General features: G+C 41.1%; 1 protein-coding gene across 1 annotated transcript; it reads left to right on the top strand.

The window, feature by feature from the left end:
* The first annotated feature begins 1,247 nt into the window (after positions 1–1,247).
* LOC136123375 (microtubule-associated protein 9-like) lies at positions 1,248–31,745 on the top strand. The gene is made up of 13 exons (XM_065877537.1): positions 1,248–1,322; positions 2,064–2,148; positions 3,229–3,546; positions 9,566–9,795; positions 16,796–16,889; positions 18,596–18,831; positions 20,616–20,686; positions 21,707–21,875; positions 22,733–22,822; positions 24,532–24,693; positions 24,815–24,960; positions 25,139–25,271; positions 31,623–31,745. Exons 1-13 carry the CDS (start codon positions 1,248–1,250, stop codon positions 31,743–31,745), a joined length of 1,932 nt encoding a protein of 643 aa, XP_065733609.1.
* The last annotated feature ends 40,344 nt before the right edge of the window (positions 31,746–72,089 follow it).

Here is a 72,089-nt window from a genome sequence, read left to right on the forward strand (position 1 = left end):
CTTCAAGTTGCGAGCTTTAAAAGATGCGAACCTGCGTTCTCACGTCCAATCACGTACGTTAGTTCACGTGTATGGTGTACACTGTCACGTGTGTGCGTCCTCTACAAGTGGTTGTACTTTTGTGTACTTTACTGTACAGTACTGTATAGGGCACAGTAGTTCAGTATCTTTATTTCAAGCCCAGGATGCCCGGAAGCAAGAGGGTAGATAGAATTGAATGCAGCCAGGACGCAGAATATGTGCCATCAGCGTCAGGCATGAGTGAAATTGCAGCTTGCCCTCCGTCTCCTATTGCTGACAATCCTTCAACTCTGCCATCTCCCACCTCCTCTCCCTCCTCCAGTCAGTAACTCTTCTTGCCTGTTCACCTGATGCCGGCGCCTATATGCTAGTTTTTGTACTGTACTACCGTTGGGTACTTAGGCTAAATTTGTTGGACTTACGAACAAATTGGACTTAACAGACACAATCTCGGAATGGAACTCATTGGTATGTAGGGGACTTCTGTACTTCAGGGGTCCCCAACCCCAGGCCGCAGACCCCTGTTAGGAACCAGGAACCGGACCGCACAGCAGTGGGTGAACGGCGGGCAAGTGAGCGAAGCTTCATCTGCCGCCCCCCATCGCTCCCCATTGCTTGCATTACCGCCCGAACAATTCCCCCCACCCACCATCTGTGGAAGAATTGTCTTCCACGAAACTGATCTCTGGTGCCAGAAAGGTTGGGGAACGTTGCTGTACTTTATGCTGACAATCGTCTTCTTGGTAGCCTTTTAAATAAGTATGGCTGTTTTGTAGGCTATATTATACTTTTTGAATGGAAGAGAGGTGAAAAAGTTTCTATTTTAATTGGTAACAACCTATTGCACTCATTATTTAAATGAGTGCAATAATTGTAAAACTTATTTAGGATAATAACGTAATTGTAGAAATATTTTTGGATAACTTCAGTTTGAATTTTATTTTTCTGAAAACAAGTTTGATAGTAGAATTTGCTTTTCTTTACAAAAACTCTGTTTATTACTCTGCTACTTAAAAGTGAAGATATAGCTCAATGTTCATATGATGCTTTTCTGGTTTTTGTTTGGCTTTGGGGGCAGGGAGGGAGTACTAAGTGTAGTAATGGAAATTCTCAAGCATGCAAAAAAGTCTGATTTGTTTTTTATATATTTCAGCCACCATCAGAGGTTGAATTATCCCTATCATTTGTTAGCCATTTTATAAAATTAGAGAATTAAAATAAACACTATGTCTGATGAAGTTTTTAGCACAACTTTGGCATATACAAAGAGTCCAAAAGTCACCAAAAGAACTACTTTCCAGGTAAAGTATTTTTATTTTGAATAATTTTAAAAGGTAAACACTGTATTGGGAATATTGGACTTGAAAGTGCTTCTATTCAATACAACAGTCCTATGTAAAGCTGGAGTAAATCTATGTTTCTTTTGAAATTTTTCAGATGATTGTATTTGGGCTCCAGTATTACCAACTCTTCTGTGTGGCTTTAAGACTACCAAACTAAACTCAATACTAGGTTCTTAGTATATTAAAAGTTAAATTAGCTTTTAAAAGTTGAATAGCAGCTTCTAATTGCCATTTTCATATAAAAAATGTTTTTTTCCCCCCTGGTGTAACATTATAACATTTAGGCTTTCTCTGTCCAGTCACTACAATTTTGAACTCAGCCTCTAAATTTGCAGTATTGATTACATCTGTTAACAGCAATATGCTGAAACAAAAGATCATAAAGAATACCAGTTTCTTCCATAATGCCAATTTATAATGAACCCTAAGTTGAGTCCTTCAATTCATTTGCTTGGTGTTGTCTGTCTTCTTTAATTTAACCCAAAGCTCCACGAGGAAAGGAATTGTCTGTGTTGTTCTGCATTGAGTCTTAAGGGTTGGGTGCATGGCATAAGGTAGGCTTTCAGTGAATATCTGTTAAATGAATGAAACCTAAGTTTTAAGGCAGTTATTAATCAAGCATTATTTGTTTAAAGAATTAATTCAATATATGAGACCTCCACATTTGGGTAGAAATTGATTTCAATTATCTCATTTCAGGATGAACTAATAAAAGCAATTACAGCTCGCTCAGCCAGACAAAGAAGTTCTGAATACTCAGATGACTTTGACAGTGATGAGATTGGTATGTGAGAACATGGGAAAGTAAACCACTTCTCTTATTTTTGCTTCTTTAGTTAGGTTTAGCCCAACCCTGCAAAAAAATCACTATGTTAAAATAATACCTATGAATTCACAGGTTTTAGATATCCAACATTTTAATGAATAAAAAGCCACTCTTAATTTTAAAGAAGTTGTATGATTGTCCTTGGTTTTTTTCTGAACGTGTGTATGAAAATAAAATTAAACTGACAGCAGATTTGCTTGTTTGTGGTAAACCATATTGTAGATAACGAGTTCATCTTTAAGGTCAACCCTATGAGGTAATAACTAGGGCCCATAGAACTAAACTTTGTGCACATTAGGATCACTTTTATAATGCTTTTTATAAATCAAGGGTTTTTTGGCTATGACAGGGAATCAGTTTAAAAAACCCAGTATATCACTACTGTATGGTTAATTTGGTTTCTTTTGATTATGTAAAATATTAATATTTTACATTTCAGGATAAACATACAAAATTCTAAACTTGAAATTCAGTGTTTTATACTTTCAGTGAATAACTCTCAATGTTCTCTGTAAAAGTAATCAGAACAATAGTTAAATCATTGCTTTATAGTTCGGTTAAGCATTCTTTATTATTCTTCTCATAGTAAAATCTAATACTGTGATATGGATGGAATTGCATTTCCAAAATTTTTATGAAAAAACATTATTAGAAAATTCTTCCATTTACAAATATTGTTGATTTTATGAAGTTTTTGAAAAACAAAAGAAAAGCTTTACAGTCCAAAATCTAATTTAAATGTCCCTGGCTGATTATTACTTTGAAGAAATTTTGAAGGAGTTTTCTCAGAGCAAGCACAGTGCTTGGCTTGACAAACTATTCATACTCGATAAGTATGTTTTGAATAAATTAATGAAACTGAAATTTTTATTTTACTAATGCCAATAAAACCTGCCAAAGTTCGCTGTTTTTTAGGGCTGCAAATCTATTCACAGTTGTAAATTCATTTCCAGTCTTTAAGGTAATCTTTTTGATTGATGTAATCTTTAAAACTTTAAAATACACTATTGAAAATATTTTTTCTCTTCTATTTTTCAGTTTCCTTAGGTGATTTTTCTGACACCTCAGTAGATGAAAATTCAGTTAAGAAAAAGATTAATGAGTTTCATATATCAGGTGATGAAGAAAAGAATTCTCCAAAACTGTCTTTTTTGAAAACCAAGAAATCAATCAATGATGTGAGGAAAGATGAGCCAGTAGTCTCTATCAAAAATGATGAGATGGCACCTGATGGTGGTAAAGGCATGATTGTAAATCCCTTATCTGAATCTCAAAATAAACAACAGGAAGTTGAAAAAGAGAAAATTAAAATGGAAACGAAACCTAGAATTCTTCCAATCAAAAGCGCATCTTCAGGTAATTTGTTAGGTTACTGTAATTGCATTTCTTGAAAATTTATTTTAAGATAATCACAAAATACTTTATATGGTAGCTAATAGATTTTTTAAATTATTTATTTATTTATTATTTATATTTGGCTGGGTTGGGTCTTCATTGCCTATCACAGGCTTTCTCTAGTTGTGGAGAGCAGGGGCTACTCTTCGTTGCAGTGCACAGGCTTCTCATTGCAGTGGCTTCTCTTGTTTTGGAGCATGGGCTCTAGGCGTGCGGGCTTCAGTAGTTGTGCTGCATGGGTTCAGTAGCTGTGGCTCACGGGCTTTAGAGCACAGGCTCAGTAGTTGTGGTGCATGGGCTTAGTTGCTCCGTGGCATGTGGGATCTTCCCAGACCAGGGATCGAACCCGTGTCCCCCACATTGGCAGGCGGATTCTTAACCACTGCATATGGTGGCTAGTAGATATTTAAGAAAAAAAAATCAGACTTAACCTTTCAATTTTACAGATATAAATAAAAATAATAGAACCATAGAAAAAAACCATAATTCTGATGTCCAGTTGTACGTTCAGTTTTATATCTCTGCTAGTGCCTGATAGCTGGCCAAAGTACCTTCAGTCATCCACAGCTGTGGCTCCAAAGCTCCTGGGTCCAACCTTGCTTAGGCCTGTGAGCTCCAATTTTGTTTTTAGCAGTGGAACTACAATGGAATCCTTTCTAATCCATTTCACACTCCAGACATCAGGGTTATAGCAGCATTGAGGCTAGTCCTTAAAACAATAATCATTTCCATACAGCCATTTGCCAGAATATTTGTTTGGCATTTGTATATTTGAAGGGGGTGGTGGGGGTAGGTGTTGTTGTTGTCATTGTTTAAGCCTCCAGATTTTCCTTAAGAAAAGAGAATCTCCATTTGGTTTCTCTGTTCCTCAGGAAAATCCACTAAAACTCAATTTTCTGTGGGGATGTTCCTGGTGTGATTACAGTAGTTTCTTCACAGTTCTACTGAGCTCTGTGCATAGTGCAGCAGAGATGGAGTGAAGCAGGCACCAACTGCTGTGACATCCCCTGGGCTGTCACGCAGAAACAAGGGCATAGAAGTTTAAGGATTTGGAGTCTTCCAGTCTTTTTATGTTCTATAGAAAAAATAGTAGTTGATGCTAACCTTCACAAAAACCTCTTTCCTTCATATCATCATTAAATATGGTACTGGTAAGTATTTCATACTTTACATAATAGCACTGGTAACCTTAGGCAAAGCTATATTTCAGACACTCCTTTTTCCACCCCCACAATTCCATCCACTTTCAAATGAGGAGAAGATACAAGCAAGCAGGGATACTAGGGGAAAAGCTACTGCAAGTTAATTATGTGTGACCTCAGCCGTAGGGTAAGCCTCACTGTCTTCATGAGGAGGGGGAGGAAACCTGCTCTCCTTTCCTACAGAATTGTTTTAAGAATCTACTGAAGTATGTCTCAAACTATAAACTTCTACAAAAGTGTAAGCACAAAGCCTAATGAAACACAATTAACTTGCTAAAATGTACCTTCCCAGTGTACTGAGTAAAATCAAAAATGGAGAGAAGGGAAATGTAATCAAAGAGTGAATAATCCATTACATCACCATTTCCCAAAGTATGTTCCACAGTTTGTTCATTGGTATTGAGGGGAAAACAGAGTTATAGGAATTTTAAACCAATTTCTTTATGAACTTCTTGGAACTGTTAATAAAGACATATGCACGGTGAATCTTCAGGAAAGAATATGCAGTGTTTCCTAGTCTTAGTTGAGTTTAAAAACCTATTTTTATGGATTACGTTTATCCTATTTGTCCTGATTCTAAAAAGCTTTTCATTAAGTTAATAAGAAAATGTGAGCGTATTATAGAAGCTAAAATTAGTCTGATATAGATAGAAGTATATAATTAGAACTTTATGGTAGATAATCAGCAATAATCCACCCATTTAATATCTTTTTTAAAACCTGTGACAAATTAAAATAACTAGAGAAATACTGTATTTTGACCACAAGATAGCTCAGGATTCTAAATATGCAATACTGTAGTTTTAAACAATCATTAACCATTTGCAATTCAGTATATGTAGGTTAAAAAAATTACCAAAACAAGTAATCATTTACATTTGATTGTAAAATAAAACATTTTGATAATGTATAGATGTATTTTTTTTTCTTTCTGAAAACTTGATGCTTCTGGAAGTGGAATTTTGGTATATAATATATTAAAATCATTATTCCTAGGTTATTCAAGTTGAAGAAAAAACTTGAGGCTGCTGGTTAGTGCCTGGCATGTAGAATTCATTAAGTATTTGAATGTTTAAATGAATAATTCATTCATTAAAGAAGGAAAGTGGTTAATGAGCTTAGCTTTATCCTTCTCTAAATTTTTAGACTTTTTTTTCTTACAGAGTTTAGAACTTAATATTTTTAATGTGGTGAGATATTGCTGAGTATCACTTAATGCTTTATAAAAATATTAGAACCTGAAAGTTTCCTTTGTTCTTGCTTGTCTGCTGTAACTAGTACAATAATCAAACTCACTTTTATCAGGTAGTGGTCACATTGGTAGTGATTGTAGAAAGTAATTTTTACAGGTTATGCTGTTTTTATTTTAACTTTAAAGCAGGAGAACCTTGACTACATTAGCATTGGAGTCTGGGTGCTCCTGCTTTAATCCCACAAACTAGAGTATGAGTATGGGCACATGACCTCTTTGTTCCTCATTTTATTTACCTGTAAAATGGAGACAATATTTGAACCACCACTAGGGGTTTGAGGCAATTAAATTGAGTTCATGTATTTGAAGTGCTTAGAGCAATCTTGGCATAAATTACGTACTCTATAAATGCTTTTACTATTCATTTTATTATTCAGCATTTGTTCATAAGCAGATCATTTTATTTATCCCACATATTTATTGTGGGTACGATATGTTTCACTGTTACAAGCACTGTGATAGTAGCTATCACTGTGGCATTACAAAGACCTAGTACCAATCCTCCAATACTGTCTTAGTCCGTTCGGGCTGCTGTAACTGAATACCACAGACTGGGTATATTATCACCAACAGAAACCTATTTCTTAGTTCTGGAGGCTGGAAGTCTGAAATCACAGGGCTCACATGGTTGGATAGAGCCCTCTTCTGGGTTGCAGGCTTCTCATTGTATCTTTATGTGGTGCAAAGGGCAAAGGAACTTTGTAGAGCATTATTGTAAGGGCATTAATCCCATTCATGAAGATTTTACCCTCATGACTTAATCACCTTCCAAAGGCCTCACCTCCTAATACGTCACTTTTGGGGTTAAGATTTCAACATAAGAATTGGGTGGAGACACAAACATTCAGACCATAGCAAAGACTTTACAATTTGGTGGGAAGGTGTATAAAATGTATCATAAGAACACAGGAAAGTGGGCATCTAAATTTACCTGAGGGCATCAGGGAAGGCTTCCTAGAGGAGCTGGTGTCAGTAGCTATAACTGACAAATAATAATACCTGTAGTCAGGACTCTCAGATGCAAATGACCCAATTCAAACATCAGTGGAAAGAGTTTATCCCTGTGTTGAGCATGGATGTCAGAAGTCCTTGCTTTAGGTGTGATTAAGTGTAGAGAATCGGTATTTCTATATCATCAGGATTCTCTCTTTTTATTTTTGTCCTCCCTCCCTGACCCTCTCATTCTCTCCTCCTGCACTGTCACTGCCCCATTAATTCCATCCCTTGGTCCATTTTTCTGTCATTTGGTTTCTTTGTCTCAGACAGCCCTTCACTTGGCAGCAGAGAATGCCACTAGTAGTCTCTAAATCACATCCTTCCAGCTCCATGGCCTTAAAGGCATATCCACCAACTCCAAGTAGAAAAATCCTGACCTCCTGACTGCCTGCTGTGGTCAGGGGAAATGAAGTTTCTGTGATAAGCTGCACAGGAAGGAGAGGGCTACATCACATGCCCATCATTCTCACTGAGGTATGGAGGAGATATTTATTAACCCACAGAATCACATTGATAGAAAGGAGGAGAGGATACCCAAAAAGAAAACAGGAGTGGTGGAGAAACCAGAACAGGAAATGTCTATACAATCATTGATATTCATTGAGCACTTCCCATGTGTCAGGCACTGTGTTGTGTGCTTTGTATGTATTATCTTACTCAAGTCCCATGAGAACTTTAGCAAATCTTAGCTAATTCTACCTATAGGAAAACTGGGGTGTGTGACGGTTATCTGATTCGTGTAAGTTTACAATGCTAATAAGTGTCAGAACAAGATTCAAATATGAAATATCTGAAATAGGCAACCCCATACAGAGAGTGGGTAGAATGGTGGTTATGAGGGGCTGGAGGGAGAGAGAAATGGGAGTTGCTAGTCAACAGATGTAAAGTTTCAGTTATGCAAGATGAATAAGTTTTAGAGCTCTGCCTTTTGGCATTGTGCCTTTAGTTAATAATACTGTAATATGCACTTGAAAATTTGTTAAGAGGGTGGATCTCCTATTAAGTGTTATTACCACAATAAAAAAAATGACTCAAAACCAGGCATTATACAATATTCTGCTTAAACTGAGATTCCAAAGACAGGCAAGCATTTTTCAGGAGGAGAAACAGGAAGTGGACATCCTAGGCAGAGGGAGAGCTTGGGTGGCAAGCTCTGGTGGCAGGAGGCATGTGGCACAGCTGCAGAAGGACAGTGAGCCCAGCATTTCAGGACAGATTACTAAGTGGGTGTGTCAGTGATGAGGCAGCACAGGTAGCCAGAGACAAAACCATGAAACATTTTATATTGTTCAGAGGCAATGAGCTTTTTATTCTGTAAGACTGGCTGATGGGGAGCCATTGAAAAATTTTGTGGAGAGGAGTGATGTGATCTGACTTGTGTTTTATAAATATCACTGAGGCAGTAATCTAGGCAAAAATGGATGAGGAACTGAGAGTGGGGTTGTAGAAAGTGGGATAAATGAGAGAGAAATTTAGCAAGTAGAATGGGTAGGGTATTGTGATTCTTTGGATTTTGAGGGAGGAATCTAAGATGACTCTTGGATTTTGGATTGGACATTTGACCAGAGTTTAGGACATACCTAAAATTGGTAATGAAACATTTATAGTGGTTCCAATTACCTATGGTTGTAGAATCTTCTAGCAGGATTTATAACTCGACTTATAGATAAAAAGGATAAAGGTATTAATTAGTTCAGTTTTGAAGTTTCATCAGAAGAATACATTGGTAGAACAATGGAGAGATGGTAAAATTTAGGGAAAAGTTCATGGAAAATGTTTCTTATCATGTTTTGAGGGCTGGAAGTATACCAGCATTAGATTGTTATTTTAAACTTAGAAGTGATGAAATAGTAACTGAGAAATTTTAATAACTGCTGGAGAGGTTTTATGGACTCAGAGAACAGCAGCTCACAAGTTATCCAGTTGTCTGTTCCTCCTTCCAGGGACATTTGGCTTTTCTACTCCCTGTACTGACATCATCTTTATACTTGTAACAGCACTTACCTTTGTCTTATAATTTTATTTGTTTAGAATCGTCTTCTTTCCCAACCTCTAAAATCCTTGGACAGGGCCATTGCCAGTGTCTTGATTCTGCAGTCCATTAATGTGAGTGATGTGTATGGGGCCTGGCAGCAGATACTCAATAAAGGTTTTGATGGATGAACTGCCTCATTTTTTAAAGGCTGAAACTGAAGCAGTTTGGTTTTGTTAAAAAAAAATTTTTTTTAATACTATGAGAGTTGATGAGTTTACTCACAAAAGTGAAGTGTACTAGTTACTTCTAGGATGGCAGCCATTAAAAAAAATTATTTGATTATGAACTATCGCCTACTTATACTTTCTGGAGTTCTGTGTAGAGAAGGGTGTGGGCTTCTTCTAGACTCTCCAGGATAGAAAGCCAAGGTGCTTGGGCACAGGAGGGAAGTGTGGTGGCACCTGCGGTGTAGGAGAAGCCATGGTCATTTAAAAAATGTATTTTTTAGTGTATTAAATTGTATTTAATGCATTAAAACATTGTATTTTTCTGCAGAAAATAACAGCAGCCTTGAAGCAGACAACCACTTGAAGCCTTCACCTCGGCCAAGGAGCATGTTGAAAAAGCACAGCCACAGGGAGGAGAAAGACAGGCTAGGAGAAGACAAAGACACTGCCCTCCATGAAGAATTAGAGGCATATTCTGCACCTTCATTCCTCCCAAGGCTGAATGGCAGACAACCAGAAGCTGAGAAAAATGCATTCTCTGAAAACCTTGACCCTGAGGTTAGCACTACTGCTAAACTGTGTTTCTAATTCAGGTTTTTGCATCTGATTATGAGAGAAAGAATATTTGTGTGTGAGAGTGCATGTGTGTGTGTGTTACATGATTTCTTCAGCAATTGATAAGGAAATAATTTTAAGTCCAATAAAAATATATTTTATTGGATCTAAAACTCAATTGTAAGATATAGCAAAAAGACAGCATTATTTTATGTACTGCTAAGAAAGAAGAAAACTGCTAAACTGTAACATACGATGCATCCAATTTCAGAGAAAGTAAAATGTGAAAAAAACTTGCCTTTTTGAATCTATGCAACACTTTAATTGCAAGAGTTTTTATTTACATATCTTTGAATTGTATAATTTATGGCCAGTGTCATTTTATTCATTTGGTTTTAATCACTCAACAAATGTGTACTGAATGTTCACAGCACAGTCCTATATTTTTTGGGATATAACAGAAGGGATGTAGATGTGATCCTTCAGGACTTCATCAGGAGTTTACTGTGTATTGTTATTAGGGAAGAACACTTGACCGCCTGTCTTTACATTTCACTATGGTTAGAGAAGTTCCACCTCACATTTCAGAAGGGATAAGTATGGGAAGAACATTCCTCCTCCACAATCTGCTTGAGCAGATCAGAGAAAAGGAACTAAACAGTACTGGCTAAGCTTCTTTCTTCTTCTCCTGACTCCTCTGTGTTACTGATGTGAGAAAAGATCTGCTCTCTGGGAGGTGGTACAAAGGCAGACAGAGGAAGTCCTTTGTATCACAACTACACAGAAGAATCTCTCCAATTCAGGTCAGAAGTATGAGCACAGTAGGCTCTGATTCCACTCTTATCCTGTAGGTTAGCTTTACCAGAAAAGCTGGCAATTTGATATAAGTCTGCCTGACCTCAATGTGCTATGTCTTAATTTGTTCTGAAAATCAGGTGAAGAGAGGGTGTTATCAAAACCAAACAATTATTTTATGTTTAATAAAATCATCTGGTCAAGTGGATATTGTGTTAGTTCACTGTAGCTGCTGTAACAAATTGCCACAAACTAGATGACTTAAAACAACAGAAGTTCTCTCAGTTCTGGTGGTCAGAAATCCAATATCAGGATGTGAACAGGGCTATGTTCCCTCTGAAGGCTCTAGGGAAGAATCCTTCTTTGCTTCTTCCAGTTTCTGGTGGTTGTCAGAAATCTTTGGTGGTCCTTGGCTTGTAGCTGCATCACTCCAGTCCTTGCCTCCATCAACCCATGGTCTTCTTCCCTGGGTCTCTGTGTCTTCCCTCACTTTTGTCTAAAACAAGACACCAGTCATTTGATTAGGGTCTGCCCTACTCCAGTAGATTCTCATCTTAACTAATTCCATCTGCAAACACCTTATTTTCAAATAAGATCACGTTCGGAGATTTGGGGTAGACATGAATTTTGAGGGAACACTATTCAAGCTGGTAGTGATACCTAACTTTAATTGCTCTTTGTGATGTATTCTATATCCCTTGATTAAAGAAAAAAGTATTCCTAAACTTTTTAAAGTAACATTATATTATGACAGAAAATTTAATTGAAAAATAGCTACCCATAATCCCATCACCTAATGACAACTATATTCATTATTCTTACTCCACTTTTGGGCTGTTTTTCTATACTTGTTTTTATAATATTTGTCATCTTAACATTCATAATGTTTTGTATCATGCTTTTTGGTTTAATCTCTTAACATTAGGTCATGACATGTTTCCATGTTGCTGGGTGATCTTGAGACTATGTTCACCTTAATGACTATAACATAGCCCATATTGTAGAGCTATTATCTTTGTTGGGTATATTAGATACTTCTGTTTTTAATAGTCTAAATTTTCCTTATTCCTCATTATAAAATTTTCCTGACCATGCTCTGAATCTTCTTTAAGCCCACATTTTCAGGGATTTCCCATCTATTTTTTGTCCAACCCTTCTCTCTCCTATGTCTATAATCTTTGGCTCCGGAAAAGTCTATTTTCATCCACATTCAACAATGCTGAAGCCTCTTTAACTTTGTATAAGCTTTCACATGACACTGCACTTCTCTCCCTATTGCCTTACCTTCCTGCAAATGTCACAGCTGGGTATCGAAAGGGTGACATTTTCTTTCTCACTACAACCTCACTTCCAACCTTTCATTTGTGTGTGCATGTGTTTGTGTGTGTGTGTGTGTGTGTGTGTGTGTGTATGATGATATATATCTATGTTTATATGTTAAATTAACTCATTATTCCTGGGATAAAGTCTAGTCCATCATAGTAGACTATTTTTGTGTGGGATTTGATTTTTTAATATTTTGTTAAGACTTCTACATCAATATTTATGGAAGTTGACTATAATTTTTTCCTTATAATGTTGTTATCATGTGTGAGTATCATATGAATTGGGGAGTGTCTCTTCCTCCTTTATTTTCTAAAAGTTTGTTTGATATGAAACCAAAAGTTTAGTATCATTTTCCCCTTAATTGAGAGAATTCACCAGCGAAATTATCTGGGCCTAGAATTTTCTTTGTGGAGAGGTCTTTGACACTAAGTTTGATTTTTTGGGGGGGGGGCATAAATATTTGGTATCCAGATTTTCTCATCAGTTTGGTAATTTATGTCTATTTAGAAATTTATCCACTTTATCTGAGATGTTGAATTTATAAAGTTGGTTGTGATATTCCCTTATCCTTTTGATGACAGTAAAATTATGACATTCCATCTTTCATTTCTAATATGTAGTTTGTGTTTTCTGTCTTTCTTGTTAAATTTTGATAGGTATTGCTCAGTTCTGTTAAAACTTTAACTCTGTTAAAAGAACCAGTGTTGGCTTTGTTAGCTTTCTCTGTTGTTTGTTTCCAATTTCATTGATTTTCACTCTTTATTATTTTTCTTTTATTTTCTTTGGGTTTAATTTGCTTACCTTTAAGTTAGAAAATGTGTCCATCCATTTTAAGCTTTTCATCCTTTCTATCAAAACCTTTGAAAACTATAAATTTTCCTCTAATGCACTGATTAGCAGCACTCAATTTTTTTGATGCCATTTATTTTCATTATCATTCCTTTAAATACATTTTCTGATTTTCCTTGTGATCTCTTTTTTGGCCAAATGGTTATTTTATGGTGAATGATTTTATTTCCACATATTAGATCTTCTCTAGATATATTCTTGCATAAATTTATAATTTAATTTTATTATGATCAAAGAATATATCTTATATGAATTCACATTTTTTTAAATTGTTGGGTTTTTTTTATGGCCCAGACTAAGTGTGTCTTGTGAAAGGTTTCATTTGTATTAACAAAGAATGTGTGTTCTGCAGGTGTTAGATATAACGTTCTGTAATTTCAGTTTCGTCAAGATGGTTGGTAGTGTCATTCAGATCTTCTCCTTTCTTACTGAATTTTTGTCTAGTTGATTTACCATGTACTAAATAGAGTGTGTTAAAATCTCCAATTATGTTTGTGAATTTCTCTGTACTTCCTTTTTGTTCTGTCAGCATTCCATGACTCTGTAATTAGACACATACACATTCATCATTATTAGTTCTTGACCCTATTTAGCCTTATGAAATTTTTGTATCTCTGGTAATGCTTCATATCTTGCAGTTTGTTTTGCCTGACATTTCAGTATTTGCATGGTATAACTTTTTCCATAATTTTCCTTTCAAACAATTTTTTTCTTTTTCTTTAAATGACTCTTGTAATAGCAGTTTGGTATTACTTTTTTATCAAATCTGACAATCTGCTTTTTAATTGCTATCTACTTATGAATCCATTATTCCATTTATGAGTATTCAGTCCATATACTTTTTTTAATAAATTTATTTTATTTTTGGCTGCATTGGGTCTTCATTACTTGCACGGGCTTTCTCTAGTTATGGCAAGCGGGGGGCTACCCTTTGTTGTGGTGTGCGGGCTTCTCATCATGGTGGCTTCTCTTGTTGTGGAGCACGGGCTCTAGGTGCACAGGCTTCAGTAGTTGTGGCTCTCGGGCTCAGCAATTGTGGCTCACGGGCTCTAGAGCACAGGCTCAGTAGTTGTGGCTCACAGGCTTAGTTGCTCCATGGCATGTGGGATCTTCCCAGACCTGGGCTTGAACCTGTGTCCCCTGCATTGGCAGGTGGATTCTTAACCAGTGCGCCACCAGGGAAATCCAGTCCATATACATTTAATGTAAGTACACTTAGGGCCAATTTGTTGCTGTTTGTTTTCTATTTATCTATTTTTTTAAAATTGAAGTTGTTCCTCTATAACTTCTTTCTTGCCTTTTTATTCAGAGTTAATCACATAGGTTTTAGTTTTCTCTGTTGCCTTTTGACTATACCTATTTGCGTTATATTTTTAGTAGTTGTCCTATGGATTACAAAATGCATCTATAAATGATCACAATACAGTTGACACTGTATTGTTTCACATTTAAAATAGAAACCTTGTAACAGTATAGTTCCATATATTCCCTCATCCATCATGCTGTTGATGTCATGTATATTACACCTACATATGATATAATTTCCGCAACACAGAGTTATAACATTTCTTCAAAGAGCCTTTTAAACTTTTTTCTTAGCCCTTTTTTTTTTTTTTTTTGTGGTACGCGGGCCTCTCACTGTTGTGGCCTCTCCCGTTGCGGAGCACAGGCTCTGGACGCGCAGGCTCAAGTGGCCATGTTTCACGGGCCCAACTGCTCCATGGCATGTGGGATCTTCCGGACCAGGGCACGAACCCGTGTCCCCTGCATCGGCAGGCAGACTCTCAACCACTGCACCACCAGGGAAGCCCTGTCTTAGACTTTTAAAGAACTAAAAGAAGAAAAGAATAAACATTTATAGTTTTCTTAGATATATATACCATTTCTAGGGATCTTCATTTCTTCCTATAGATCCAGATTACCTTCTAGTGTTATTTCCCTTCAATCTTAAAAACTTATTTTTGCATTTCTTGGTTTGCCAGTGATCGATTCTCTCAGTCTTTTCTTATGTAAAACATTCACTTTATCTTCATTTTTGAAGGATGGCTTAGTTGAATATACACTTCTTGGCTGACAGTTTCCTTCTCCTATCCCCAGCTCTTTATAGGTTTCCATTGTTACTGGCCTCTATTATTTCTGTTATGAAATCAGCAAAAATTTATTTTGCTATCCTCATTATACAATGTTTTGTTTTTTTACTGGCAGCTTTCAGAATTATTTTCAAGGTTTAGTCTTTTTTCTTTGAATTACAACACTTTGACTATGAGGTACTTAGGTGTGGTTTTCTTTATATTTATCCTGCTTGGGTTTTGTCAAGATTTCAGGATTTGTAAACTGATATTTTCCAGGCAGATGGGAAGTTAAAATTTTTTTCTGTTTTATTTTCCTTCCTCTTGTTTGTAATTACATGCACATTGAAATTTTTGATATGTCTCACTGATCTCTAAATTTCTTTCATGTTTCTTTAATCTTTTTTCCCTTTGTTTTTTTAGATTGAATAAGTTGTATTGTTCTGTCTTCAAGTTCACTGCCTTTTTCTACCATTCCTGATCTGCTGTTAAGTCTATCAGTGATTTTTTTTTTTTAATTTTAGTAGTGTTCAACTCTAGAATTTCCATTGGTATTTTTTGTATTTTCTGTATCTAATAATAAGATACCCTATCTATTCAGCCACTATGTATATATCTCCTCCTAAGTGCTTGAACATATTTGTAATCCCTACTTTAAAGTTCTTGTTTGCTACTTGCAACATCTGGGTCATCTCTGGCTTGGTTACTATAGACTGCTTTTGTTGTTTTTGTTTTCATGAGTATGTGTCACCATTTTTTTTTTTACTTATTAACATTTTGATTGACTACTGAACATTATGAATGATATGTTGTAGAGATTCTGGATTCTGTTATGTTCCTCTGAACATGTGCTCTAGCACAAAGATATTATGGCTAGACAAATTCCCAGCTCTGTCTCCCTTGCCATGGACATTGACTGAAATCTCTGCTTAGATATTTCACTTTCTAGCTACTGTGATTTTACAGGACCCTCTGAGGTCTTTCCCATGCCATGCATAGATGATGCAAGTGTTTGAGGTGGATTTATATGCAGATATTGGGGTTCATGCCTTCTGCAGCTCTTCTCCAAATTTATTGCCTGATCTTCTAGTCCTAAACTCTATCTTCTGACCCCTCAAGCCAGTTTAGTAATGCTGCAGCCTTCTACTAAGCTGCACAGTTGGGGGAATTTCCTCAGGAAAAAGGCTACTAACTTGTAAGTCTCCTTGGGTAAATCTTCCCTTCTCAGGGTAGACTCCAGTGTTTGAGCCCTTCTGCCATCTGCCCAGATGGTTTCTCTCTATTGCTTTTGACATATAATTTTCTTTGTAAATATTATGGGAAAGAAAATTAAAATTTATTGTCTATGCAACAAAATCAAACTTCTTACATTATAATATCATCACCTTTAGACTAGAGTATTATTCTATAAAGAGATGTTTAATTTATACACACAAATATAATTACTTCATTTCATATATAATAATTATTTTAATTCAGATATAGGAATTTTGAGGAAAACTAAAGTGTATGAAATCTATGTAGTTTTTTATCTAAAATATTTGGAAGTAACTGTCTACTTGGTTTTATAAATTGCTTTCATTTGGTCAACAAGTAATATTTGTTTGAAACTAAGGGTTTTTACCTACTATTTCCTTTATACTTTCTAGGAAAATATATACTTAGAGAAAAACATGTCAAATATTTACCTTAAATATTTCTGAGATTTGATTTTAGAGCAGTAGGAGTTTTGAAAACATAGAGGTTTCAGTTAAAGAACTGGAATAACTCTTAGTGACCTATTGATGATCAAGATATAAAGGCTTGAAAGTAAAGCATATTATAACCTCCTTTGACTTACTTTTGGTGTTTAGCAGAAAACTAATAATGCAGATTTCAGAGTTATGAAGTAGTTTTAATAATCCTATTGCCCCCCACAAATCTTGAGAACTAAACTTACTAGTAAATACATTTTCTTTAAATAGGATGCATGGTTAACAAGTCTATCATCATCATCCCTTAAAGAAAGTCTCGGAAATTCCTCTTCACCAGTATCTGGGGAAAAATCCTCCATTACAGGTGATTATATCAAATTATTCTACCTTATTTTATTTATGAACTCTGTATTGCTTAGAATGCTATTTGTAAAAGAAATAATACTTTACACAGTTATAGGAACAATATATGTTTGTGTTTGCCTGAGTTTTAATCCCCAAAATATAATTTATTAACCATGTGATTGTAGATGCAGAACTTCATCTCTCAATGCCTCAATCCCCCAAGTTATAATAAGACCAATCTCATAAGGCTGTTGTGAAAATTAAGTGATACTATGCATTTTAGCCACTAACTCAATTCCTGGCACAAGTAGAGTATTCACTAAATGTGAGCTATTATTATGTAGGTGTTGCTGCAATAGTCAGCATAATGGTTAGGTGAACTTTTAGAGTGAGACTAAGCTGGATTTGAATCTAGGTACAACTACATGAGAAAGTAACTAACCTTTCTGGCCCTGTATGTTGCTCTTTAAAATGGGCTTAATAAGAGTAGGGTGGTTGTGAGAATTAAATTAATTTTAATACATGTAAAGCATGTAGAACAGAACCATCGTTAGCACATAGTAAGTGTGAGGTATGAGTAGTTAACATTGTTTTTTTCCTTAGTCCTATGACATATAACTTAATGAGAGCTAAAGGCATAGCTGTTTTTAAGACTGGGATGTATAACTTATATTTATTAAGTGCTTACTATGTAGTATAATTTTTGTCATATTACGGATGAGAAAAACTGAAGTGCAAGATATTGGGAAACATACCCAAGGTCAGTGATGGAGCCATAATTTGAATCTTTTGCTCCAAAGTCCTTGTTCTTTTCACTGAGTACTTTGATTAGCAGCTCTAAAGAATCCATTAATGATACTTTGAATCATGAGTAGTCTCCAAATATGAATGTATAACTGGAATTATAAAGTGATATTATATCTAGCTTACCTAGATATAAAATGAGTTCCCCAGAAATGGCTGGAATGAAAGCCTCGTAATTAAGACTTTGACAGTAAAGATACAGGTTGGCCAGTAGGTGGATCCTAGTAGAACTGAAAGTTGGTGATCAACGCAGAAAGCACTGATTTTCTGTTGAACATTCTAAAGTGTGGTAGAATCAGAATAATAGAAGCAATTCTGTAAAGCAAAACTGAATCCTCCATGCCAGAGCTTAAGCCTGTCCCTTGAGCACTGAGAGGGTAAGTACTAGGCCTTCCTTTCCTGCCCTTTTGGTATCAGAGGCAACACTGCATCTTAGTGGGAGTAAAACTCTAAAGGATGGCTTTATTCTCTGTGTGGTGGCCTCTTCTAGAACTGCATTGATTCTTGGTTCTCTCTACACCTGTACAATATTATAAGTGCATTGCTACTAACTGTAGTATCTTAGAAATCTGTGCCTCTTGCTCCAGCTAAGAAACACAGGCTTTTGAATAGAATAGATATTGCCATTTCACTTACTTGGTTTATACACCAACAAGGGCTTGTGGCATGTCTATGGTTTAGAGTTGTTATTCCATTTTCTAAGGTGTGTCAAATGCTTTAGTAGATTTAGTAGCGATTTTTTCTTTTGTAGCTCACTTGGGAAAAAAGTTTATTCAAGTTGAATATGATAGTTTTCTCCATTTATTATTTTGCAAGAAAGAGATTATAGACAGTTTTCATTTAGCAGAAAGCAAATGAATCTGTTATCCACCTTATTAATTCAGAAGGGAGATTTAGTTCTGTTACTCTGTCACAAAATAGATCAGAATGAAGAATGCACTGAAAACCATAATTCCTTGAAATCAGTTGAAAATGAAGAGAACTCAGTTTTGATAGACTTTGTTACTACACTTGAGAAACCCAAGGAAAGTCAAGTGACTGCTGATGACCTTGAAGAAGAAAAGGAGAAAGCTGAACTGATTATGAATGATAACTTAACAGTTGATGATCCACCACTGTTTCAACTTCAGAGTATCTTATGCACTGAGTCTGCAAAGGTATTTATATAAAATTGTACCTTCTATACTACAGCTTAAAATTCAAAATAGAACTTTTAAATATTTTATCTTCCATGTTAGGTACATCTGAATTATTTGTGGAAGTAATGGTATTATACTGTCAAGTGATTCTTATTCAATAGAATTTTAACTTCAGGGAAGGTTTGCAGTGAAAATAATAAAACCCAACATTTCATTAAAAGTTAACAGAAGTATATGATCATAATATACTTTTAAATATTTCAGAAATACATACCCAGAAGTGGGTATGTTTCTGTAGGTCTTCATGTTATAAAAATGCAGCTGTCTGGAATAATTTGTAAAGTTTTGAGTTAGTGAAGGATATTCCTTTGGATATCATTTTAAAATATTTTATAGATTTTAATAAAAATCTTTAAGAAAAGTTTATCAGCATCCATACTTATTTAAATGGATGGACAGGATCATTATCAGGAATATTATTATTACTACCTTGAGAACCAGATTTGTGATATGTAGGATTACTTGTCTCTACACTACGTTGCACCAGAGTACTATACTGTTAAAATTTATGGGGAGCATTTTTAGTCTTTATTTCTCCTAAATTTTCTTTTTTGTGTGTGTGTGGTATGCGGGTCTCTCACTGTTGTGGCCTCTCCCGTTGCAGAGCACAGGCTCCGGACACGCAGGCTCAGTGGCCATGGCTCATGGGCCTAGCCACTCCGTGGCATGTGGGATCTTCCTGGACCGGGACATGAACCCGTGTCCCCTGCATCGGCAGGCGGGCTCTCAACCACTGCGCCACCAGGGAAGCCCTATTTCTCCTAAATTTTCTTTATGCAGTTTCTCCTGCAGTTAATTGGTGGCTATGTATACTTATTACTAGGGAAGATAACAGTTAGCTGAAAACTTGTGGTTGAACAGGACTTTTATAAACAGAGTATTAAGTTTTTATTAAATTTTATGGAGAAGGTTCATTAAGCCACATTCCAGGTATATTGTCCTTAACCAGTTTCCTTAGGAAAAAGCTCTAATGCCAAGTTAGGGATGTGTTTACATCTGCTCTCTCTTTACACCCATCTGTCCATGTAAAGTAGAAAAGTTATTCCTTAAAAGGACGAAGGGTATTCTGGAATTTATAGACAGGTCTTAGAAATGTTTAACAGAGGTAAGTCTAAATTGGAACAGGTGATTTATATATAACAAGTAAGATTATAGCATATTTCTTTTGAATGAATCCTTGGCTTTATTCTTACTCTCTACTGAGTGATCTGAAGTCTGATTAATCATTCCCCTCTAAGGTCTCTTTGTTGGATTCTCCCCATGGAATTAAAAGCAGACTTCTCACCACTGGAGATCTCATACGATTCTTCCCGAACCTTATACTCCTCAGCTTTCCCTGCCATTCACTGTGCCTCAGCATCTTTCACCTTTTTTGGTTTCTCAAAATTATCAAGCTCTCCATAGAACATCATGTGGCCCTTTGTTATTCGTCATTTGTCTGAGCTCTGATGTCGAGCCTTCAGGGAGGCCTTCCCTGACCAAATTCATTATTGTGGCTCGTCAAACTCCACTCTGCCACTGTCACTGGACCCTAGTTTATCTCCTTCATGAGTGACATTAGTTTACGTGTTTATTGCCAGTCAACCTTCCTAAAATGTAATATCCTTATTTGTTCCTGGTGCCAGCTATACTTGACACATAGTAGATGCTTAAAAAACATCGATTTACTGGAAGATTGGCCTCTAAGTCTAACTGTGATAGATACAGTGAGTAATCCATCTTTGGCTTTTTCTATTTAATAGAAAATAATTCAAGATAGAAATATGAAGAATAAAAAGTCAACAAATAATAGAGCATCCAATGCATCTGGCAGGTAATAAAGTTATCATTTTCCCTCAGTTATGGGTTTACATTCCAAGAAAACTAGTTTTAGTTTAACTTCTGTACAGTAAATTTTATTTGGTGTTACTTAATTTTCTTCGTATGAGAAGAATGAAGTAGTTACTTCATGGTAAATCCCCCTAGTTGAATATATTCATTTATAAAAAGGAATTGATTAAGGATCCTCTATGTTCTACATTGCTCCTGGGATATAGTTTCTTTCTCCTATTTTTCCTGAGACAGTAGATATACAGGGGTAATAAAGCTGAAGTCCAGCATTCACCTTCTCTATTAAATGTCTTTGTCCAACACATGAAAAATTGTACTTTAATCTTAGAGTTCTATGGACTAAGTTGGTTTATTAAAATGATAAGAATTCATAAATGCTATTCAAAACTTTCTGAATCTTTTAAATTATCATTAGTCAAATATAACAGGGGTCAGCAAACATTTTCTGTAAATTTGTGAGTTAGTACATATGTCAGGTCTTGTAGGCCATATGGTCTCTGTTGTAACTACCCAGTTCTGCTATTGTAGCAGGGAAGAAGACACTGTTGGCATTATGCAAATAAATGAAAAGGCCAGGGTGCAATAAACTTTATATACCAGAATAGATGGGGGGCCAGATTTTCCCACCAACCCTGAAATAGAGGTTACTAGTCTAACTTTATATTTAAGATGGTTTATGTAGCAAAATAACATAAGAAACTATTAAAACCTACTTATTCATATTGTCTTTTCCCATGTAACTTGAGTCCATGTTTGTTAAAAATGTTTTAATTACAAAACCTTAAAAGAAAAATTGCATTGAAGCTATATAACTTAAAGTAATAAAATTTAAATTAGGTTGAATAGGGATCTTTGTATACTAAGAACACATCACTTTCAAAGTAATTATAATTTATTAAATTATAATGTAGTTTTCAAATATAGTATTTGCAAAATCTAATGAATCTGTCTTCTACCAAGTGCAGTTGTAATAGTTTATCTTGATTCATTTGGATCTTTTCAGATTAGTGACCTCTGAATTCTTAAGGAAACCTGGTTCTCTAAGGAGAACTCCGTTGACAGTTCCCACTTCTCACTATTTAGGGACTTTGAGAGTCTTGGACCAAAAGCCCTCACAGAAACAGAGCACAGAACCTGACAGAGCAGATAACATAAGGGCAGCTGTTTATCAGGTAAAAAGGAAAATATTTTTTTAAAAAATTAGAAGAATTAATCACTTACATAAGGTTTGTTTATCAGGAAGTAAAATGACTCTGTCAGAGATGATGATTTAATGTTTAATTTATTTCCTTTATAATACCTGAGCAATCCAAAGCTTTTTTTTATGTATATATATGTATACTAAATTATCTCCTTCTAGGCTTTGTTTAACTGATCATAGTTGTTTTTAAAGAAAGAGAATATGCCATGGCAATTGATAAAAATACAGCAAAAGCAAAATGTAGTTGAGGTACACCTATGTTCTATACTTTTTCTCCTTTAAGTTTATATAGTTATGAACAAAAAGGGTTTTAATTTTTTTTCTTTCCTGAGACTTTCTGTATTTGAGTTAAACTTACATAGAAGAAAGCTGTCCTAATTTTTTCACAATTCCAAAAAAGAAGGTTTTTCTTTTGTCTTATTTGTTGTACAGAATATAGTACACTTTGGAAAATTGTCCATGTGAATTTCCGAGAAAAACGTTAGTATATATAGTTGTACAGAATATAGTACACTTTGGAAAATTGTACAGAATATCGTACACTTTGGAAAATTGTTCATATGAATTTCAGAGAAAAATGTTAATATATGTAGTCATTACATTACCCATTATATTACACATATATAAATCATATACACATGATTTTCTTAATTCTTGCTCATCTTTACATATTAGAATATTATCAGAAAAAGAATGATACTAGTACATATAAAATCTATAAGTTTTATGTTTTGCTTTTTTAAAGTTTTAATCATATATTCAGAAATAAGAATTCTAATTCATTTGCAAAACTTTGAATATCATATAGCCTTTTTCTTGTTCCCACAGGAGTGGTTAGAAAAGAAAAATGTTTATTTACATGAAATGCACAGAATTAAAAGAATCGAAAGTGAAAACTTAAGGATTCAAAATGAACAGGTATTCTGAATATAGAAGTAAAAAATATTCTGGATTTTTAAGTCAGTAAAATAGTCTGAATGTTTAATACTTTTAAATCAATTGTTTTTTAAATGGTGAAATAAATTGTATATAAAAGAATTGATTTCTGATTTTATTTCTCTGGTACTTTATACATTTTTAGTTTGATATAAATATAACTGTTTTACATGAAAACATGGATACACAGAGATTTTTATTATTTATATGTGAGCAATAGCTTTGGCACTACTGATTATGAACTTATTTTTTCTTGTGACCATGTACCTATTTCATTATTAAAAATTGACTTTGATATTACAACTTAGCCAGGAATATAAAGGGTCATCAGACATTAACCTTCAGTTTTCCCCTTTTCTATCTTGAGTTTTGTATGTATCTTCAAGACCAGCCTCTACCTATTTGCCCCTATCCTTCCCACTGACTGGAGCTGGGCTCTCATTTCAGTCTCTCCTGTACTTCACCTTCTGCCTCTAACTCCTTCCTACAACATGCTCCAGTTCTTTCCCATCTTCTAAAGTAAAATCCCTGAAAAAAACAAAAGAAAAAAAAACAACCCTTCATTGTGCTTTTTTTTTTTTTTGCGGTACGCGGACCTCTCACTGCTGTGGCCTCTCCCGTTGCGGAGCACAGGCTCCGGACGCACAGGCTCAGCGACCATGGCTCACAGGCACAGCCGCTCGCGGCAGGTGGGATCTTCCCAGACCGGGGCACGAACCCGTGTCCCTTGCATCGGCAGGTGGACTCTCAACCACTGCGCCACCAGGGAAGCCCCCACTGTGCTTTTAATACTACCATGGATAGAAACATATTTCCCCAGCGCACAGCACTGTGTGGAGCAGCCCTGCAGGGGACGTGCCTGGACACTGGCACTGCCTTTACAGCATTATCTGCCACAGTCAGCGCCAGACACCTCATTTGCTCTTCACAACTCAGTGAGGGAACTCATACTTTTACTTCTAAATTATGTTATCTCTATAATAAAGCTTTATATCATTTAATGCTAAGCAATATTATAAGGCAAACATAGAATATTATGGGATTAGATTGAAGTAAGTAAAGTAATAACATACTTGCTATATGTTCACCTACATATTTTCTAATCTGGCACATGTTTTCAACACTTGGGATATGTTTACGCAGTAAGAATTTTATGCTCTGATGTCAGTCAAAACTCAGGGTTAAAGCACAGATCTGTAGTTTACTGTGTGACTTGACCAATTTACCTTACTCTGACAGGCCAGAAAGGTAAAGTTAAAGTTAAAATATCAGGAAAGTTACAGGCCAGACAGGTAAAGTATATAACTTTATCTTTCTGGCCTGTAACTTTCCTGATATTTTTCTTTTAGTGCAATATTGCACTGTGAGCACTTTGCAGTACCAATTAGCCTTTTACAGTTTATTTTCATAGCATTTGTTTAGTATACTACCAAAAAAAATTCCTTCCCATACATGGTAGTAGATCAATATCTGATAAATGTTTAAGAAAGGACATTTTAAAATGCAGTGAATAATTCAGATAACATTCTTTATCAATTAACTTCTCTAAATCTATTTTAAATAGGTTGCTTTGAAACCTAATTTGATGAATATGAAGGGAATTTAAAAAATTAATGTATGTATATCTATATCTATGTATATTTGTCTATTTATACATATACATATTACTGTCTATTATTTTTCCAAAATAGAAAAGAGCTGCTAAGAGAGAAGAAGCCTTAGCATCATTTGAGGCCTGGAAAGCCATGAAAGAAAAGGAAGCAAAGAAGATAGCTGCAAAAAAAAGGCTTGAGGAAAAAACCAAGAAGAAAACTGAAGAAGAAAATGCTGTGAGAAAAAGAGAAGCACTTCAAGTATGCAATAGTTTTGAATATCTTAATTATCTTTAAAATATTTGAAAATTAATGATTAACTGTGGTTTTACTATTTTATTATATTCACATTAAATAAGAAAGTAACTCTGAACTTTTTCAGTCTTTTGAAAAATGGAAAGAGAAAAAGATGGAATATTTTAAAGAGAAAAGTAAAAAAGAGAAAGAATATGAAAGAGCAAAGAAACAGAAAGAGGAGGAAACTGTTGCTGAGAAAAGGAAAGATAACATAACTGCTATTGAAAAATGGTAATCCAAAATAATAAATGTTTTGATAGATCTTAAATTAGTAACACTTTAGGCTTTTCTAAAATTCATTTACTTGAATGTTGCTAATGCTCTTAGTCTCATTATTGCAAAGACACATTAGGGAATCTTTATTATATATTCTCCTTTAACTTGCCAGTGTTTTGACTATCCTACATAGGAATGAAAAAAAGGAAGCTGTTTTCAAGGAAAAGGAAAAAGAGAAAATAAATGAGAAAAGAAAAGAAGAGCTGAAAAGAGCTGAGAAAAAAGATAAAGATAAACAAGCTCTTGATGAATATGAAAAATGGCTGGTAGGTGTTATTTGTTAATGTACTGTGTCTTTTAAATGTACTTGTTCTGACTTTTCTGTCCCTAATTCCAGTTCTATTTGTCCCATGCCTACTGACCATTTCTACCTGGAAGCTCCCTTGTTGAATTCATTCTCTCCTACATATATCATAATTTATTTGATCTACTCATTTCTATTAATGATTCTACTATTCCTTAAAACACTCAGGCTTAAAACTTTAGTCATAATAATGTTCCTTACCTACATCCCCACATTTAGTCACTTACCAGTCATGCCCATTCGTCCTTTGCAATGATTCTCCTACCTAAAATTATAAAAAAGTGTACTGACAAGTGTATTACTGAAGGTATACCAGGTTAATTTAGGTGGAACTTGGTCCTGACACACAGTAAAATTGTATTTAATGAGAAAGTTATTCCATTTTTTATTTTCTTTTGATCTTTCTGATGACCTCGAGGAGACGGTCTTATTTAAGTGGTTTTTTAATGAAAGCAATCAAGTATGAACGTTGGGAGAAATGATATCTAGCAGGACTTTATATTCTTTGTTTCAATGTACTTAGGTTTATAGTTACTTTTCAGTGATGGCAAGCAAAATACTGTTTTCTGTTTTAAAATATCAATATAAATATATATTTTATTCATTTATTTTTGAATAAGTAAATAAGTAATACATTTCAGATGCATAAGTACTTTATGTGATAGTTAACACATTCACATGTTCAGCAATCAAAAAGTGCAAAATTTCTCCACAGGGCTTAGGGTCCAGTAGGGTTTCTTATCAAACTTTTTTGAATTCATGTCTATCAGCAAGTTAAAGAAATGTCATCCAGAGTATTTTTTTATTTGCATTTCTCTGGTTAGGATTGAGCTTGAGTATCCTTTCATTTGTGTGAGGATACTTTATATTATTTTTCCTGTAAAGTGTCAATTCATAAACTGAACATTTTTTCGTTGGTCTTTTTCTTACTGATTTCTAGAAGCTTTTTTATGTACTAGGGAAATTAGCCTACCATTTCTGATATGAGTTACAAATTTTTTCCCATTGTATTTTTGGTCTCTCAACTTTGCTTATATCATTATTTTAGTAAATTTATTTATTTATTATTTTTTTTGGCTGTATTGGGTCTTCGCCTGTGCACACAGGCTTTCTCTAGTTGCGGCAAGCAGGGGCTACTCTTCATTGTGATATGTGGGCTTCTCATAGCAGTGGCTTCTCTTGTGAAGCATGGGCTCTAGGGTGCATGGGCTTTAGTAGTTGTGGCACGCGGGCTCAGTAGTTCTTGCTCACGGGTTCTAGAGAACAGGCTCAGTAGTTGTGGCACATGGGCTTAGTTGCTCTGCAGCATGTGGGATCTTCCTGGACCAGGGCTCAAACCCATGTCCTCTGCATTGGCAGGTGGATTCTTAACCACTGTGCCACCAGGGAAGTCTTATATCATTTTATTCCATGAAGAATTTTATTTTATTTTCAGGTGTCAAATCTATCAGTCTTTTTTTATGGCTTCTGATTTTCAGGTGTAGTTGAAAGGACTTTCTCCAAAACTTAGGGTCAAAGCTCCCATTTTTCTTTGAATAACTTTATGATTTTATATTTAACATTTTAACATTTGCTCCACTTAGAATTTATCCTAGTGTATGATGGGAAATATGATTCCATCTTTATTTTTTCCAAATGCATCTTTCATAAAACAGCACATCTTTTACCCACTGATTTGAGGTACTGCCTTTATTATATGATACATTAGATCATTCCCATATTTTCAGGTCTGCTTATTTCTTAACTTTCTGTTCCATTGGTCAGTCTCACTGTACATACTCCAGTACAACATTGTTTCATCATCAGGACTTTATATATTTTCATATATGTTTGGGTTAATCTCCCTTCATAACTCTTCATTCAATGTATTTCTGAATATTCTTGGGAGGTTTTTTTCCACATAAATTTTAGAATCAGTAGTAGCTAGAGACACACACAGGACCCAAAGCAGGCTATTTAAAGATAGGATAAAAAGATGCAACACTTAGGAATAAACTTAGGAAATGTGCAATACCAATATAGAGAAAACTTCTGAAGGACACAAATGAATACCTGAGAAATTAGAACAAAACTGTCCTTGTATAGAAACAATCTTATAATGATGCTATAAAGATGTCAGTTTTCCCTGAAGTAATTTACAAATTTAATGCAATCCTAATAAAAATACCAACAGAATTTATTGTTGTTTATGTGTTGACTTTAGTACTGCTATAATGCTAAATACATGCAGGTAAACAGTAATAAGGCGATCAAAATTGGTTCAGTCGTTTGAATGAGGATAGTAGTGTTCTATGATGATTTCCTTAGATTAAACTCTTAAATAATGCTTTGTTCTAAGAAAAATTTAAAATCTTCTTATATTAAGGAGACGTATGCTAATTCTGCTAGTATCTTTTAGAGTAGTAACTGAATGTAAATGTTTCAGTTTTCAGTTTTATTTTCACATTGTCTTGAAAATGAGATAGAATTTCCTTAGCGACTAAGTCATAGTTAGGTACACAATGTTTTATTACAGTGGTTTGTCACTTTCTCATTCTAATCAATCCTCTGGAAAATAAAAACTCATCAAAGACCTAAGACAAAATAACTTGTTTTGGTATACAATATATCCCTACAATAGAGCTCTACCTAAAAAAAAAATCCATGTACAACATGTTACAGCTCTGTTCCCCATCTTACCAATTTCTTATTGAAATTTGTTTGCAGAGAGAATGGAAAAATACCCCTATACAGAAGAGCTAATTACTTCAATTTTCATGTAAAGTAACATCTCAAAATTTTGATGTACAACCTAGTTTGGGGAGTGAGCAATTGATGGGTCACTGTTTTAAGTGAAAATTGTAGCCAAAGATCAGGTAAGATGCTTCTTCAAGCTGGTTCCCAGATTAATTCATAGTTACCTTTAATAAGAAAATAAGCAAAAGATTCAGACCCCAACAAACAACAGACAGGAGGACTTTTTAAGAAACCTCTTTTAATTATTACTCAAGATAACATTGATTCATGTAAATTGATATTAAGGTTGATAATTAATTGCCTATTTTCTGCCCTAACTTTTTAGCACCTGCCAGCAAACTCAAGGTTGCTTCCAGTTCCTCTCTCTCCCTATGTTAAATGGAATGGACAGTGAGGTTTTTTCAGTCAGTTTCTGAGGACACAGCATGGTCACTGCTTTTCTCTCACCTAGCTAGAGGGCCTGCCTCTCTCTAAAGTAATAAGATGATTGACCGTGGTCCAATTACAGCTTTTATTTTCTCAGTTAGGATTCTGAAAGGAGGTTCTCTGTTTATTAGAAATAACAAAGATGAAAACATTCTCATGACGAAGAGCAAAATGTTAAGACAAAAAGAAAATTTCACACCTCTCTTCAATCCTTCTGTTGTATGTGAATAATTGCATGTTAATGGAACCTTACATTACCATATTCTTCTTGTGATATTATCAATTCCATTTATGTACTGATGAAAGAAGCATAGACACCTAATAATTTACCAAAATACCACTCCCAAGCCATTCAGCCTGCAGAGGCAGGGTTGTCCAAGTGTTCCGTGACACCACTGCTCTTTGGAATACAAGGAAACCACTAAACTTTATAGTTTTAGCAGAAACTTGAAGAAATGGAGAGACAGTCCAAGCTGCAGGATGAAAGGCCAAATGCTATTAACATTTCAAGTATTCCTAGATCATTGTTTAGATTTCATATTAATCCTCAGATAGTCATTTCTTGGAAGGGAGTATAGCAGGGAAACGAAATGGTTCTAAAATTCACCTGGTATAAAAAAATGTGAGACGATAGAAGATAATATTTTCAAAATAATATGAAGCAGGACTGTACCAATCAAGCAATGAAATATGAATTTACCATTTCACTCTCCTGTGAATCTGCATTCTTCTACCCTCTTGGATTATTCCCATCAAGTCTCAGGATAAGTAATCTTAATAAAAATAAACTCTCTTAATTCATTTCCCTCCAGCTATGATCCTCATCCTTTTTAACAGCTAAACTGGAAAGTTTGTTTACACTTCCTTAGTTCTTCATATCCTTTTCATCCTCAGTAAACCCCCATCTTATCCCTTTTCTGAAACTAAACTAAACTTTGAGAGTTACGATTTTTCCAGAGCATCTAGACTATGGTATGTATTCCTAGACCTCTGGGCATTCTACACAGTCGATTTCCCCTTCCACTTGAGCTGTCTCCTCCTCTGCTGCCATGTTCCCCGGTTTACCTTTCAGCATTCTGCCTTTCTTCTCCAAATCACCTGTTGACAGCTCTTTTTTTTTTCAAACCTGTGTTCTAAATGTTACCATGGCCTGCCAGACCCCGCCTGATCTTACACGTATACCTTGTCATTCTCATCTAGACCCCACTCCCATCTCCCACCAGGCTTTATTCACACTGGCTTTCTGGCTTCCTCTCCCATCCCAAGTTTTCCGCACTTGTCAGAGTCCTCACACACACTCTTCTGTCTGTGTGGGGTGCCCTCCCCTCAGTGCACATCACCAGTGGCTCCTCTTACCCATCACGTGTCAAAGTGACTTTCCCTGAATCCACTTTTCTTTGAAAGTAAGTACTTCCTTTCATTTTTTATCAATCATAACAACTTATTTATATGTTTCATAGAATTTCACACAATTTGGAATTATCTGTTGTTTATGTACTTGTTTATTAACCATCTATTTTGAAAGTTCCCTAAGGGACAGGAACAGTAACCTGTGTGTTTGTATTTTATAATCACTTCATGCATGGCTCCCTGTATACTGCTTGACCCAGAGTAAGAGCTCAGTGCTTAACATTGAATGAATGAGCACAAATTATAGTACAAGTAGAATAATAGCTTCAGAACCTGTTACCTGTAAGGATGTACTATATAATAAAGGAACACAAATTAATGGATGTGAGGCAATAACAATTGGGATTATTTGTGACATTTGGACATAAAATCACTTCAAACAATTACTTTACTGCAGTACAAACTTCAGAAGATTTAAACATTAAATATAAAATGCCAAACAATAGAATACAGCATATTAATAATAAAAAATCAGTATATTTGCTGGCTGGAGGGTAATTTCCTACAACTTTGGAGAATAAATCATCACTGTCCAGCAAAGTCGAACATATTCATACCCTGCAAACTGGCAATTTCACTCCTAGGCATATACTTGGAGAGAAAATCTTGGCTTATAAGCACAAGGAATCAAACAGGGATATATTTACAGCAGCATTGTCTTTGTGTGGAAAAAACATTAGAACATCATGTCTTCAACACCAAAATTGATTAGTAAACTGTGATATGTTGATATACTGGAATTCTGTGCATCAATGAACTAGAGCTACAGCTCCATATAGATGGATCTTAGAAATATGGTCATAAATAAAAGATGCAGAAGAATATATAGCATGGTACCTTTTAGCATAAACTCAAAAAACCTGCAAAACAAAATTATTTGTTGTTTGGAGATGAATACGTGTGTGTGATAAAGGTATTAAGGGATGCACTGCAACTACAAGCACTAAATTCAGTAATGGTTATCTCTGGATGGTGGAGAGAAAGCAGGTGTGGTGAGGGAGTGGGTACAAGGGCTACACAAGTATTGGTCATGTTTTATTTCAAAAGGCAGGTAGTGGGTACACAAATTTTGACTATATTACTCTTTAAACAGTTTAGTTGTCTATGGTTGAACGATTAATTTTTTGGTAAAAAATTAATGACTAAAAATAACGTAGATAAAATGCTGCAAGGATAATATTTATTATATGAAAATATAAATTGCTAAAAATTACAAGCACCAATAACCAGTTAGAAGAGCCAAATAACAGAGCAAAAACTTCACAAAAGCACTAAAGAAATGAAAACGTACTCAAGCTCAATAACAAGCAAAGAAACATGAACCTCAATATTCAAATATTTTTAAACACTGTGAAGTATCCTCTGCTGCCATCACATATTCAACCTTTGCACCCAGTAAATTTATTTCTGAGACTCTGTTCTCAGAAAGTCATCACTAACTTCTAATAATTATTCTCTTTGAATTATGGGATTACAGGTCTTTTTTTCCTATTTTACATGATTCTTTTTAAATATTATCACTTATAATATTTAAAAAATTAAGTGGTGCGTTAACGCCTATTGATAGTATGCTCATAAATTAGCAATATTCCCTAGCTGTTATTACTTTATAACCAATTAAGCTAGCAAATGACATTTAAATACCTTATAATGATTATTTTGTTCTTCAGCAAGAAACTTGATTTGAAAATAATGGTCATATTTGTATATAAATTTATATATAAATCTATTTTCTCTTTAGGAAAAAAAAGAAAGGAAGGAAAGAATTGAACGGAAACAAAAGAAACATCATCCCTTTCTTGAAAATGAGGCACTTCCTCCATGGAGCCCTCCAAGCAGAACTGTGTTCTCAAAAGTGTTTTGATAATTCTTATTCTTGCATTATTTAGTTATTTATCAATTCACCAATTTTAGCCAAACTAAATTTAAAACTATTAATTCAATTATTTATAGTTAGAAGAGTCTATTTTAATTAAATGCCGGTCACTTCTGCTGACAATGAAGAAGATGCTTTACAGTTTAATCAGTGAAAGCATTGAAAGCATTTTTGAACTGTAGATAAAGTGCTTCAAATGAAGAGCTAATAATCATATTGCTTTTACCATTGAAATACATAACCCTTTGTCATGTCCTGATCATTTGTATAGTCTGATGATCCATGATCACTTTCCCTAACCTGTGCATGTTATTAGTATGTTTATTCTCCAATATAAAAAGAAAACCATCTAAGCACCATAATCATAGAAATAATTGAGTTTGTGAATGATTGCACCTCTAGATTCGGGTTTTAAAAAGAATGGTCACTGGGGAGTATGCAAATATTATTTCTTCTAAAACTAATCTTTAGCTTAAAGTAGTTGCATTTGCACTGTGCAAGTTAGACTTTTGGTCAACTGAGGCAGTAGTTCAGTAGAATCATGCAATCACTGAGGCATTTTATTTAAGAATGTTGCCATATGTTTTAATATGAGTATACTTTATCTGTTTTTGCTTAAATGACAGTCATAGGCGCTTTATAATGAGCAGACCTCTGAAATGTGTCTTCCTAAATTCTATCTCACTTTACTATTTCATTGATATCAAAAGATGTCCATTTCATGTAATTATATACATTACTTATGGAAATTCCACAAGAGTCCAAGGTCATTATCACTATTTTTATTTTCCAAACTAAAGCCATAAAGATGATAATGGCAATTTTTGTCCTCCTAGCTAATCCAGAGTCATCTACCTTATATTTAGAAGACAGCTGTATGGGAAGGTAATTTGTAGAAAATGTCCAAAGTATCTATTTATTTGATCTCTGCATATCCTCATTAATCAGACTCATACTTGAACTGGTCAACTAGTTTATCACAGACCAAATATATGCTCTCAGAGTTGAAATGCTACTACAGCCAATGATGCAATGCAATGATAGATGAGAAAAAAGTTACTATTTATGAAGTACCTGTTGTATCCTCTCTACTAGATCTTTACAAGTATTATTTTTGATCTTTACAACAACTATTCAGAGTACGTGTTATTAGCTTCATTTTGCAGGTAAAAATACTGAGACTCAGAGAAATCAAAGAACTTGCCACTCATTTAGCATGTGACTGAGTTGGGATTAGAGCTAATGAAGTCTCTCTACCTTTAGAATTCAGATGCTCATGTTCATGCTCTCATGTGACCTCAGTTCTGTAAGTTCTGTCAAGACCTCTGTATTATATCAACCTTAAAAACATATTTTACTTCTCAGATCCTAAAATCATGTATTGTCATCCAGAGATTATCTTTCCTTTAAGAAATAGCTGTTTGTTATTAGAAACAGTTAACCTCATTAGATCTTCAAAATGAAAAAAATAATTCATAGTATTTATGGAGTTAGTCAAATGCCCGTGTCTAGTATTAGAATGTCAGAGCACCCAGCGGGTTATGGAACTTAGGCTTTCAGATAGTTACTCGGGAGGTTTCACACTCTGAGGATTAGCCTTCTTGCTGCAGTGGATGTGCAAGGTAAGAAAGGTGTCGTGGATCACTTTGTAAGATCACATCAGTGCTACAGATAAATTTTAAAATTTCATAAATAAAACTGGAAGCCTTTTTATACTACTGGAACTAGGAGAATCTGTCATGAAATTGAACTAATTACCAGCAGTATCAGTATGGGATTTAGGGCCTCCCTTAGTTCATTTGTGTGTCCCCCACAGTACCAAACAGAAAAGATTAAGTATTTATTGTATTCTATTCAGGGCTTAAAAGATATTTGCAAATTCCAGGGAAGTAAAAGGAAAAATAGAAAAATGTACAGCTACTTTTATGAATGTGAGATCTTAAGTGTGTGTGTCATAGATTTCACATTAAATATTGACTTAAGCATTCTGAACATTTTCTTCTAATTTATCATGCATAGTGGATTAACTGTTATCACCTCTGAGTTGTGAGAATTGAAGTTAATTAATATAAAGAATATGGCACATAAGAAAAGGCTTAATAAATGTTCATTGTTTTCACTTACTTCCTACCTTGAGCCGTTTGTTTCCCCACCTCATGTTTGTGAGAAGGTTAACATGGATGAGGCTGATAATGATGAGTTAACATTTCACTTGGTTGGCATATAAGAAGAAATCTCTGCTTTCCTCACCAGTCTAGGTTGTAGCACTCAAGAGAGTATAGAGGTGAACTGCGTTTGGGACCTTCTAAAAAGAAATCTAAATACTAATTCCTTAGCATTACTTGTGAGGTCAGTGAAAAGGGAAATTGAGGTGTTTGCAAAGACCCAACAAGTTATTTCCCTCAAATGGGATTTTCATCTTGCTACGCTAAATAATATATTATTTCCTGTTTACAGCAAGCTGTGCTGATTGAATTGTCTAGTTGAATGAAATCACCTCTTTGCCTATAGCAGAAATAAAGCTGAGTTCTCAGAGCTGGATGAAAATACAGTGCTACTTACTTTGAGATCCAAAGGGGAGAATCAAGCCAGGTAATATTCTCCTGAATATATTTGTCTATTTAAAGTGTATGCTTTCCCCATATTTCTTTAGAAATTATCAGATATCAATATCATTAACTTTCATTAAGTTTTTATTATGAGGGAATGTTAATTCAAATGAAAGACACTAAAAGCCTATAGATTTTCAGATTAAACTTCTAGTTGTGTAAACTGTGTTGAGCACTTAAAGAATGCTGACATTTAAAGTAAATAGGAATTTAATGAATATTTTAAAATATTACTGAGAATAATTTCCCTAGAAACTTAAATAATAATACTAAAAAATAAAATTTTATTCAGAAATGAAGTTTCATAATAACCAAGAAAATTAGTGAGATAAATAAAAAGAAACAATATGGCATTTTAGATCAGTAGGAGGTTAAAATTTTCTTAATGTAAGAAAATAAGAACTGTTCAGGGATAACAATATTCCAGTGGTTTGTATTGTACCACATTTTGAAAATGTTAGTAGTTCATTTATTGTTTTATATAGTATTGAAACTGATATTTTTCATGTTGCCAAAGCAGTACCTGATAGTAGTTAGGTGTCCAAAGGTATATGTACCTTAGAGTGATATAACTGTGAATCTGAAAGGAATTTTAATAAGCCTGGCCCAGACTTATTTCTAAATTGAAGAAACTGATTTCCAAAGCCTCTGACTTGCTCAGGCTCACACAAATGACTATAAGAAATCTAGAGTGACAACTCAGGTATCAGGTTTCCCAGCTGTAGACTGTCCACCATTCCACAATTTTGATAATCTGATAAAAGTTTTGCACTAACTCTTGTAACTGTGGTTATTATTAATGTCATTGATTTTTATCCTCTCAGATGTGCCCTTACTCTTTCACGGCCTTCTCCATAACTGTCCACCAGATCAGAGCTGTTTGTGCACCTACACTGTCACTGAAAATGTGGGGAAATACTGACATTTTTAAAATCCTGAGTCATGGGCTAAGATACAGTAGAGAAAAAGAATTTTACAAAATAGGAGAAATTGATGTTTGTCAAAATAGCTCCCAAGAATAAACTAATACAGAAAACACATTTTCCTGATTTAATTTTGACTCTGCTTTCAATAGTGCTCTATTAAAAAGTATTTAAACCCATATGCCTCCATTCTACATAAAGCAAAGGTACTATCAATTATCCTGCTTCCTAGGTACATTGGCTGACAGAAATAATGAATACTATGTAACATTTAACTGAAGACTTCTCTGAATTCTTTTTACTTTAAAATTTCCTGTGATTTGGTTATTTTGAAACATGTGTTACATATAGTTGTATAATGTTAACTTCGGTCAACTAAATCCTTGGTATTAGATTTAGGATGTTTTAAGAATTATTTTAGGAGATGTGTTTAATGTCTGCTTTTTAGTAGCATATTTTCATATAATGTTTAATTAAAGTGAACCATACAAGATTTATTTTATTGGGTGATATTATTTATTGACTCTACCCAAATGTATTTCATAATGATAGAAAATATGGCATGAGTTATATTTGTGGGCTGAAGGTGAAATAATCATATTTTGTTGATATATCTTATTAAAAATCACTGAAAATTTGGATATAAAACTTTTTTACTTAAAACACTACACAAATTACAAAGGTAATGTAAGTATGTAATTATTAATAACTAGAAAATGCAAATAGCAAAAATTACCCACATTGTCTTTTCCCAAAGACAATCATAATTATTTTGTTTTCTTCCAGTTTTTATTTTCTAGTTCATTTTCCTCCATACATGAAATTAAGCTGAGAGACAATAATGTAGAGGTACACTTCCCTCTCTTTTCTCCTCTAATTTTCTCTGTGTCTCTATTGCTCTACCATGCTGCTATATGTCTGTATACATATGTGTGTAAAGGTATGTGTGTATATTATATAAAATACGACGCATGCGGGCTTCCCTGGTGGCGCAGTGGTTGAGAGTCCGCCTGCCGATGTAGGGGACGCGGGTTCGTGCCCCGGTCCGGGGGGATCCCACATGCCGCGGAGCGGCTGGGCCCGTGAGCCATGGCTGCTGGGCCTGCGCGTCCGGAGCCTGTGCTCCGCGGCGGGAGAGGCCGCAGCGGTGAGAGGCCCGCGTACCGCAAAAAAAAAAAAAAAAAATACGACGCATGCACATTCATGCATATATTCAAACATACATATTTTTATTCTTTAAAAATGAGATCAAACTACATATTTGGTAACCAGATTTTTTCCACTCAACAGTATATAATGAACATATTTCCATGTTATTACACCTTTCAAATAATCTTTGATGCAACTACAATTTATTTAACCTATTTTTGAGCAATTTGTTTCCTTAAGAATGTTGACTATAATAATACAGTCAACATTCTTGTAGTCAATAGCCTTGTTATTAGTGATGGTAGACCTCATTAAATTTGTGAAATGAAAAAATAATTCAGAATATTTAAGGAGTTAGTCAAACGCCTGTATCTAGTATTAAAATGTCAAAACATCCAGTGGGTTATGGAACTTAGGCTTTGAGACGGTCACTCAGGAGGTTTCACACTCTGAGGATTAGCCTTCTTGCTGCAGTGCATGTACAAGTTGAGAAAAGTGTCATGGATCGCTTTGTAAGATCACATCAGTGCTACAGATAAATAAATTTCATAAGTAAAGCTAGGAACAGATTCATACTGCCAGTACTATAAGACATGGAATGGGAGTTTAATGGGTACAGAATTTGTTTTGCAAGATACAAAGAGTTCTGGAGATTGTTTGCACAACCATGTGAATATCCTCAAAATTATGTAACTGTACATTTAAAAAGTGATTGCATTATGTTGGGAAAGCTTATGTATATTCTAATATTTACAGTTAAATAGATTGAGCCCTATCAAGAAAACTGTCTTCTTTTTTCTTGGTGTACTTCTTATTTTTTTACTTTTTTTTTTTTTTTTTTTTTTGCGGTACGTGGGCCTCTCACCACTGCGGCCCCTCCCGCTGCGGAGCACAGGCTCCAGACGCGCAGGCTCAGCGGCCACGGCCCACGGGCCCAGCTGCTCCACGGCACATGGGATCCTCCCGGAACAGGGCACGAACCCGCGTCCCCTGCATCAGCAGGCAGACTCTCAACCACTGCGCCACCAGGGAAGACCTTGGTGTACTCCTTTTAAGCAACAACAATGAAAAAGAAAAAAAGGAAGAGAGGAAGGAAGGGGAAGAAAGGAAAGAAAAAGAAAAAGGAAAGAGAGAAAGAAAAGAAAGGAAGAAAGAAAGAAAAAGGAAAGAGGGGAGCCAGACTAGGGCTCACTGGCTCATTCAGTCTAAAGCAGTGGTCCCCAACATTTTTGGCACCGGGGACTGGTTTCGGGGAAGACAATTTTTCCACGGACTGGGGGCGGAGATGGTGATGGTTCAGGTGGTAATGCGAGTGATGGGGAGCAGCAGATGAAGCTTTGCTCGCTCACTGGTCACCTCCTACTGTACGGCCCAGTTCCTAACAGCCACTGACAAATACCAGTCTGCAGCCCAGGAGTTGGGGACCTCTGGTTTAAAGAATGAATCCTGAGTAGAATTATTTTTTTAACTAGGGCTGAAATTCAGATATGCCCAAGTGTGGATGCTGAATCCAGACCCTGCAGCTGTGCCTCGACCCTGATGAGTGGAGGGAGTGGTCACTCTGTAGCTACTTGTTTCTCAGTAGATCTAGAACTCAGAGTTACACTTTTAAAGCTTGTGATTGTGATCTCCACAAATGCTACCAGATGTTGATTGTTCTATATCAAAACTGTTAGTTCATCAAGTGGTGAACAAGCTGCCATATGTCAGACTCTTTTATGAAGCATTTGGGATATGGCAGTAATAGACACGGGAACTTATATGCAAGTTGGGAGGAGACAAACAGAAATCACTGAATAAAAAACAAAATAATTTTAGTCTCTGATAAATTCTGTGAAGAAGTTAAAATAATTTAATGTGATAAAGCATGACTGGGATCTAGAAGATTTTTAGCAATTCTTTTTTAGCAGTAAGAATAGAGGAGGCATCTCTGAAGAAACAATATTTGAGTTGTGACCTGAAATGATAAGAAGACAACCCCAGGATGACTGTTGGAAGAATGGTCCAAGCAGAAGGCACACTGAGTGCGAAGGCTTTGAGGAGGAAAAAAGCCAACATTGCTTGGTGATGAACAAGGAGCAGAGAGTAAGGAAATGAAGCCAGAAAGGTACGTAGGCTCTAGCGTATGCAAAGAGTTAGAAGCCATTTTAAGGAGTCTGAATTTAATTCCAAGTGCAATGGGAAGGTTTTAGTTTGGGACCTAAATGATCTGACATGTACCTTAAAAAGTTCCCTCAGGCTCCTGTGTGGGGGATAGCTTGTTGGAAGATTTCTTTCCTGTCCTGGTAGAGATTGATGGAGACTTGGTCTGGGGTTGTAGCAGTGGAGGTAATGAGAAGTGGTTGGATTTAAGATACAGTTTGGTGGTAGAAAAATAGACTTTTCTAAGGGACTGAGTAGGAGATATGAAGGATAGAGAAAAGTCAACAACGACTTCAGGGTTTCATCATAGCCTGAGCCAATGGATGGGTGGTGATGCCTTTTATTCAGATAAGCATGAAGGTGAAAGATTTTGGGGTGTGAGGGGTGGTGATAGATTTGAGGGAATTGGTCCTAGACATTTCAGAGCCTAGTTGAAGAGATTAGGGGAAAGAGATGCTGATTGACCTGAGTATATGTCTGACCCTGCTTGCTCCTTAATTAATGTATACCTACAAAATCCCATGACACAATTTCATTCAAGGGGCACTTCAAGCCTGGGCCATGATCTTTACCAGGATGCAGTCATGTCTTATGACAACCTATGCCTGGTATTAAGCCCAATCACACACAAGTCCAATGACCACTTCCCTTGCTGTTTGGTGAGTCTTTTCTGCCTTCTCCCACCATATTTAGTAGGGGCTACTTCAGTATATCATGTCCAGGGGTAATGGTAACAAAAGAGATTTCTCTGTGTTTTTACTTCCAGGAAGTTGCTTACCCCATGTGACTCTTTTTTTCACTCTTTTTCCAGCAACTTTCTAATTTTGCATATCAATAAATATATGGGAAGATCAATGTTTGTCAAGCAAAACACAAACACAAACTTAATATTCTACTCCAGAGCTAACAGCTGATAGATTCACAAAATACTGAATTCACAAGTGTTTTATTGTGATTTATAATAAGAAAAATACATATGTAAGTATATATATATTCACTCTGTAGCTACTTGTTTCTCAAGTAGCTATATATATATATATATAGGTCTTCATCCCCATTTCTGGCACAGAGCTCCTAAAACCCTTGGAATTTTCTAATAAGTGATGACAGCAACATAGATGTCTTGTGTTGTGTTATGTTAATGAGGTCACTTTTGGAAAGCCCTTAGGTAACAAGGATGGAGGCTGGTTGCCAGGAGACCCAACTATGTGATTGGAGAATTGGAACTTTCAGTCCTACCCTCTAACCTCTGGGGAAGGGAAAGGGGTTGGAGGTTGAATCAATTGACTATGTCTAATAATTTAATCAATCATGTTTATGTAATGAAACCTCCATAAAACCTCAAAAGGACGGGTTCAGAGTGCTTCAGGGTTGGTGAACACATGGAAATTTGGAGAGAGTAGCATGCCTGGAGAGGGCATGGAAGCTCTGTGCCCTTACCCATATCTTTCCCTATGTATCTCTTGCATCTAGCAGTTCCTTAATTACATATTTTTATAATAAACCAGTAATCTAGTGAGTAGAATGTTTATCCGAGTTCTGTGAAAACTCTAGCAAATTAAACCAACCCAAGAAGGGGGTCATGGGAACCTCCAGTCTGCAGCCCATTGGTCAGAAGCACAGGTGATAACCTGGGCTTGTGATTGGCATCTGAACTGGGGTGGGGGACTGGGGTGTGAACACAACACAGTCTTGAGGAACTGAGCCCTTATATTGTCAGAATGGAGTTGAATTGTTGACACCCAACTTGTGTCACAGAACTGCTTATTGGTGGTGTGGGAAAACCTCCACACATCGGAATCTGAGTGCATAACCCACTTAACCAGTTACAAAAGAGTATACAGTAAAAAAATAAGTCTCTCTACTGTTCTCAGCCCCTGGTATCCCTTTCCAGAAAGCAACTGTCATTACTAGTTTTTTGTTTGTCCTTCCAAAGATGTCGCATATATTAAAAGTATACAATTATTTGTTCTCTTAACCCCTTCAAATGGTAGTGTACTACATGTACTATTCTGCACATTGCTTATATCTTGGAAAACTTCCGAGGTTAATGCATATAGAATTACCTTGTTCTTATTTATAGCTACATGCTATTACATTACATGGATATTTGATAGTGTATTCAAACAGTTCCCTTTTGAAAGACAATTTCTTTCCAATCCTTTGGTATTACAGTGTCAAGTAATAGATCAGCTATACAGTAATTTTTTTTGTGTGTGTGTGTGTACACGGGCCTCTCACTGTTGTGGCCTCTCCCGTTGCGGAGCACAGGCTCCGGACGCGCAGGCTCAGCGGCCATGGCTCACTGGCCCAGCCGCTCCGCGGCATGTGGGATCCTCCCGGACCGGGGCACGAACCCGTGTCCCCTGCATCGACAGGCGGACTCTCAACCACTGCGCCACCAGGAAAGCCCAGCTATACAGTAATTTTAACATTAACATGCTATTTTACTTGTATACAGGGGAAACCAAGCAATAGATTGATTTCATCTAAAAATGAAAGAAAAAAAAGCCAACAGGAATTATATAAGAGGAAAGAAAAAAAGGCAAAAGGAAGAAGAAAAACGTGCTGACAATGTGTATATGTGACCTGTATTTTTCTATCCTTGGGTTAGCTGCTGACTACCTGGCAGTGCTCAGAGGCCAGTTGGGGTATTCTGCCTCGGACCATCTGGATAGATCATTAGAGAAAACAATTTCAGTTGGTTACAGAGTCTTTGAAAAACCTTGAGATTGGAATCAATAAAGGATATCTGAAAGGCTGTCCCAGGAAAATCATTTTCTGTGTCTCTGGTTAGCAGTTTACCTTATTCAAGCCAGGACTGCAGCATTTCCCTCATTGGATTTCCTCACAAAAATACTGCAGGGAAGAATTCTGTACATGTGATTTTGCATGTGGAAAAGTATAATGGTAGCATCAACGCTGACAACTGGATTGCTGGATTGAAAGATATGTGCATTTTAACTATGAGAGATGTTACCATACTGGCCTACACAATATACTGTCAACTTTTTCCACTTTACCTCCAACTCACATTTAATTTCTAGTATTTCAATACACACTGACTTGATTTAGAACACAAGAATATTTCATATTTTACCAAGAAACTTAATTGCTCTTATTTTTCTTAAAACACGGAGCCATTTCTTTTTGTATTTTTTAAATAGATATTTATTGGAGTTATAATTGCTTCACAATACTGTGTTAGTTTCTTTTGCACAACAAAGCAAATCAGCAATATGCATACACATATCTCCATATCCTCTTCCTCTTGAGCTTCGCTCCCATCCTCCCTATCCCACCCCTGTATGTCATCACAAAGCGCTGAGCCAATCTCCTTGCGCTATGCTGCCGCTTCCCACCAGCCAACTATATTACATTCAGTAGTGTATATATGTCGATGCTACTCTCACTTCACCCCAGCGTCACCCTCCCACCCCATGTCATCAAGTCCATTCTTCTACGTCTTTATTCCTGCCCTGAAACTAAGTGCATCGTACCATTTTTTTTTTTACATTCCATATATATGCGTTTGCATAAGGTATTTATTTTTCTCTTGACTTCACTCTGTATGACAGACTCTAGGTCCATCCACCTCACTGCAAATAACTCAATTTCATTTCGTTTTATGGCTCAGTAATATTCCATTGTATATATGTGCCACATCTTTTTTATCCATTCATCTGTCAGTGGACATTTAGGTTGGTTCCATGTCCTGGCTGTTGTAAATAGTGCTGCAAGGAACATTGTGGTGCATGTCTCTTTCTGAATTATGGTTCTCTCAGGGTATATGACCAGTAGTGGGATTGCTGGGTCATATGGTAGTTCTACTTTTAGTTTTTTAAGGAAGCTCCATACTATTTTCCATAGTGGTTGTATCAATTTACATTCCCACTGACAGTGTAGGAGGGTTCCCTTTTCACCACACCCTTTCCAGCATTTATTGTTTCCAGCTTTTTTCATAATGACCATTCTGACCAGGGTGAGGTGATATCTCATTATAGTTTTGATTTGCATTTCTCTAATAATTAGTGATGCTGAGCGTCTTTTCATGTGCCTCTTGGCCATCTGTATGTCTTCCTTGGTGAAATGTCTATTTAGGTCTTCCACCCATTTTTTAACTGGATTGTTTTTTTTTTAGATTTAGCTGCATGAGCTGTTTATATATTTTGGAGATTAATCCTTTGTCTATTGTTTGATTTGCAAATATTTTCTCCCATTCGGAGGGTTGTCTTTTTTCTTTTCCTTTTTTTTTGGTACACGGGCCTCTCACTGTTGTGGCCTCTCCCGTTGTAGAGCACAGGCTCCGGACGCGCAGACTCAGCGGCCATGGCTCACGGGCCCAGCTGCTCTGCAGCATGTGGGATCTTCCCGGACTGGGGCACAAACCCGTGTCCCCTGCATTGGTAGGCAGACTCTCAACCACTGCGCCACCAGGGAAGCCCCGGAGGGTTGTCTTTTGTCTTCTTTATGGTTTCCTTTGCTGTGCAAAAGCTTTTAAGTTTACTTAAGTCCCATTTGTTTGTTTTTATTTCTGTTACTCAAGGAGGTGGGTCAAACAAGATCTTGCTGTGGTTTATGTCAAAGAGTGTTTTTCCTAAGTTTTCCTCTAACAGTTTTATAATGTCTGGTCTTACATTTAAGTCTTTAATCCATTTGGAGTTTATTTTTGTATATGGTGTTGGGTAGTGTTCTAATATCATTCTTTTACATGTAGCTATCCAGTTTTCCCAGCACCACTTATTGACGAGGCTCTTTTCTCCATTGTATGTTCTTGCCTCCTTTGTCATAAATTAGATGCCTATATGTGCATGGGATTATCTCGGGGCATTCTACCCTGTACCACTCATCTATATTTCTGTTTTTGTGTCAGTACCATACTGTCCTGATTACTGTAGCTTTGTGCTATAGTTTGAAGTCAGGGAGCCTGATTCCTCCAACTCAGTTTTTCTTTCTAATTTTTTGTTCTAATTCTGTGAAGAATGCTATTGGTAATTTGATAGGGATTGCATTGAACCTGTAGATTGCTTTGGGTAGTATAGTCATTTTCACAATATTGATTCTTCCAATCCAAGACCATGGTATATTTCTCCATCTGTTTATGTCATCTTTGATTTCTTTCATAAGTGTTTTATAGTTTTCTGAGTACAAGTCTTTCACCTCCTTAGGCAGGTTTATTCCTAGGTATTTTATTCTTTTTGTTGCAATGGTAAATGTGAGTGTTTCCTTAATTTCTCTTTCTGATTTTTCATTGTTAGTATATAGGAATGCCAGAGATTTCTGTGTGTTAATTTTGTATCCTGCAACCTTACTAAATTCATTGATTAGTTCTAGTAGTTTTCTGGTGGCATCTTTAGAATTTTCTATGTATAGCATCATGTCATTGGCAAACAGTGACACTTTTACTTCTTCTTTTCCAATTTCTATTCCTTTAATTTTTTTTCTTCTCTGATTGCTGTGGCTAGGACTTCCAAAACTATGTTGAATAAGAGTGGTGAGAGTTGACATCCTCTTTTTCCTGATCTTATTGGAAATGCTTTCAGTTTTTCACCATTGAGTATGATGCTTGCTGTCGGTTTGTCATATATGGCCTTTATTATATTGAGGTAAGTTCCCTCTATGCCTATTTTCTGGAGACTTTTTATCATAAATTGGTGTTGAATTTTGTCAAAATCCATTTCTGCATCTATTGAGATGATCATATAGTTTTTATTCCTTAATTTGTTAATGTGGTGTATCACATTGATTTGTGTATATTGAATAATCCTTGCATCACTGGGATAAATCCCACTTGATCCTGCTGTGTGATCCTTTTAATGTGCTGTTGGATTCTGTTTGCTAGTATTTTGTTCAGGATTTTTGTATCTATGTTCCTCAGTGATATTAGCCTGTAATTTTTTGTGTGTGTGATATCTTTTTCTGGTTTTGGTATTAGGGTGATGGTGGCTTCATAGAATGAATTTGGGAGTGTTTCTCTCTTTGCAGTTTTTTGGAAGAGTTTGAGAAGGATCAGTGTTAGCTCTTCTCTAAATGTTTGATAGAATTCGCCTGTGAAGCCATCTGGTCCTTGACTTTTCTTTGTTGGAAGATATTAAATTACCATTTCTATTTCATTACTTGTATTAGGTTTGTTTAGATTTTCTAATTCTTCCTGGTTCAGTCTTGGAAAATTGTACCTTTCCAAGAATTTGTTCATTTCTTCATGGTTGTCTATTTTATTGGCATATAGTTGTTTGTAGTAGTCTCTTATAATCCTTTGTATTCCTGCAGTGTCAGTTGTAATTTCTCCTTTTTCTTTTCTAATTTTATTGATTTGCATCCTCTCACTTTTTTTCTTGATGAGTCTGTCTAAGGGTTTATCAATTTTGTTTATCTTCTCAAAGAACCAGCTTTTAGTTTTATTGATCTTTGGTATTGTTTTCTTCATTTCTATTTCATTTATTTCTGCTCTTATCTTTATGATTTCTTTCCTTCTAATGACTTTGGGTTTTCTTTGTTCTTCTTTCTCTAGCTGTTTTAAGTGTAGGTTAGATTGTTTATTTGAGATTTTTCTTGTTTCTTCAGGTGTGATTGAATTGGTATAAACTTCCTTCTTAGAACTGCTTTTGCTGCATCCCATCGGTTTTGGGTTGTCCATTTTCGTTGTTATTTGTCCCTAGGTATTTTTTTATTTCTTCTTTGATTTCTCCAGTGATCTCGGTTATTTAGTAGTACAGTGTTTAGTCTCCATGTATTTGTGCTTTTTACAGTTTTTTTTCATGTAATTGATTTCCAATCTCATAACGTTGCTGTCAGAAAAGATGCTTGATATGACTTCGATTTTCTTAAATTTTCTGAGACTTGATTTGTGACCCAAGATGTGATCTATCCTGGGTAATGTTCTGTGTGCATTTGAGAAGAAAATGTAATCTTCTGTTTTCGGATGGAATGTCATATAAATATCAATGAAATCTATCTGCTCTATTGTGTCATTTAAAGCTTCTGTTTCCTTATTAATTTGATGATCTGTCCATTGGTGTAAGTGAGGTGTTAAAGTCCCCCACTATTACTGTGTTACTGTCGATTTTCTCTTTTATAGCTGTTAGCATTTGCCTTGTGTATTGAGGTGTCCCAATATTGGGTGCATAAATATTTACAATTGTTATATCTTCTTCTTGGATTGATCCCTTGATCATTATGTAGTGTCCTTCCTTGTCTCTGATAACATTATTTTAAAGTCTATTTTATCTTATATGAGTACTGCTACTCCAGCTTTCTTGATTTCCATTTGCATGGAATATCTTTTTCCACCCCCTCACTTTCAGTCTGTATGTGTCTCTCCCTAGGTCTAAAGTGGGTCTCTTGTAGACAGCATATATATGGGTTTTGTTTTTGTATCCATTCAGCAAGCCTGTGTCTTTTGGTTGGAGCATTTAATCCATTCATATTTAAGTAATTATCAATATGTATGTTCCTATTATCATTTTCTTAATTGTTTTGAGTTTCTTTTTGCACGTCCTTTTCTTCTATTGTGTTTCCCACTTAGAGAAGTTCCTTTAGCATTTGTTCCTTTAGCTGGTTTGGTGGTGCTGAATTCTCTCAGCTTTTGCTTATCTGTAAAGCTTTTGATTTCTCTGTCCAATCTGAATGAGATCCTTGCCAGGTAGAGTCATCTTGATTGTAGGTTCTTCCATTTCATCACTTTAAATATATCATGCCACTCCCTTCTGGTTTGTAGAGTTTCTGCTGAGAAATCAGCTGTTCACCTTATGGGAGTTCCCTTGTATGTTGTTTGTTATTTTCGCCTTGTTGCTTTTAATAATTTTTTTTGTCTTTATTTTTTGTCAATTTGATTACTATGTGTCTTGGCATGTTTCTTCTTGGGTTTATCTTTCCTGGGACTGTCTGTGCTTCCTGAACTTGGGTGGCTATTTCCTTTCCCATGTTAGGGAAGTTTTTGACTATAATCTCTTCAAATATTTTCTTGGGTCCTTTCTCTCTCTCTTCTCCTTCTGGGACCCCTATAATGTGAATGTTGGTGAGTTTAATGTTGTCCCAGTGGTCTCTTAGGCTGTCCTTCATTTCTTTTCATTCTTTTTACTTTATTCTGTCCCACAGTCGTGAATTCCACCATTCTGTCTTCCAGGTCACTTATCCATTCTTCTGCCTCAGTTATTCTGCTATTGATTTCTTCTGGTATATTTTCATTTCAGTTATTGTATTGTTCATCTCTGTTTGTTTGTTCTTTAAGTCTTCCAGTTGTTTGTTCTTTAATTCTTCTAGGTCTTTGTTAACCATTTCTTGCATCTTCTTGATCTTTGCCTCCATTCTTTTTCCGAGGTCCTGGATCATCTTCACTATCATTATTCTGAATTCTTTTTCTGGAAGGTTGCCTATCTCCACTTTGTTTAGTTGTTTTTCTGGGGTTTTATCTTGTTCCTTCATCTAGTACATAGTCCTCTGCCTTTTCATTTTGTCTATCTTTCTGTGAATGTGGTTTTCGTCCCACAGGCTGCAGGATTGTAGTTCTTCTTGCTTCTGCTGTCTGCCCTCTGGTGGATGAGGCTATCTAAGAGGCTTGTGCAAGCTTCCTGATGGGAGGGACTTGTAGGTAGAGCTGGGTGTTGCTCTGGTGAGCAGAGCTCAAACTTTAATCCCCTTGTCTGCTAATAGGTGGGGCTGAGTTCCCTCCCTGTTGGTTGTTTGGTCTGAGGCAACCCATCACTGGAGGCTACGGGCTCTTTGGTGGAGCTAATAGCAGACTCTGGGAGGGCTCATTCCAAGGAGTACTTCCCAGAACTTATGCTGTCAGCGTCCTTGTCCCCACAGCCAACACTGCCTCTGAAGGAGACCCTCCAACACTAGCAGATAGGTCAGTTTCAGTCTCCTATGGGGTCACTTCTCCTTCCCCCGGGTTCTGATGCTCACACTACTTTGTATGTGTCCTCCCAGAGTGGAGTCTCTGTTTCCCCCAGTCCTGTTGAAGTCCTGCAATCAAATCCTGCTAGTCTTCAAAGTCTGATTCTGTGGGAATTCCTCCTCTCATTGCCAGACCCCCAGGTTGGGAAGCCTGACTTAGGGCTTAGAACCTTCATTGCAGTAGGTGGACTTTTGTGGTATAGTTGTTCTCCAGTTTGTGAGTCAGCCACCCAGCAGTTACGGGATTTGATTTTATTGTGACTGCACCCATCCTACCATCTCATTGTGGCTGTTCCTTTGTCTTTGGATGTGGAATATCTTTTCTGGTGAATTCCAGTGTCTTCCTGTCCATGATTATTCAGCAGTTAGTTGTTCAGCAGTTAGTTCCAGTGCTCTCGCAAGAGGGAGTGATCACACGTCCTCTACTCTGCCATCTCAAACCAATCTCTAGTCAGCTGTTTCTTATGGACAGAAGTCCATGAGCTGCTAGAGGAGTTTCTTTCTTGGGTGTCCAAGAAGCACAACTATGGTAGGACCAATGGAAATATGGTGTGCCTGGAGGCCAGGTGGAGTCTCCCAGGGGGCACAGTTCTGCCTTCAAGTATATGCTGCATTTTATAGTTTGTGTGAGTTTTCAGTAGCATTCAAGCTAACTGCAGGTGACAGCTCTGACCATTCTCATCATGCAGGTGCTATTCTGCAAAACAGAGTTCCATGATTATTTTGGTTTACTATATTTGACATGAAAATAGTCAGTATGATTTGAAGTCCATTTGCTTTGTCACAAGAAATTTTAACTTTATAATTATTCATGAAAACAAGAAGTCTATTTGGTTCTTTAGATATAATTCCAATTGTATGGTTTTGATTTATACCAATCAAATTGTTAAAAGTAGCAATTACCAATATGTAAGTTACAAAATATCTTTTCAAAACTTTATTAACTATTATGTTAGTAGTATATCCTGTCTACAGGGATGACTAAGAGTTGGATGAGATTGTCATTAAATGGCCTGATCAAGATTACATATGGAAATCTCAAATATAAAACCCAATTTGAAGAAGTCACATACAAAAAGCAAATTCAATTTGTTGTTTCAAATATTAAAATATTTTATTTTGACAATTTTATACAAGTTTATTATTTAATTTATTTTCTAACAATTTATGGGTTTTTTTTACTTTCATATAAGGAAAATGCTATTAAATTTGTTAACTAAGCCTGATGCAGTCAGTAATAACATTGTTTTCTCTGAAGCCATTGAAGCATCTTCAAAGCACAGCTTTACCCTTTCTTCATTCTTGGATATCTCTTGTTTCAGAAATACATAATCAAAGTTGTGACTCTTCCAGAACAAAGAATATCTGTTCAGATTGACTCATTTTCTCCATGCTAGTTATAGAGATGAATGGCAAAAATTTCAATGATGCCTTCTTTTGTTGAAAGAAAATAGAGATGATGAATCATCCTGGGTAGTAGACAAACATAATAAAAAATTGCAGAGAGAAAAATAATAGAAAAATAATTCTGTGGGTTACAGGAATGATTTTGGCACTATTAATGAACCTATATAATGTGGAAGCCTAGTAAATGGACTGGATGTGCCAAGTGCTGGTCTAGGTACTCAGTAAGCCTGAACAGATAAAGCAAAATTTCTGCCCTCATGTAGTGTATATTCCAGTAGGGAAGAGAAACACTAAATGAACAAGTATGTATATGATGTAATGTTCATCAGTTCGAAGTACAATAACCTCCAAGCAGCGTAAAGAGATAGAATAATAAAGGCTGTATGTACAATTATAAGAGGTCTGTCTGATGAGAAGAGGAATAATAAAGGCTGTATGTACAATTATCAGAGGTCTGTCTGATGAGAAGAGGTCTGAACAAAAAGCTAAAGGGAGTGAATAAGAAACTATGTGAGTACCTGGAGGAACAGCATTTGGACTTACAAGACATCACTAAGTGTAAAACAGACTGGTTTTGTACTAAGTATTATAGTATAAAATTGGAGAATTAATTGCCATGACCTCACAAGATCTTATGATACAGAAAATTTCCTTAGACAGTTGCGGGAACAATAGACTAGGAGGCAAGAGTGAAGAATTTGGAAGCTATTGCAACTTTTTAGGAGAAAGATGATAGTGGTTGAAAGAGCTGCCACATCATCAAATTCCAGGTGTGGTTTTTTTTTTTTTTTAACATCTTTATTGGAGTATAATTGCTTTACAATGGTGTGTTAGTTTCTGCTTTACAACAAAATGAATCAGTTATATATATACATATGTTCCCATATCACTTCCTTCTTGCGTCTCCCTCCCTCCCACTCTCCCTATCCCACCCCTCCAGGCGATCACAAAGCACGGAGCTGATCTCCCTGTGCTATGCGGCTGCTTCCCACTAGCTATCTACCTTACGTTTGGTAGTGTATATATGTACATGCCTCTCCCTAGCTTTGTCACAGCTTACCCTTCCCCTTCCCCGTATCCTAAAGTACATTCTCTAGTAAGTCTGTGTCTTTATTCCTGTCTTACACGTAGGTTCTTCATGACATTTTTTTTCTTAAATTCCATATATACGTGTTAGCAGACAGTATTTGTCTCTCTCTTTCTTAGTTCACTCTGTATGACAGACTCTAGGTCTATCCACCTCATTACAAATAGCTCAACTTCGTTTCTTTTTATGGCTGACTAATATTCCATTGTATATATGTGCCACATCTTCTTTATCCATTCATCTGTCACTGGACACTTAGGTTGTTTCCATCTCCTGGCTAATGTAAATAGAGCTGCAATGAACATTTTCGTACATGCCTCTTTTTTTTTTTTTTTTTTTTTTTTTTTTTACGGTATGCGGGCCTCTCACCGTTGTGGCCTCTCCCGGTGCAGAGCACGGGCTCGGGACGCGCAGGCTCAGCGGCCATGGCTCACGGGCCCAGCCGTTCAACGGCATGTGGGATCCTCCCAGACCGGGGCACGAACCCGCATCCCCTGCATCGGCAGGCGGACTCTCAACCACTGCGCCACCAGGGAAGCCCCATGCCTCTTTTTGAATTATGGTTTTCTCAGGGTATATGCCCAGTAGTAGGATTGCTGGGTCATATGGTAGTTCTATTTGTAGTTTTGTTGTTTTTTTCTTTTTTTTTTTGCGGTACGTGGGCCTCTCACTGTTGTGGCCTCTCCCATTGCGGAGCACAGGCTCCGGATGCACAGGCTCAGCGGCCATGGCTCACAGGCCCAGCCGCTCCGCGGCATGTGGGATCTTCCCGGACCGGGGCACGAACCCGTGTCCCCTGCATCGGCAGGCGGACTCTCAACCACTGCACCACCAGGGAAGCCCCTATTTGTAGTTTTTTTTAAGGAACCTCCATACTGTTCTCCACAGTGGCTGTATCAATTTACATTCCCACCAGCAGTGCAAGAGGGTTCCCTTTTCTCCACACCCTCTCCAACATTTATTGTTTCTAGACATTTTGATGATGGCCATTCTGATTGGTGTGAGATGATATCCCATTGTAGTTTTGATTTGCACTTCTCTAATGATTAGTGATGTTAAGCATTCTTTCATGTGTTTGTTGGCAGTCTGTATACCTTCTTTGGAGAAATGTCTATTTAGGTCTTCTGCCCATTTTTGGATTGGGTTGTTTGTTTTTTTTGTTATTGAGCTGCATGAGCTGCTTATAAATTTTGGAGATTAAACCTTTGTCAGTTGCTTCATTTGCAAATATTTTCTCCCATTCTGAGGATTGTCTTTTGGTCTTGTTTATGGTTTCCTTTGCTGTGCAAAAGCTTTGAAGTTTCATTAGGTCCCATTAGTTTATTTTTGTTTTTAATTTTCATTTCTCTAGGAGGTGGGTCAAAAAGGATCTTGCTGTGATTTATGTCATAGAGTGTCCCGCCTATGATTTCCTCTAAGAGTTTCATAGTGTCTGGCCTTACATTTAGGTCTTTAATCCATTTTGAGCTTATTTTTGTGTATGGTATTAGGGAGTGATCTATTCTCATACTTTTACATGTACCTGTCCAGTTTTCCCAGAACCAATTATTGAAGAGGCTGTCCTTTCTCCACTGTACATTCCTGCCTCCTATATCAAAGATAAGGTGACCATATGTGCGTGGGCTTATCTCTGGGCTTTCTATTCTGGTACATTGATCTATCTTTCTGTTTTTGTGCCAGTACCATACTGTCTTGATTACTGTAGCTTTGTAGTATAGTCTGAAGTCAGGAAGCCTGATTCCTCCAGCTCCATTTTTCGTTCTCAAGATTGCTTCGGTTATTCGGGGTCTTTTGTGTTTCCATACAAATTGTGAAATTTTTTGTCCTAGTTCTGTGAAAAATGCCAGTGGTAGTTTGATAAGGATTGCATTGAATCTGTAGATTGCTTTGGGTAGTAGAGTCATTTTCACAATGTTGATTCTTCCCATCCAAGAACATGGTATATCTCTCCATCTATTTGTATCATCTTTAATTTCTTTCACCAGTGTCATAATTTTCTGCATACAGGTCTTTTGTCTCCTTAGGTAGGTTTATTCCTAGATATTTTATTCTTTTTTTTGCCGTGGTAAATGGGAGTGTTTTCTTGATATCACTTTCAGATTTTTCATCATTAGTATATAGGAATAACAGAGATTTCTGTGCATTAATTTTGTATCCTGCTACTTTCCCTAAAGCCTGCAGTGCCACAGGAAGAAAAGGACTGAAATTACAGTAAGAACGCAAGGCGACTTTCTTTTGCAGGCACGGTGACTTGAGGCAGGAGGTCCTAGATGGAATGCGAGGCCAAGGGTTCTCTCAGTGCAGCTCAGACTAGGGCAAGGCGTAAGACCTCAAGGCCTGTGAGACGTGCCACAAGTCTGTTCATGAACGTGTGGGTGTGCTGGGGAAGTTAAACTGCTTCGGAGGAGACTACAGTGCTCTTCCCTACACTCGGCGTATAGAGAGTGGCTCCAAAGGGCTACGGGGCTGGATGTTGCTTAGGAGTCCTAGGGGGGCCTGGGGGTACTCTGTGTTCTAGCCGGGAACAGGGTGCCCACGCGAGCCTCCTAGTTGTCCGGAAAACTCTAGTGCCATAAAAGATATACAGAGCAGAGGCTACGGCCGCATGGAAAGTGCTGCACGCCTCCGCTTCTGCAGGGCAAGTCAGGGCTTTACCTCCAGGCATGTGCTCACGCTGAGTGTCCTGTTAGCGACACAGCATTGAAAGATGCTGACTTTCCTCTCGAGAACAGTGAATTCAGGTACGACGTCCGCGAAGTATGCAAAGCAGAGCGTTTTCTCTTGGTAGCTCACACAAGGGCAACAACCAATATTTCCTGGGCGCTTGGGAGTCACCAGAAATTTGCTCCTGAAGCTGTTTGAGGGCTCTGGAAAGGTAGCTCTCCTCAAGGAACGCGCAGTGTGTTGCCCGTCACTCGTCACGCACGGAGGGCATCCGAGGGGAAGACCACTGGGCCTCGAGGTTGCTCAGCTGCTCCACAGGGGTCTGGAGGTACTCAGTGACATTGGAGGAAAATGGATGCAAACCAGAGGGGCCTACGAGTCCTCAAAAGGGTACTTCCCTGAAAGTAAAGCCGAAGAGCTACTAAAAACTCATGGAAACAGCTGATTGCCTCCCTTTCTGCCCGGCTACTCAGGGCCTAACCTGGAGGCAAGTTCTCACTTTGAGTTTCTCTTTAGTTCTAGAGCTTATCAGGCTGACCACCACCGCGGCTTTGAAAGAACCTGGTTTAGACAGAGCAAAGTCATTTTCTTCCCAGAAGCACTCGTACAGGGTTTCCAGGCCTGTCAGCAGCAGGGAATGTCAGGTAGCTTCAAGGCAGCATGAATGCACCCTTCCAAATTGGAAAGCTAGGATAGTTCCAGTAGGCGCCTTTTCCATGCGCACACGCAGCATACGTTTCTGTGGTTTCTAATAAGTCGAAAGAGACACATGTTACCCTGGGTTTGTTTCCCTGAATCAAATTCTCGGAGTAGGGTGTTCTGCATCAAGTGAACTGCCTCAACCAAGGATCGCCCTAGCTTCTCCTCTGGAACCTGTGGCTATTCAAAAACCGGCACTGCCAAAGGAAGAACAGGACTGAAATTGCAGAAAGAACGCAAGGCGACTTTCTTTTGCAGGCACGGTGACTTCAGGCAGGAGGTCCTAGATGGAATGCGAGGCCGAGGCTTCTCTCAGTGCAGCTCAGACTAGGGCAAGGCGTAAGACCTCAAGGCCTGTGAGACGTGCCACAAGTCTGTTCGTGAACCTGTGGGTGTGCTGGGGAAAGTAAGGTGCTTCGGAGGAGACTGCAGTACTCTTCCCTACACTCGGCGTATAGAGAGTGGCTGCAAAGGGCTACGGGGCTGGATGTTGCTTAGGAGATCTAGGGAGGCCTTGGGGTACTCTGTGTTCCAGCCGGGAACAGGGTGCCCACGCGAGCCTCCTAGGTGTCCCGAAAGCTGTTTGAGGGCTATGGAAAGGTAGCTCCCCTCAAGGAACGCGCAGTGTGTTGCCCGTCACTCGGTACGCACGGAGGGCGTCCGAGGAGAAGACCACTGGGCCTCGAGGTTGCTCAGCTGGCCCACAGGGGTCTGGAGGTACACAGTGACATGGGATGAAAATGGATGCAAACCAGAGGGGCCTACGAGTCCTCAAGAGGGTACTTCCCTGAACGAAAAGCTACTGAGAACTCGTGGAAACAGCTGCTTGCCTCCCTTTCTGCCCGGCTACTCAGGGCCTAACCTGGAGGCAAGTTCTCACTTTGAGTTTCTCTTTAGTTCTAGAGCTTGTCAGGCTGACCACCACCGCGGCCTTGGAAGCACCTGGTTTAGACAGAGCAAAGTCATTTTCTTCCCAGAAGCATTCCTACAGGGTTTCCAGGCCTGTCCACAGCAGGGATTTCACGTAGCTTCAAGGCAGCATGAATGCAGCCTTCCAAACTGGGAAAGCGAGGACACTTCCAGCAGGCCCCGTTTCCATGTGCACACTCAGCATACCTTTCTGTGGTTTCTAACAAGGCAAAAGAGACCCATGGTACCCTGTGCTTGTTTCCCTGAATCAAATTCTCGGAGTAGGGTGTCCTGCATCAAGTGAACTGCCTCAACCAAGGATCGCCCTAGCTTCTCCTATGGGGCCTGTGGCTATTCTAAAGCCTGCAGTGCCACAGGAAGAACAGGACTGAAATTGCAGAAAGAACGCAAGGCGACTTTCTTTTGCAGGCACGGTGACTTCAGGCAGGAGGTCCTAGATGGAATGCGAGGCCGAGGGTTCTCTCAGTGCAGCTCAGACTAGGGCAAGGCGTAAGACCTCAAGGCCTGTGAGCCGTGCCACAAGTCTGTTCGTGAAGGTGTGGGTGTGCTGGGGAAAGTAAGGTGCTTCGGAGGAGACTGCAGTGCGTTTCCCAACAATCGGCGTATAGAGAGTGGCTGCAAAGGGCTACGGGGCTGGATGTTGCTTAGGAGACCTAGGGAGGCCTGGGGGTACTCTGTGTTCCAGCCGGGAACAGGGTGCCCACGCGAGCCTCCTAGGTGTCCGGAAAGCTGTTTGAGGGCTATGGAAAGGTAGCTCCCCTCAAGGAACGCACAGTGTGTTGCCCGTCACTCGGTACGCACGGAAGGCGTCCGAGGAGAAGACCACTGGGCCTCGAGGTTGCTCAGCTGGTCCACAGGGGTCTGGAGGTACTCAGTGACATTGGAGGAAAACGGATGCAAACCAGAGGGGCCTACGAGTCCTCAAAAGGGTACTTTTCTGAAAGTAAAGCTACTAAGAACTCGTGGAAACATCTGATTGCCTCCCTTTCTGCCCGGCTACTCAGGGCCTAACCTGGAGGCAAGTTCTCACGTTGTGTTTCGATTTAGTTCTAGAGCTTCTCAGGCTGACCACCACCGCGGCCTTGGAAGCACCTGGTTTAGACAGAGCAAAGTCATTTTCTTCCCAGAAGCATTCCTACAGGGTTTCCAGGCCTGTCAACAGCAGGGACTTCTGGTAGCTTCAAGGCAGCATGAATGCACCCTTCCAAATGGGAAAGCGAAGATAGTTCAAACGGGTCCCCGTTTCCATTCGCAAGCTCAGCATACGTTGCTCTTGTTTCTAACAAGTCAAAAGAGACACGTTACCTTGCGTTTGCTTCCCTGAATCTGCTTCTCGAAGCAGGGGGCTCTGCATCAAGTCAACTGCCTCAACCAAGGAACGCCCTAGCTTCTCCTAAGGGGCCTGTGGCTATTCAAAAGCCTGCAGTGCCACAGGAAGAACAGGACTGAAATTGCAGTAAGAATGCAAGGCGACTTTCTTTTGCAGGCACGGTGACTTCTGGCAGGAGGTCCTAGATGGAATGCGAGGCCAGGGTTCTCTCAGTGCAGCTCAGACTAGGGCAAGGCGTAAGACCTCAAGGCCTGTGAGTCGTGCCACAAGTCTGTTCGTGAACGTGTGGGTGTGCTGGGGAAAGTAAGGTGCTTCGGAGGAGACTGCAGTGCTCTTCCCTACACTCGGCGTATAGAGAGTGGCTGCAAAGGGCTACGGGGCTGGATGTTGCTTAGGAGACCTAGGGAGGCCTTGGGGTACTCTGTGTTCCAGCCGGGAACAGGGTGCCCACGCGAGCCTCCTAGGTGTCCGGAAAACTCTACTGCCATAGAAGATATGCAGAGCAGAGGCTAAAGCCTCATGCAAAGTGCTGCACACCTCCGCTTCTGCAGGGCAAGTCAGGGCTTTACCTCCAGGTATGGGCTCACGCTGAGTGTCCTGTTAGCGACACAGCATTGAAAGATGCTGACTTTCTCCTCGAGCAGAGTGACTTCAGGTACGAAGTCCCCGAAGTATGCAGAGTGTTTTCTCATGGCAGCTCACACAAGGGCGACAAACGATATTTCCTGGGCGCTTCGGACTCACCAGAAATCTTGTCCTGAAGCTGTTTGAGGGCTCTGGAAAGGTAGCTCTGCTCAAGGAACGCGCAGTGTGTTGCCCGTCACTCGGCAGGCACGGAAGGCGTCCGAGGGGAAGACCACTGGGCCTCGAGGTTGCTCAGGTGCTCCACAGGGGTCTGGAGGTACTCAGTGACATTGGATGAAAATGGATGCAAACCAGAGGGGCCTACGAGTCCTCAAGAGGGTACTTCCCTGAACGAAAAGCTACTGAGAACTCGTGGAAACAGCTGCATGCCTCCCTTTCTGCCCGGCTACTCAGGGCCTAACCTGGAGGCAAGTTCTCACTTTGAGTTTCTCTTTAGTTCTAGAGCTTGTCAGGCTGACCACCACCGCGGCCTTGGAAGCACCTGGTTTAGACAGAGCAAAGTCATTTTCTTCCCAGAAGCATTCCTACAGGGTTTCCAGGCCTGTCCACAGCAGGGATTTCAGGTAGCTTCAAGGCAGCATGAATGCAGCCTTCCAAACTGGGAAAGCGAGGACACTTCCAGCAGGCCCCGTTTCCATGTGCACACTCAGCATACCTTTCTGTGGTTTCTAACAAGGCAAAAGAGACCCATGGTACCCTGTGCTTGTTTCCCTGAATCAAATTCTCGGAGTAGGGTGTCCTGCATCAAGTGAACTGCCTCAACCAAGGATCGCGCTAGCTTCTCCTATGGGGCCTGTGGCTATTCTAAAGCCTGCAGTGCCACAGGAAGAACAGGACTGAAATTACAGTAAGAACGCAAGGCGACTTTCTTTTGCACGCACGGTGACTTCAGGCAGGAGGTCCTAGATGGAATGCGAGGCCGAGGGTTCTCTCAGTGCAGCTCAGACTAGGGCAAGGCGTAAGACCTCAAGGCCTGTGAGACGTGCCACAAGTCTGTTCGTGAACCTGTGGGTGTGCTGGGGAAAGTAAGGTGCTTCGGAGGAGACTGCAGTGCTCTTCCCTACACACGGCGTATATAGAGTGGCTCCAAAGGGCTACGTGGCTGCATGATGCTTAGGAGACCTAGGGAGGCCTGGGGGTACTCTGTGTTCCAGCCGCGAACAGGGTGCCCACGCGAGCCTCCTAGGTGTCCCGAAAGCTGTTTGAGGGCTATGGAAAGGTAGCTCCCCTCAAGGAACGCGCAGTGTGTTGCCCGTCACTCGGTACGCACGGAGGGCGTCCGAGAAGAAGACCACTGGGCCTCGAGGTTTCTCAGCTGGCCCACAGGGGTCTGGAGGTACTCAGTGACATTGGATGAAAACGGATGCAAACCAGAGGGGCCTACGAGTCCTCAAGAGGGTACTTCCCTGAACGAAAAGCTACTGAGAACTCGTGGAAACAGCTGCTTGCCTCCCTTTCTGCCCGGCTACTCAGGGCCTAACCTGGAGGCAAGTTCTCACTTTGAGTTTCTCTTTAGTTCTAGAGCTTGTCTGGCTGACCACCACCGCGGCCTTGGAAGCACCTGGTTTAGACAGAGCAAAGTCATTTTCTTCCCAGAAGCATTCCTACAGGGTTTCCAGGCCTGTCCACAGCAGGGATTTCAGGTAGCTTCAAGGCAGCATGAATGCAGCCTTCCAAACTGGGAAAGCGAGGACACTTCCAGCAGGCCCCGTTTCCATGTGCACACTCAGCATACCTTTCTGTGGTTTCTAACAAGGCAAAAGAGACCCATGGTACCCTGTGCTTGTTTCCCTGAATCAAATTCTCGGAATAGGGTGTCCTGCATCAAGTGAACTGCCTCAACCAAGGATCGCGCTAGCTTCTCCTATGGGGCCTGTGGCTATTCTAAAGCCTGCAGTGCCACAGGAAGGACAGGACTGAAATTACAGTAAGAACGCAAGGCGACTTTCTTTTGCAGGCACGGTGACTTCAGGCAAGAAGTCCTAGATGGAATGCGAGGCCGAGGGTTCTCTCAGTGCAGCTCAGACTAGGGCAAGGCGTAAGACCTCAAGGCCTGTGAGACGTGCCACAAGTCTGTTCGTGAACGTGTGGGTGTGCTGGGGAAAGTAAGGTGCTTCGGAGGAGACTGCAGTGCTCTTACCTACACTCGGCGTATAGAGAGTGGCTCCAAAGGGCTACGGGGCTGGATGTTGCTTAGGAGACCTAGGGGGGCCTGGGGGTACTCGGTGTTCCAGCCGGGAACAGGGTGCCCACGCGAGCCTCCTAGGTGTCCCGAAAGCTGTTTGAGGGCTACGGAAAGGTAGCTCCCCTCAAGGATCGCGCAGTGTGTTGCCCGTCACTCGGTACGCACGGAGGGCGTCCGAGGAGAAGACCACTGGGCCTCGAGGTTGCTCAGCTGGCCCACAGGGGTCTGGAGGTACTCAGTGACATTGGAGGAAAACGGATGCAAACCAGAGGGGCCTACGAGTCCTCAAAAGGGTACTTTTCTGAAAGTAAAGCTACTAAGAACGGATGGAAACATCTGATTGCCTCCCTTTCTGCCCGGCTACTCAGGGCCTAACCTGGAGGCAAGTTCTCACGTTGTGTTTCTCTTTAGTTCTAGAGCTTGTCAGGCTGACCACCACCGCGGCCTTGGAAGCACCTGGTTTAGACAGAGCAAAGTCATTTTCTTCCCAGAAGCATTCCTACAGGGTTTCCAGGCCTGTCAACAGCAGGGACTTCTGGTAGCTTCAAGGCAGCATGAATGCACCCTTCCAAATGGGAAAGCGAAGATAGTTCAAACGGGTCCCCGTTTCCATTCGCTAGCTCAGCATACATTGCTCTTGTTTCTAACAAGTCAAAAGAGACACGTTACCTTGCGTTTGCTTCCCTGAATCTGCTTCTCGAAGCAGGGGGCTCTGCATCAAGTCAACTGCCTCAACCAAGGAACGCCCTAGCTACACATCTTGGGCCTGTGGCTATTCAAAAGCCTGCAGTGCCACAGGAAGAACAGGACTGAAATTGCAGTAAGAATGCAAGGCGACTTTCTTTTGCAGGCACGGTGACTTCAGGCAGGAGGTCCTAGATGGAATGCGAGGCCGAGGGTTCTCTCAGTGCAGCTCAGACTAGGGCAAGGCGTAAGACCTCAAGGCCTGTGAGTCGTGCCACAAGTCTGTTCGTGAACGTGTGGGTGTGCTGGGGAAAGTAAGGTGCTTCGGAGGAGACTGCAGTGCTCTTCCCTACACTCGGCGTATAGAGAGTGGCTGCAAAGGGCTACGGGGCTGGATGTTGCTTAGGAGACCTAGGGAGGCCTTGGGGTACTCTGTGTTCCAGCCGGGAACAGGGTGCCCACGCGAGCCTCCTAGGTGTCCCGAAAGCTGTTTGAGGGCTATGGAAAGGTAGCTCCCCTCAAGGAACGCGCAGTGTGTTGCCCGTCACTCGGTACGCACGGAGGGAGTCCGAGGAGAAGACCACTGGGCCTCGAGGTTTCTCAGCTGGCCCACAGGGGTCTGGAGGTACTCAGTGACATTGGATGAAAATGGATGCAAACCAGAGGGGCCTACGAGTCCTCAAGAGGGTACTTCCCTGAACGAAAAGCTACTGAGAACTCGTGGAAACAGCTGCTTGCCTCCCTTTCTGCCCGGCTACTCAGGGCCTAACCTGGAGGCAAGTTCTCACTTTGAGTTTCTCTTTAGTTCTAGAGCTTGTCTGGCTGACCACCACCGCGGCCTTGGAAGCACCTGGTTTAGACAGAGCAAATCATTTTCTTCCCAGAAGCATTCCTACAGGGTGAACTGCATCAAGTGAACTGCCTCAACCAAGGATCGCGCTAGCTTCTCCTATGGGGCCTGTGGCTATTCTAAAGCCTGCAGTGCCACAGGAAGAACAGGACTGAAATTACAGTAAGAACGCAAGGCGACTTTCCTTTGCAGGCACGGTGACTTCAGGCAAGAAGTCCTAGATGGAATGCGAGGCCGAGGGTTCTCTCAGTGCAGCTCAGACTAGGGCAAGGCGTAAGACCTCAAGGCCTGTGAGACGTGCCACAAGTCTGTTCGTGAACGTGTGGGTGTGCTGGGGAAAGTAAGGTGCTTCGGAGGAGACTGCAGTGCTCTTCCCTACACTCGGCGTATAGAGAGTGGCTCCAAAGGGCTACGGGGCTGGATGTTGCTTAGGAGACCTAGGGGGGCCTGGGGGTACTCGGTGTTCCAGCCGGGAACAGGGTGCCCACGCGAGCCTCCTAGGTGTCCCGAAAGCTGTTTGAGGGCTACGGAAAGGTAGCTCCCCTCAAGGAACGCGCAGTGTGTTGCCCGTCACTCGGTACGCACGGAGGGCGTCCGAGGAGAAGACCACTGGGCCTCGAGGTTGCTCAGCTGGCCCACAGGGGTCTGGAGGTACTCAGTGACATTGGAGGAAAACGGATGCAAACCAGAGGGGCCTATGAGTCCTCAAAAGGGTACTTTTCTGAAAGTAAAGCTACTAAGAACTCGTGGAAACATCTGATTGCCTCCCTTTCTGCCCGGCTACTCAGGGCCTAACCTGGAGGCAAGTTCTCACGTTGTGTTTCTCTTTAGTTCTAGAGCTTGTCAGGCTGACCACCACTGCGGCCTTGGAAGCACCTGGTTAAGACAGAGCAAAGTCATTTTCTTCCCAGAAGCATTCCTACAGGGTTTCCAGGCCTGTCAACAGCAGGGACTTCTGGTAGCTTCAAGGCAGCATGAATGCACCCTTCCAAATGGGAAAGCGAAGATAGTTCAAACGGGTCCCCGTTTCCATTCGCAAGCTCAGCATACATTGCTCTTGTTTCTAACAAGTCAAAAGAGACACGTTACCTTGCGTTTGCTTCCCTGAATCTGCTTCTCGAAGCAGGGGGCTCTGCATCAAGTCAACTGCCTCAACCAAGGAACGCCCTAGCTACACATCTTGGGCCTGTGGCTATTCAAAAGCCTGCAGTGCCACAGGAAGAACAGGACTGAAATTGCAGTAAGAATGCAAGGCGACTTTCTTTTGCAGGCACGGTGACTTCAGGCAGGAGGTCCTAGATGGAATGCGAGGCCGAGGGTTCTCTCAGTGCAGCTCAGACTAGGGCAAGGCGTAAGACCTCAAGGCCTGTGAGTCGTGCCACAAGTCTGTTCGTGAACGTGTGGGTGTGCTGGGGAAAGTAAGGTGCTTCGGAGGAGACTGCAGTGCTCTTCCCTACACTCGGCGTATAGAGAGTGGCTGCAAAGGGCTACGGGGCTGGATGTTGCTTAGGAGACCTAGGGAGGCCTTGGGGTACTCTGTGTTCCAGCCGGGAACAGGGTGCCCACGCGAGCCTCCTAGGTGTCCGGAAAACTCTACTGCCATACACGATATGCAGAGCAGAGGCTAAAGCCTCATGCAAAGTGCTGCACACCTCCGCTTCTGCAGGGCAAGTCAGGGCTTTACCTCCAGGTATGGGCTCACGCTGAGTGTCCTGTTAGCGACACAGCATTGAAAGATGCTGACTTTCTCCTCGAGCAGAGTGACTTCAGGTACGAAGTCCCCGAAGTATGCAGAGTGTTTTCTCATGGCAGCTCACACAAGGGCGACAAACGATATTTCCTGGGCGCTTTGGACTCACCAGAAATCTTGTCCTGAAGCTGTTTGAGGGCTCTGGAAAGGTAGCTCTCCTCAAGGAACGCGCAGTGTGTTGCCCGTCACTCGTCACGCACGGAGGGCATCCGAGGGGAAGACCACTGGGCCTCGAGGTTGCTCAGCTGCTCCACAGGGGTCTGGAGGTACTCAGTGACATTGGAGGAAAATGGATGCAAACCAGAGGGGCCTACGAGTCCTCAGAAGGGTACTTCCCTGAAAGTAAAGCCGAAGAGCTACTAAAAACTCATGGAAACAGCTGATTGCCTCCCTTTCTGCCCGGCTACTCAGGGCCTAACCTGGAGGCAAGTTCTCACTTTGAGTTTCTCTTTAGTTCTAGAGCTTATCAGGCTGACCACCACCGCGGCTTTGAAAGAACCTGGTTTAGACAGAGCAAAGTCATTTTCTTCCCAGAAGCACTCGTACAGGGTTTCCAGGCCTGTCAGCAGCAGGGAATGTCAGGTAGCTTCAAGGCAGCATGAATGCACCCTTCCAAATTGGAAAGCTAGGCGCCTTTTCCATGCGCACACGCAGCATACGTTTCTGTGGTTTCTAATAAGTCGAAAGAGACACATGTTACCCTGGGTTTGTTTCCCTGAATCAAATTCTCGGAGTAGGGTGTTCTGCATCAAGTGAACTGCCTCAACCAAGGATCGCCCTAGCTTCTCCTCTGGAACCTGTGGCTATTCAAAAACCGGCACTGCCAAAGGAAGAACAGGACTGAAATTGCAGAAAGAACGCAAGGCGACTTTCTTTTGCAGGCACGGTGACTTCAGGCAGGAGGTCCTAGATGGAATGCGAGGCCGAGGGTTCTCTCAGTGCAGCTCAGACTAGGGCAAGGCGTAAGACCTCAAGGCCTGTGAGACGTGCCACAAGTCTGTTCGTGAACCTGTGGGTGTGCTGGGGAAAGTAAGGTGCTTCGGAGGAGACTGCAGTGCTCTTCCCTACACACGGCGTATATAGAGTGGCTCCAAAGGGCTACGTGGCTGCATGATGCTTAGGAGACCTAGGGAGGCCTGGGGGTACTCTGTGTTCCAGCCGCGAACAGGGTGCCCACGCGAGCCTCCTAGGTGTCCCGAAAGCTGTTTGAGGGCTATGGAAAGGTAGCTCCCCTCAAGGAACGCGCAGTGTGTTGCCCGTCACTCGGTACGCACGGAGGGCGTCCGAGAAGAAGACCACTGGGCCTCGAGGTTTCTCAGCTGGCCCACAGGGGTCTGGAGGTACTCAGTGACATTGGATGAAAACGGATGCAAACCAGAGGGGCCTACGAGTCCTCAAGAGGGTACTTCCCTGAACGAAAAGCTACTGAGAACTCGTGGAAACAGCTGCTTGCCTCCCTTTCTGCCCGGCTACTCAGGGCCTAACCTGGAGGCAAGTTCTCACTTTGAGTTTCTCTTTAGTTCTAGAGCTTGTCAGGCTGACCACCACCGCGGCCTTGGAAGCACCTGGTTTAGACAGAGCAAAGTCATTTTCTTCCCAGAAGCATTCCTACAGGGTTTCCAGGCCTGTCCACAGCAGGGATTTCACGTAGCTTCAAGGCAGCATGAATGCAGCCTTCCAAACTGGGAAAGCGAGGACACTTCCAGCAGGCCCCGTTTCCATGTGCACACTCAGCATACCTTTCTGTGGTTTCTAACAAGGCAAAAGAGACCCATGGTACCCTGTGCTTGTTTCCCTGAATCAAATTCTCGGAGTAGGGTGTCCTGCATCAAGTGAACTGCCTCAACCAAGGATCGCCCTAGCTTCTCCTATGGGGCCTGTGGCTATTCTAAAGCCTGCAGTGCCACAGGAAGAACAGGACTGAAATTGCAGAAAGAACGCAAGGCGACTTTCTTTTGCAGGCACGGTGACTTCAGGCAGGAGGTCCTAGATGGAATGCGAGGCCGAGGGTTCTCTCAGTGCAGCTCAGACTAGGGCAAGGCGTAAGACCTCAAGGCCTGTGAGCCGTGCCACAAGTCTGTTCGTGAAGGTGTGGGTGTGCTGGGGAAAGTAAGGTGCTTCGGAGGAGACTGCAGTGCGTTTCCCAACAATCGGCGTATAGAGAGTGGCTGCAAAGGGCTACGGGGCTGGATGTTGCTTAGGAGACCTAGGGAGGCCTGGGGGTACTCTGTGTTCCAGCCGGGAACAGGGTGCCCACGCGAGCCTCCTAGGTGTCCGGAAAGCTGTTTGAGGGCTATGGAAAGGTAGCTCCCCTCAAGGAACGCACAGTGTGTTGCCCGTCACTCGGTACGCACGGAAGGCGTCCGAGGAGAAGACCACTGGGCCTCGAGGTTGCTCAGCTGGTCCACAGGGGTCTGGAGGTACTCAGTGACATTGGAGGAAAACGGATGCAAACCAGAGGGGCCTACGAGTCCTCAAAAGGGTACTTTTCTGAAAGTAAAGCTACTAAGAACTCGTGGAAACATCTGATTGCCTCCCTTTCTGCCCGGCTACTCAGGGCCTAACCTGGAGGCAAGTTCTCACGTTGTGTTTCGATTTAGTTCTAGAGCTTCTCAGGCTGACCACCACCGCGGCCTTGGAAGCACCTGGTTTAGACAGAGCAAAGTCATTTTCTTCCCAGAAGCATTCCTACAGGGTTTCCAGGCCTGTCAACAGCAGGGACTTCTGGTAGCTTCAAGGCAGCATGAATGCACCCTTCCAAATGGGAAAGCGAAGATAGTTCAAACGGGTCCCCGTTTCCATTCGCAAGCTCAGCATACGTTGCTCTTGTTTCTAACAAGTCAAAAGAGACACGTTACCTTGCGTTTGCTTCCCTGAATCTGCTTCTCGAAGCAGGGGGCTCTGCATCAAGTCAACTGCCTCAACCAAGGAACGCCCTAGCTTCTCCTAAGGGGCCTGTGGCTATTCAAAAGCCTGCAGTGCCACAGGAAGAACAGGACTGAAATTGCAGTAAGAATGCAAGGCGACTTTCTTTTGCAGGCACGGTGACTTCTGGCAGGAGGTCCTAGATGGAATGCGAGGCCAGGGTTCTCTCAGTGCAGCTCAGACTAGGGCAAGGCGTAAGACCTCAAGGCCTGTGAGTCGTGCCACAAGTCTGTTCGTGAACGTGTGGGTGTGCTGGGGAAAGTAAGGTGCTTCGGAGGAGACTGCAGTGCTCTTCCCTACACTCGGCGTATAGAGAGTGGCTGCAAAGGGCTACGGGGCTGGATGTTGCTTAGGAGACCTAGGGAGGCCTTGGGGTACTCTGTGTTCCAGCCGGGAACAGGGTGCCCACGCGAGCCTCCTAGGTGTCCGGAAAACTCTACTGCCATAGAAGATATGCAGAGCAGAGGCTAAAGCCTCATGCAAAGTGCTGCACACCTCCGCTTCTGCAGGGCAAGTCAGGGCTTTACCTCCAGGTATGGGCTCACGCTGAGTGTCCTGTTAGCGACACAGCATTGAAAGATGCTGACTTTCTCCTCGAGCAGAGTGACTTCAGGTACGAAGTCCCCGAAGTATGCAGAGTGTTTTCTCATGGCAGCTCACACAAGGGCGACAAACGATATTTCCTGGGCGCTTCGGACTCACCAGAAATCTTGTCCTGAAGCTGTTTGAGGGCTCTGGAAAGGTAGCTCTGCTCAAGGAACGCGCAGTGTGTTGCCCGTCACTCGGCAGGCACGGAAGGCGTCCGAGGGGAAGACCACTGGGCCTCGAGGTTGCTCAGGTGCTCCACAGGGGTCTGGAGGTACTCAGTGACATTGGATGAAAATGGATGCAAACCAGAGGGGCCTACGAGTCCTCAAGAGGGTACTTCCCTGAACGAAAAGCTACTGAGAACTCGTGGAAACAGCTGCATGCCTCCCTTTCTGCCCGGCTACTCAGGGCCTAACCTGGAGGCAAGTTCTCACTTTGAGTTTCTCTTTAGTTCTAGAGCTTGTCAGGCTGACCACCACCGCGGCCTTGGAAGCACCTGGTTTAGACAGAGCAAAGTCATTTTCTTCCCAGAAGCATTCCTACAGGGTTTCCAGGCCTGTCCACAGCAGGGATTTCAGGTAGCTTCAAGGCAGCATGAATGCAGCCTTCCAAACTGGGAAAGCGAGGACACTTCCAGCAGGCCCCGTTTCCATGTGCACACTCAGCATACCTTTCTGTGGTTTCTAACAAGGCAAAAGAGACCCATGGTACCCTGTGCTTGTTTCCCTGAATCAAATTCTCGGAGTAGGGTGTCCTGCATCAAGTGAACTGCCTCAACCAAGGATCGCGCTAGCTTCTCCTATGGGGCCTGTGGCTATTCTAAAGCCTGCAGTGCCACAGGAAGAACAGGACTGAAATTACAGTAAGAACGCAAGGCGACTTTCTTTTGCACGCACGGTGACTTCAGGCAGGAGGTCCTAGATGGAATGCGAGGCCGAGGGTTCTCTCAGTGCAGCTCAGACTAGGGCAAGGCGTAAGACCTCAAGGCCTGTGAGACGTGCCACAAGTCTGTTCGTGAACCTGTGGGTGTGCTGGGGAAAGTAAGGTGCTTCGGAGGAGACTGCAGTGCTCTTCCCTACACACGGCGTATATAGAGTGGCTCCAAAGGGCTACGTGGCTGCATGATGCTTAGGAGACCTAGGGAGGCCTGGGGGTACTCTGTGTTCCAGCCGCGAACAGGGTGCCCACGCGAGCCTCCTAGGTGTCCCGAAAGCTGTTTGAGGGCTATGGAAAGGTAGCTCCCCTCAAGGAACGCGCAGTGTGTTGCCCGTCACTCGGTACGCACGGAGGGCGTCCGAGAAGAAGACCACTGGGCCTCGAGGTTTCTCAGCTGGCCCACAGGGGTCTGGAGGTACTCAGTGACATTGGATGAAAACGGATGCAAACCAGAGGGGCCTACGAGTCCTCAAGAGGGTACTTCCCTGAACGAAAAGCTACTGAGAACTCGTGGAAACAGCTGCTTGCCTCCCTTTCTGCCCGGCTACTCAGGGCCTAACCTGGAGGCAAGTTCTCACTTTGAGTTTCTCTTTAGTTCTAGAGCTTGTCTGGCTGACCACCACCGCGGCCTTGGAAGCACCTGGTTTAGACAGAGCAAAGTCATTTTCTTCCCAGAAGCATTCCTACAGGGTTTCCAGGCCTGTCCACAGCAGGGATTTCAGGTAGCTTCAAGGCAGCATGAATGCAGCCTTCCAAACTGGGAAAGCGAGGACACTTCCAGCAGGCCCCGTTTCCATGTGCACACTCAGCATACCTTTCTGTGGTTTCTAACAAGGCAAAAGAGACCCATGGTACCCTGTGCTTGTTTCCCTGAATCAAATTCTCGGAATAGGGTGTCCTGCATCAAGTGAACTGCCTCAACCAAGGATCGCGCTAGCTTCTCCTATGGGGCCTGTGGCTATTCTAAAGCCTGCAGTGCCACAGGAAGGACAGGACTGAAATTACAGTAAGAACGCAAGGCGACTTTCTTTTGCAGGCACGGTGACTTCAGGCAAGAAGTCCTAGATGGAATGCGAGGCCGAGGGTTCTCTCAGTGCAGCTCAGACTAGGGCAAGGCGTAAGACCTCAAGGCCTGTGAGACGTGCCACAAGTCTGTTCGTGAACGTGTGGGTGTGCTGGGGAAAGTAAGGTGCTTCGGAGGAGACTGCAGTGCTCTTACCTACACTCGGCGTATAGAGAGTGGCTCCAAAGGGCTACGGGGCTGGATGTTGCTTAGGAGACCTAGGGGGGCCTGGGGGTACTCGGTGTTCCAGCCGGGAACAGGGTGCCCACGCGAGCCTCCTAGGTGTCCCGAAAGCTGTTTGAGGGCTACGGAAAGGTAGCTCCCCTCAAGGATCGCGCAGTGTGTTGCCCGTCACTCGGTACGCACGGAGGGCGTCCGAGGAGAAGACCACTGGGCCTCGAGGTTGCTCAGCTGGCCCACAGGGGTCTGGAGGTACTCAGTGACATTGGAGGAAAACGGATGCAAACCAGAGGGGCCTACGAGTCCTCAAAAGGGTACTTTTCTGAAAGTAAAGCTACTAAGAACGGATGGAAACATCTGATTGCCTCCCTTTCTGCCCGGCTACTCAGGGCCTAACCTGGAGGCAAGTTCTCACGTTGTGTTTCTCTTTAGTTCTAGAGCTTGTCAGGCTGACCACCACCGCGGCCTTGGAAGCACCTGGTTTAGACAGAGCAAAGTCATTTTCTTCCCAGAAGCATTCCTACAGGGTTTCCAGGCCTGTCAACAGCAGGGACTTCTGGTAGCTTCAAGGCAGCATGAATGCACCCTTCCAAATGGGAAAGCGAAGATAGTTCAAACGGGTCCCCGTTTCCATTCGCTAGCTCAGCATACATTGCTCTTGTTTCTAACAAGTCAAAAGAGACACGTTACCTTGCGTTTGCTTCCCTGAATCTGCTTCTCGAAGCAGGGGGCTCTGCATCAAGTCAACTGCCTCAACCAAGGAACGCCCTAGCTACACATCTTGGGCCTGTGGCTATTCAAAAGCCTGCAGTGCCACAGGAAGAACAGGACTGAAATTGCAGTAAGAATGCAAGGCGACTTTCTTTTGCAGGCACGGTGACTTCAGGCAGGAGGTCCTAGATGGAATGCGAGGCCGAGGGTTCTCTCAGTGCAGCTCAGACTAGGGCAAGGCGTAAGACCTCAAGGCCTGTGAGTCGTGCCACAAGTCTGTTCGTGAACGTGTGGGTGTGCTGGGGAAAGTAAGGTGCTTCGGAGGAGACTGCAGTGCTCTTCCCTACACTCGGCGTATAGAGAGTGGCTGCAAAGGGCTACGGGGCTGGATGTTGCTTAGGAGACCTAGGGAGGCCTTGGGGTACTCTGTGTTCCAGCCGGGAACAGGGTGCCCACGCGAGCCTCCTAGGTGTCCCGAAAGCTGTTTGAGGGCTATGGAAAGGTAGCTCCCCTCAAGGAACGCGCAGTGTGTTGCCCGTCACTCGGTACGCACGGAGGGAGTCCGAGGAGAAGACCACTGGGCCTCGAGGTTTCTCAGCTGGCCCACAGGGGTCTGGAGGTACTCAGTGACATTGGATGAAAATGGATGCAAACCAGAGGGGCCTACGAGTCCTCAAGAGGGTACTTCCCTGAACGAAAAGCTACTGAGAACTCGTGGAAACAGCTGCTTGCCTCCCTTTCTGCCCGGCTACTCAGGGCCTAACCTGGAGGCAAGTTCTCACTTTGAGTTTCTCTTTAGTTCTAGAGCTTGTCTGGCTGACCACCACCGCGGCCTTGGAAGCACCTGGTTTAGACAGAGCAAATCATTTTCTTCCCAGAAGCATTCCTACAGGGTGAACTGCATCAAGTGAACTGCCTCAACCAAGGATCGCGCTAGCTTCTCCTATGGGGCCTGTGGCTATTCTAAAGCCTGCAGTGCCACAGGAAGAACAGGACTGAAATTACAGTAAGAACGCAAGGCGACTTTCCTTTGCAGGCACGGTGACTTCAGGCAAGAAGTCCTAGATGGAATGCGAGGCCGAGGGTTCTCTCAGTGCAGCTCAGACTAGGGCAAGGCGTAAGACCTCAAGGCCTGTGAGACGTGCCACAAGTCTGTTCGTGAACCTGTGGGTGTGCTGGGGAAAGTAAGGTGCTTCGGAGGAGACTGCAGTGCTCTTCCCTACACTCGGCGTATAGAGAGTGGCTCCAAAGGGCTACGGGGCTGGATGTTGCTTAGGAGACCTAGGGGGGCCTGGGGGTACTCGGTGTTCCAGCCGGGAACAGGGTGCCCACGCGAGCCTCCTAGGTGTCCCGAAAGCTGTTTGAGGGCTACGGAAAGGTAGCTCCCCTCAAGGAACGCGCAGTGTGTTGCCCGTCACTCGGTACGCACGGAGGGCGTCCGAGGAGAAGACCACTGGGCCTCGAGGTTGCTCAGCTGGCCCACAGGGGTCTGGAGGTACTCAGTGACATTGGAGGAAAACGGATGCAAACCAGAGGGGCCTATGAGTCCTCAAAAGGGTACTTTTCTGAAAGTAAAGCTACTAAGAACTCGTGGAAACATCTGATTGCCTCCCTTTCTGCCCGGCTACTCAGGGCCTAACCTGGAGGCAAGTTCTCACGTTGTGTTTCTCTTTAGTTCTAGAGCTTGTCAGGCTGACCACCACTGCGGCCTTGGAAGCACCTGGTTAAGACAGAGCAAAGTCATTTTCTTCCCAGAAGCATTCCTACAGGGTTTCCAGGCCTGTCAACAGCAGGGACTTCTGGTAGCTTCAAGGCAGCATGAATGCACCCTTCCAAATGGGAAAGCGAAGATAGTTCAAACGGGTCCCCGTTTCCATTCGCAAGCTCAGCATACATTGCTCTTGTTTCTAACAAGTCAAAAGAGACACGTTACCTTGCGTTTGCTTCCCTGAATCTGCTTCTCGAAGCAGGGGGCTCTGCATCAAGTCAACTGCCTCAACCAAGGAACGCCCTAGCTACACATCTTGGGCCTGTGGCTATTCAAAAGCCTGCAGTGCCACAGGAAGAACAGGACTGAAATTGCAGTAAGAATGCAAGGCGACTTTCTTTTGCAGGCACGGTGACTTCAGGCAGGAGGTCCTAGATGGAATGCGAGGCCGAGGGTTCTCTCAGTGCAGCTCAGACTAGGGCAAGGCGTAAGACCTCAAGGCCTGTGAGTCGTGCCACAAGTCTGTTCGTGAACGTGTGGGTGTGCTGGGGAAAGTAAGGTGCTTCGGAGGAGACTGCAGTGCTCTTCCCTACACTCGGCGTATAGAGAGTGGCTGCAAAGGGCTACGGGGCTGGATGTTGCTTAGGAGACCTAGGGAGGCCTTGGGGTACTCTGTGTTCCAGCCGGGAACAGGGTGCCCACGCGAGCCTCCTAGGTGTCCGGAAAACTCTACTGCCATACACGATATGCAGAGCAGAGGCTAAAGCCTCATGCAAAGTGCTGCACACCTCCGCTTCTGCAGGGCAAGTCAGGGCTTTACCTCCAGGTATGGGCTCACGCTGAGTGTCCTGTTAGCGACACAGCATTGAAAGATGCTGACTTTCTCCTCGAGCAGAGTGACTTCAGGTACGAAGTCCCCGAAGTATGCAGAGTGTTTTCTCATGGCAGCTCACACAAGGGCGACAAACGATATTTCCTGGGCGCTTTGGACTCACCAGAAATCTTGTCCTGAAGCTGTTTGAGGGCTCTGGAAAGGTAGCTCTCCTCAAGGAACGCGCAGTGTGTTGCCCGTCACTCGTCACGCACGGAGGGCATCCGAGGGGAAGACCACTGGGCCTCGAGGTTGCTCAGCTGCTCCACAGGGGTCTGGAGGTACTCAGTGACATTGGAGGAAAATGGATGCAAACCAGAGGGGCCTACGAGTCCTCAGAAGGGTACTTCCCTGAAAGTAAAGCCGAAGAGCTACTAAAAACTCATGGAAACAGCTGATTGCCTCCCTTTCTGCCCGGCTACTCAGGGCCTAACCTGGAGGCAAGTTCTCACTTTGAGTTTCTCTTTAGTTCTAGAGCTTATCAGGCTGACCACCACCGCGGCTTTGAAAGAACCTGGTTTAGACAGAGCAAAGTCATTTTCTTCCCAGAAGCACTCGTACAGGGTTTCCAGGCCTGTCAGCAGCAGGGAATGTCAGGTAGCTTCAAGGCAGCATGAATGCACCCTTCCAAATTGGAAAGCTAGGCGCCTTTTCCATGCGCACACGCAGCATACGTTTCTGTGGTTTCTAATAAGTCGAAAGAGACACATGTTACCCTGGGTTTGTTTCCCTGAATCAAATTCTCGGAGTAGGGTGTTCTGCATCAAGTGAACTGCCTCAACCAAGGATCGCCCTAGCTTCTCCTCTGGAACCTGTGGCTATTCAAAAACCGGCACTGCCAAAGGAAGAACAGGACTGAAATTGCAGAAAGAACGCAAGGCGACTTTCTTTTGCAGGCACGGTGACTTCAGGCAGGAGGTCCTAGATGGAATGCGAGGCCGAGGGTTCTCTCAGTGCAGCTCAGACTAGGGCAAGGCGTAAGACCTCAAGGCCTGTGAGACGTGCCACAAGTCTGTTCGTGAACCTGTGGGTGTGCTGGGGAAAGTAAGGTGCTTCGGAGGAGACTGCAGTGCTCTTCCCTACACACGGCGTATATAGAGTGGCTCCAAAGGGCTACGTGGCTGCATGATGCTTAGGAGACCTAGGGAGGCCTGGGGGTACTCTGTGTTCCAGCCGCGAACAGGGTGCCCACGCGAGCCTCCTAGGTGTCCCGAAAGCTGTTTGAGGGCTATGGAAAGGTAGCTCCCCTCAAGGAACGCGCAGTGTGTTGCCCGTCACTCGGTACGCACGGAGGGCGTCCGAGAAGAAGACCACTGGGCCTCGAGGTTTCTCAGCTGGCCCACAGGGGTCTGGAGGTACTCAGTGACATTGGATGAAAACGGATGCAAACCAGAGGGG

The sequence above is a fragment of the Phocoena phocoena genome, chromosome 5 (genome assembly GCF_963924675.1).
Source record: "Phocoena phocoena chromosome 5, mPhoPho1.1, whole genome shotgun sequence".
Classification (NCBI taxonomy): Eukaryota; Metazoa; Chordata; class Mammalia; order Artiodactyla; family Phocoenidae; genus Phocoena; species Phocoena phocoena.

Coding starts and splice junctions, on each gene's coding strand:
- LOC136123375 (XM_065877537.1), top strand. CDS start 1,248: ATGTCTGATGAAGTTTTTAGCACAACTTTGGCATATACAAAGAGTCCA. Junction 9,796..16,795: donor CTGAAAACCTTGACCCTGAG/GTTAGCACTACT, acceptor TTCTTTAAATAG/GATGCATGGTTAACAAGTCT. Junction 24,961..25,138: donor ATAACTGCTATTGAAAAATG/GTAATCCAAAAT, acceptor TATCCTACATAG/GAATGAAAAAAAGGAAGCTG.